General features: G+C 38.8%; 4 protein-coding genes and 1 non-coding gene across 5 annotated transcripts; all 5 read left to right on the top strand.

The window, feature by feature from the left end:
* The first annotated feature begins 25,978 nt into the window (after positions 1 to 25,978).
* On the top strand, positions 25,979 to 28,541 carry LOC140184150 (uncharacterized). Its single transcript, XM_072234445.1, has 9 exons — positions 25,979 to 26,098; positions 26,213 to 26,427; positions 26,761 to 26,882; positions 26,972 to 27,056; positions 27,149 to 27,281; positions 27,420 to 27,571; positions 27,688 to 27,817; positions 27,914 to 28,114; positions 28,242 to 28,541. Exons 1-9 carry the CDS (start codon positions 25,979 to 25,981, stop codon positions 28,539 to 28,541), a joined length of 1,458 nt encoding a protein of 485 aa, XP_072090546.1.
* A 4,466-nt stretch (positions 28,542 to 33,007) lies between these two features.
* On the top strand, positions 33,008 to 33,595 carry LOC140184149 (uncharacterized). The gene has a single exon (XM_072234444.1). It carries the CDS (start codon positions 33,008 to 33,010, stop codon positions 33,593 to 33,595), a length of 588 nt encoding a protein of 195 aa, XP_072090545.1.
* Positions 33,596 to 33,691: 96 nt separating this feature from the next.
* LOC140184148 (uncharacterized) lies at positions 33,692 to 34,356 on the top strand. The gene is made up of 2 exons (XM_072234443.1): positions 33,692 to 34,178; positions 34,292 to 34,356. Exons 1-2 carry the CDS (start codon positions 33,692 to 33,694, stop codon positions 34,354 to 34,356), a joined length of 552 nt encoding a protein of 183 aa, XP_072090544.1.
* Positions 34,357 to 34,389: 33 nt separating this feature from the next.
* LOC140184147 (uncharacterized) lies at positions 34,390 to 34,902 on the top strand. Its single transcript, XM_072234442.1, has one exon. It carries the CDS (start codon positions 34,390 to 34,392, stop codon positions 34,900 to 34,902), a length of 513 nt encoding a protein of 170 aa, XP_072090543.1.
* A 33,769-nt stretch (positions 34,903 to 68,671) lies between these two features.
* Positions 68,672 to 68,775, top strand: LOC112798663 (small nucleolar RNA R71). The gene has a single exon (XR_003200265.1). It is a non-coding gene; the product is annotated as a small nucleolar RNA R71 (small nucleolar RNA).
* Positions 68,776 to 71,896: the final 3,121 nt, after the last annotated feature.

The raw sequence follows: 71,896 nt of genomic DNA, 5'->3' as shown, positions 1-71,896 counted from the left end.
AAGGTGGTTGAATAACCAACCTACAGCAAGCATAAAGACATGGAGACAGTTGTCAGACAAATTCCTGAATCATTTTTACCCTCCAAAGAGGATGACACAGCTAAGGCTGGACATCCAAGGCTTTAAACAAGAGGATAATGAATCCCTTTATAATGCTTGGGAGAGGTATAGAGGTATGCTAACGAAATGTCCCTCTGAAATGTTTTCAGAGTGGGTACAGTTAGACATTTTCTACTATGGGCTTACAGAAAAAGCTCAGATGTCTTTAGACCACTCAGCTGGTGGATCTATACACATGAGGAAGACAATTGAAGAAGCTCAAGAGCTTATAGACACTGTTGCTAGAAACCAATATTTGTACTCTAGCAATGAGTTCTCTTCAAAAGAGGAAGTCATGGAAGTAGTCACTGACCCTAGTCCTCAAGAACAGATAATTGAACTTAATCAACAATTGCTCCTGATGACAGAACAGTTAGCAGACTTTAAAGAGATGCTCCATGAAACTAAAGTTGCTAACAAGAGCATAGAACTGCAGTTGAAGCAAGCAAAACAGCAAATATCCAAACAGATAACAGAGGAATGTCAAGCAGTTCAACTGAGGAGTGGGAAGACACTGAATAACACTGCTCAGAAGAGCAAAAAGCCAAACAAGGAACAATTGACAGAGGACAACCAAACCACTGTGCAAAATCCCTCTGAGGACAGTAAGAGCCCAGAGAGGAATGTTATTGGCATTCAAACGCCAGAAAGGGAAGGAAAGCTGGCGTTAAACGCCCATTCCTTGCCCAGTTCTGGCGTTCAAACGCCAGAAAAGGGGGAAAAGTTGGCGTTAAACGCCCATTATCCACCCAATCCTGGCGTTCATACGCCCAGGGATGATCAGACACCTGAAAGTGCTGACAGTAATCCCTCTAACAAGACTTCTTCAACCACTTCTGTAAGGAATAAACCTGCAGCATCTAAGGTTGAAGAATATAAAGCCAAGATGCCTTATCCTCAAAAACTCCGCCAAGCGGAACAGGATAAGCAATTTGCCCACTTTGCAAATTATCTAAGGACTCTTGAAATAAAGATTCCGTTTGCAGAGGCACTTGAGCAAATACCCTCTTATGCTAAGTTCATGAAAGAAATCTTAAGTCATAAGAAGGATTGGAGAGAAACTGAAAAAGTGTTTCTCACTGAAGAATGCAGTGCAGTCATATTAAAGAGCTTACCAGAAAAGCTTCAAGATCCAGGAAGCTTTATGATACCATGCACATTAGAAGGTTCTTGCACCAAGACAGCCTTATGTGATCTTGGAGCAAGCATCAATCTAATACCTGCATCCACTATCAGAAGGCTTGGGTTGACTGGAGAAGTCAAACCAACCCGGATATGCCTCCAACTTGCTGATGGCTCCATTAAATATCCATCATGCATAATAGAGGACACGATTGTCAAGGTTGGGCCATTTGCCTTTCCAACTGACTTTGTGGTACTGGAGATGGAGGAGCACAAGAGTGCAACTCTCATTCTAGGAAGACCTTTCCTAGCAACTGGACGAACTCTCATTGATGTACAAAAAGGGGAAGTAACCTTGAGAGTCAATGAGGATGAGTTCAAGTTGAATGCTGTAAAAGCTATGCAGCATCCAGACACACCAAATGACTGCATGGGCGCTGACATTATTGACTCTCTGGTAGAAGAGATCAATATGGCTGAAAGCCTAGAATCAGAGCTTGAGGACATCTTCAAGGATGCTCAACCTGATCAAGAAGAACCAGAGGAAGCAAAGGAATTTTCGAAAATTCCTCAGGAGGAGGATAAGCCTCCCAAGCCTGAACTCAAACCACTACCACCATCCCTGAAATATGCATTTCTGGGAGGGGGTGAAACTTTTCCAGTGATTATAAGCTCTGCTTTAAATCCACAGGAAGAGGAAGCACTGATTCAAGTGCTAAGGACACACAAGACAGCTCTTGGGTGGTCCATAAGTGATCTTAAGGGCATTAGCCCAGCTAGATGCATGCACAAGATCCTGTTGGAGGATAATGCCAAACCAGTGGTCCAACCACAAAGGAGGCTAAATCCAGCCATGAAGGAGGTGGTGCAGAAAGAGGTCACTAAATTACTAGAGGCTGGGATTATTTATCCTATTTCTGATAGCCCCTGGGTGAACCCTGTCCAAGTTGTTCCCAAAAAGGGAGGCATGATAGTGGTTCATAATGAAAAAAATGAACTGGTTCCTACAAGGACAGTCACAGGGTGGCGCATGTGTATTGACTACAGAAGACTCAATACAGCCACCAGAAAGGATCATTTTCCTTTACCATTCATAGACCAAATGCTAGAAAGACTAGCTGGTCATGATTATTACTGCTTTTTGGATGGCTATTCAGGTTACAACCAAATTGCAGTAGATCCTCAGGACCAAGAGAAAACAGCATTTACTTGCCCTTCTGGCGTGTTTGCCTACAGAAGGATGCCCTTTGGTCTGTGTAATGCACCTGCAACCTTTCAAAGGTGCATGCTCTCTATCTTCTCAGATATGGTAGAGAAATTTCTGGAAGTCTTCATGGATGACTTCTCAGTATATGGAGACTCATTCAGCTCCTGTCTTAATCACCTAGCACTTGTCCTGAAAAGGTGCCAAGAGACTAACCTGGTTTTAAACTGGGAGAAATGTCACTTTATGGTGACTGAAGGGATTGTCCTTGGGCACAAAATTTCAAGCAGGGGAATAGAGGTGGATAAGGCAAAGGTAGAGGTAATTGAAAAATTACCACCACCTGCCAATGTTAAGGCAATCAGAAGCTTTCTGGGGCATGCAGGATTCTACAGATGGTTTATAAAAGATTTTTCGAAAATTGCAAAACCTCTGAGTAACCTGCTAGCTGATGACACACCATTTGTGTTTGACACACAGTGTCTGCAGGCATTTGAGACCCTGAAAGCTAAGCTGGTCACAGCACCAGTCATCTCTGCACCAGATTGGACATTGCCATTTGAACTAATGTGTGATGCCAGTGACCATGCCATTGGTGCAGTGTTGGGACAGAGGCATAACAAGCTTCTGCACGTCATTTACTATGCCAGCCGTGTTCTAAATGACGCACAGAAGAACTACACAACCACAGAAAAAGAGTTACTTGCAGTGGTCTATGCCATTGACAAGTTTAGATCCTATCTAGTGGGATCCAAAGTAGTTGTGTACACTGACCATGCTGCTCTTAAATACTTACTCACAAAGCAGGATTCAAAACCCAGGCTTATAAGATGGGTGTTGCTTCTGCAAGAGTTTGATATAGAAATAAGAGACAGAAAAGGGACAGAGAACCAAGTAGCTGATCATCTGTCCCGAATAGAACCAGTAGCTGGGGCGTCCCTCCCTTCTACTGAGATTTCTGAGACTTTCCCAGATGAGCAACTCTTTGCCATTCAGGAAGCCCCATGGTTTGCAGATATTGCAAATTATAAAGCTGTGAGGTTCATACCCAAGGAGTACAGCTACGTGCAGAGAAAGAAATTAATTTCAGATGCCAAGTACTACCTCTGGGATGAACCATATCTCTTTAAGAGATGTGCTGACGGAGTGATCCGCAGATGTGTGCCCAGAGAAGAAGCACAAAGGATCCTATGGCACTGCCATGGATCACAGTATGGAGGACATTTTGGAAGTGAGCGAACAGCCACTAAAGTCCTCCAATGTGGCTTCTACTGGCCTACTCTCTATAAAGATTCCCGAGAGTTTGTGCGTAACTGTGACAGTTGCCAAAGAGCTGGTAACTTGCCTCATGGATATGCCATGCCTCAACAAGGGATATTAGAGATAGAATTGTTTGATGTATGGGGAATTGACTTCATGGGGCCATTCCCACCATCATACTCAAACACGTACATTCTGGTGGCAGTGGACTATGTATCTAAGTGGGTAGAAGCAATTGCTACACCCACTAATGATACCAAGACCGTGCTAAAATTCCTCCAAAAACACATCTTCAGCAGATTTGGTGTTCCCAGAGTACTAATCAGTGACGGGGGCACTCATTTCTACAACAGACAGCTATACTCTGCTATGGTTAGATATGGAATTAGCCACAAAGTGGCAACTCCGTATCATCCACAGACAAATGGGCAAGCTGAAGTCTTTAACAGAGAGCTAAAAAGAATCCTGGAACGGACTGTGATGGCCCGAAGAAAGGATTGGGCAAAGAGCTTGGATGATGCTATGTGGGCATACAGAACAGCATTCAAGACTCCTATAGGAACCTCTCCATACCAACTGGTGTATGGGAAGGCCTGTCATCTGCCCGTGGAACTGGAACATAAAGCCTACTGGGCAACCAGATTCTTAAACATGGATGCTCAGTTAGCTGGTGAAAAAAGATTACTCCAGCTAAATGAGCTAGAGGAGTTCAGACTCAATGCCTTTGAAAATGCAAAAATTTATAAGGAAAAGGCAAAGAAATGGCATGACAAGAAGTTGTCAACCAGAGTCTTTGAGCCAGGACAAAAAGTTCTGCTCTTCAACTCTAGGCTCAGACTGTTCCCAGGAAAACTCAAATCCCGGTGGAGGGGTCCGTATGTGATTACAGGAGTATCACCATATGGATATGTTGAGCTTCAGGATACTGATTCTGACAAGAAGTTCATTGTTAATGGACAGAGAATCAAGCATTATCTTGAAGGCAATTTTGAGCAGGAATGCTCAAAACTGAGACTTGAGTGATTCTCAGTAAAGGTCCAGCTAAAGACAGTAAAGAAGTGCTTGCTGGGAGGCAACCCAGTCATTAGGAAGTTGTATGAATTGTTCTTACAGAGGCAAGTAACAAAAATGAAGGAATTCACAGAGTTACAGAAGGATTCAGCTCAAAAAGCAGAGAAAAAGAGCTTACTGGCGAAAAAACGCCAGTAAGGGGCATTTTGGGCGTTAAACGCCAGAATGGGTGCCATTCTGGGCGTTTAACGCCAGGAATGGTGCCATTTTGGGCGTTAAACGCCAGAATGGGCACCATTCTGGGCGTTTAACGCCAGGTGTGCAGCATCCTGGGCGTTCAGAAAAACGCCTAGTGATAAAGGATTTCTGGCATTTAACGCCAGCCAGGGCACCTGGCTGGGCGTTAAACGCCCAAAAGGGGCACCAAATGGGCGTTAAACGCCAGAATGAGTGCCATTCTGGGCGTTTAACGCCAGAAAGGTGGGGGGACCACAATTTTGTTTTCAAATCAAATTTTTTCAAACTTTCCTTTTCTCACCCATATTTTTCTACAAAAATACATTTCAATCTCTCATCATTCACTTTCAAATTTTCAAAATCATTCTTCAAATCATTCAAATCATTCAAATCATTCCCAAATTTTGTTCAAAAAACTCACCTTTCTCTCAATTTCTTTCCATATCTTCTCAAATCTCTTTTCAAATTCCCTTTTTTCGAAAACTCCTCTCCCCATCTTATAAATACACGTTTGGCTCCCTCTTCTCACCACACCATTCGAATTTCCTCTTCCTCTCTCTCTCTTCTTTCCTTTCTTTTGCTTGAGGACAAGCAAACCTCTAAGTTTGGTGTGCTTTTCCGTGATCACTAAGCCAAGATTCATCAAGATCATGGCTCCTAAGGGAAAACAAACCAATTTAAGAGGAAAGAAAGAGAATAATCCAAAGAATCTTTGGAATCAAGAGAAGTTCTTAACCAAAGAACATGAAGACCATTATCACAAAATAATGGGTCTGAGGTCAGTGATCCCGGAAGTTAAATTTGATCTGAAAGAAGATGAATATTCGGGGATCCAAGAGCAAATTCGAAACAGAGGATGGGAAGTTCTAACCAATCCTGAAATAAAGGTTGGAAGGAACATGGTACAGGAATTCTACTCAAATCTGTGTCTAACAGATAAGCAGAGAATGACTGGAACTGCTTACCATACCTACAGGAATTCTACTCAAATAAAGTTATGTACTTCCATCTGGACAAAATAAGAGAAATCTTCAAACTACCTCAACTGCAAGATGATCCTGAATCCTTTAATAGGAGGATGGTGAGAGCAGATAAAGGGTTGGATCAAATTCTAGAGGACATATGCCTCCCTGGAACTAAGTGGATAACCAATTCAAAGGGTGTCCCAAACCAACTCAAGAGGGGAGACCTCAAACCAATTGCAAGAGGTTAGCTAGACTTTATTGGGCATTCCATATTGCCCACTAGCAACCGTTCTGAGGTCACCATCAAGAGAGCAGTGATGATTCATTGCATTATGCTTGGAAAAGAAGTGGAGGTTCATCATGTGATTGCTTGTGAGATCTACACAATTGCAAATAAGAATTCCACTGAAGCCAAATTGGCTTACCCAAGCTTGATTTCCTTGCTCTGTAAAGAGGCTGGGGTGAAGATGGGAGTAGATGAGTTCATACCCATTGAACACCCAATCACCAAGAAGTCAATGGAAGGACAAATGCAAGACAACTCTATCAAGAGGAGGGCGCAGGAATTCCTTCCTAAATTCCCAAGAATTGACTACTGGACCAGCCTAGAAGCATCTATCACCAAGTTGCAAGAGACTATGGAGCAACTGAAGGAAGAACAGCAGAATCAGAACTGCATGCTCTGCAAATTGCTGAAGGAACAAGAGAAGCAGGGGCGTGAACTCCAAGAGTTGAAACGCCAAAAGCTCTCCTCTCAAGTTGAGGGAGCATCCACTTCTCAAAATCAAGGTTGTTGAGTCCTAACTCTGTGAAAACCTCTATCATTAGGAGCCTATTTTTTGCGTTTTTTTTCTTTTGTTTTGTTTTCTATTTTTATTTTTTAATCTCATCTTATATCTATCTTTGAGTCTTGTTCTTAATTCATAATTAATAAAATTGAAATTTTATGCCTTAAAGCTATGAATGTCCTATGAATCCATCACCTCTCTTAAATGAAAAATGCTTTAATCACAAAAGAACAAGAAGTACAAGATTTCGAAATTTATCCTTGAAACTAGTTGAATTAGTTTGATGTGGTGACAATACTTTTTGTTTTCTGAATGAATGCTTGAACAGTGCATATGTCTTTTGAATTTGTTGTTTTGAGAATGTTAAAATTGTTGGCTCTTGAAAGAATGAGGAAAAAGAGAACTGTTATTGAGGATCTAAAAATCATTAGATTGATTCTTGAAGCAAGAAAAAGTAGTGGATAAAAAAAAAGAAAAAAAATTCGAAAAAAAAAGAGAGAGAGAGAAAGGAAAAGAAAAAGAAGGAAATAAAGTTGTGATCCAAGGCAAAAAGAGTGTGCTTAAGAACCCTGGACACTTCTAATTGGGGACTCTAGCAAAGCTGGGTCACAATCTGAAAAGGTTCACCCAATTATGTGTCTGTGGCATGTATGTATCCGGTGGTAATACTGGAAAACAGAGTGCTTTGGGCCACAGCCAAGACTCATACACTAGCTATGTTCAAGAATCAGTGTACTTAACTAGGAGAATCAATAACACTATCTGAGTTCTATGTTCTTATAGATGCCAATCATTCTGAACTTCAAAGGATAGAGTGAGATGCCAAAACTGTTTGGAGGCAAAAAGCTACTAGTCCCGCTCATCTAATTGGAGCTATGTTTCCTTGATATTTTGGAGTCTATAGTATATTCTCTTCTTTTTATCCTATTTTGATTTTCAGTTGCTTGGGGACAAGTAACAATTTAAGTTTGGTGTTGTGATGAGCGGATAATTTATACGCTTTTTGGCATTATTTTTAGTGTGTTTTTAGTATAATCTAGTTAGTTTTTAGTATATTTTTAGTAGTTTTTAGTTAAAATTCACTTTTCTGGACTTTACTATGAGTTTGTGTGTTTTTTTGTGATTTCAGGTATTTTCTGGCTAAAATTGAGGGTCCTGAGCAAAAATCTGATTCAGAGACTGGAAAGGACTGCAGATGCTGTTGGATTCTGACCTCCCTGCACTCGAAATGGATTTTCCGGAGCTACAGAAGCCCAATTGGCGCGCTCTCAACGTAGTTGGAAAGTAGACATCCTGGGCTTTCCAGCAATATATGATAGTCCATACTTTGCCCAAGATTTGATGGCCCAAACTGGCGTGGCAAATCAGCCTCAGAAATTCCAGCGTTTAACGCTGGAACTGGCATAAAACTTGGAGTTAAACGCCCAAACTGGCATGAAAGCTGGCGTTTAACTCCAGAAAAGGTCTCTACACGAAAATGCTTCATTTCTCAACCCAAGCACACACCAAGTGGGCCCGGAAGTGGATTTTTAAGTCATTTACTCATCTCTGTATACCCTAGGCTACTAGTTTACTATTAATAGGATCATTTGACATTGTATCTGTACCTCATGACACTTTACACGTTTTCTTTGTGTACTTTCCACGGCATGAGTCTCTAAACCCCATGGTTGGGGGTGAGGAGCTCTGCTGTGTCTTGATGGATTAATGCAATTACTACTGTTTCTTATTCAATCATGCTTGCTTCCATTCTAAGATAATACTTGTTCTTAACCCGGATGAATGTGATGATCCGTGACAATTATCATCATTCTCAACTATGAACGTGTGCCTGACAACCACCTCCGTTCTACCTTAGATTAAGTAGTTATCTCTTGGATTCTTTAACCGGAATCTTCGTGGTATAAGCTAGAATTGATGGCGGCATTCAAGAGAATCCGGAAGGTCTAAACCTTGTCTGTGGTATTCTGAGTAGGATTCAATGATTGAATGACTGTGACGTGCTTCAAACTCCTAGCAGGCGGGGCGTTAGTGACAGACGCAAAAGAATCGCTGGATTCTATTCCGGCCTGACCGAGAACCGACAGATGATTAGCCATGCTGTGACAGAGCATAGGAACATTTTCACTGAGAGGATGGGAGGTAGCCATTGACAACGGTGAAACCCTACATACAGCTTGCCATGGAAGGAACCTTGCGTGTTTGATGAAGAAGACAGTAGGAAAGCAGAGATTCAGAGGACAGAGCATCTCCAAAACCTCAACCTATTCTCCATTACTGCAAAACAAGTAACCAATTCATGTTCCTTTGCTTTTCACAATCAATCCTGATAATTTCTGATATCCTGACTAAGATTTACAAGATAACCATAGCTTGCTTCAAGCCGACAATCTCCGTGGGATCGACCCTTGCTCACGCAAGGTATTACTTGGACGACCCAGTGCACTTGCTGGTTAGTTGTGCGGAGTTGCAAAAGTGTGATTGCAATTTCGTGCACCAGAGACTCCGGCGGCTGACTAGATCTGAAACTAAGGCGGGAAAAGGTAGGTTGCTCGCAATCTGTACGTGTCCCATGGCTTGCCGGATGTATCTTGGTAAGTTGAGAGACTAGTCCGTAAGGATACACCAGATGAGAACAGCCATGTCTGCAGTGAAGAAGGACTCGTGAGTGCTCGGAAAGACGTAGTGGGAGATAATCTGTGCCCACACGCGAGCTTCTAAGGTAAGTGCGGAAGCCAATATGCCCTTAGGTCGGGATCGATGGTAACCATAGATCCATCTGCTACCAGGTTGTGCTATAATTCTGAGAACATCGTCCCAGTCAATCTTCTCAATATCCAGATCAAAAGTATAGAGCTAAGAACTATGAATGTGAAGAACACTAGAGGAGGAAGTGATTTCTCTCTCCAAGATTCAAAAGTAAAACTAAAACTATGCAGAATGAGAATGTGTTGAGTCTCTACTGTTCTCTCACTCTAGTCTGTATTTCTGGGCCAAAATCTGGGTCTAAAACTGGCCCGAAATCACCCCCAGTGATTTTCTGCAACTGTTGTATGCCGCGCAGTCACGCGTGCGCGTCATTTGTGAAAACTCCTTGTCATGCATACGCGTCAGTCATGCGTACACGTCGCTCGTCCTGTGCGCTAATCACGCGCGTGCATCAAGTGTGTGTGCGCGTCGCTATGAAATGCTCCAAATCACGCGCACGCGTCGGCCATGCGTGCGCGTCATGTCTCACTGGTCAGCATCATTGTTTCTTTGTGTTCCTTCCATTTTTGCAAGCTTCCTTTCCGTTCTCTAAGTCATTCTTGCCCTATAAGGACTGAAATACTAAACACATAGATCACGGCATCGAATGGTATAGAAAGGGATTATAATCTAATAATTTAAAGGCTTAGGAATCAGGTTTTCAATCATAATATTAGATCAGGAAGGTAAATGTATAACATGCTAATTACATGGATAAATGTGGGAAGAATCTAATAAATACCACTCAATTGAGCATAAGATAAACTGTAAAATAGCGGTTTATCAGGATCCCTTGTAATAAGCTTTTGATATCCATTCAGAATTTCCATCAAAGTACTACAACTTTGAATCTACGATAAATGCTTAAAAGCAATCACAACTTCACAAGTTGAATAACAAAAGACCAATACACAAATTTAAAAAATAAAAAATAAAAAGCTGATTGAAACAAGGGAAAAAGAAATCCAAGGGTCACTTTCGCTCTCATCCAAGGCTGTGCTGGATTAGAAACAACCAAAAAACCTCAAGCAGCTTAGGGGTTTTTTGGGTTTGATAGCTCAAAATCAAAAACAAATCCACTAACCTTCCACTGACAGCAGGACAACGACGGCGCAGCAGTTGGAAGCCTTGAACAGCAAAGTCACCGACGAAGACAGGACAACATGCTGAGATAGAAAGCCTAGAAGAGAAGGTTTGGCCGTATGGATTTGGGATATGGGAAGGTGGAGGCTGCGGAGACGCTGACAACCACGGACGGCGACGGCAGTTCCATTGACGAAGTTGGATTTTAGGTTTGGCCGTTTGGGGAACCTTAGGGCTTGAGTGTGTGGGTGTTTGGTGTGTGTGGGGGTGGGGGGTACGCAGATGAGGGACTCGCGTGGGGGGTGGGGGTTTTTTAATTTAAAAAAAAATGAAACTGACGTCGTTTCTTAAGAACCGGTCGATTCACGGTCCGATCCAACCGACCAGTTACTGGCCGGTTCAACAGTTTTTTAGCGATTTTAAGAATGACGGTATTAGGAGGAGGACCGAATCGTTTTTCACGCCGGTTCTCGGTTAAACTAGTCTGACCAGCCGATCCGGTCCGGTTTTCAAAACATTGGTAATTACCGACAAGTGCACCGGGTCACATCAAGTAGTAAAACTCACAAGAGTGAGGTCGATCCCACGAGGATTAAAGGATTAAGCAATCAATAGTTAATTGATTATTCTAGTTAGACAAGCACAATTAGGTGATAATCAAGCAAGAAATGTAAACAACATGAAATTAAATAAAAGCAATAAAGTGCAAGGAAAGTAAATGACAAGAAATCAAAGTGCAGGAAAGTAAAGGGCTGGAAAATTAAAGAGCAAGAAAGTAAAGTACGGGAAAGTAAGGTGCAAGAAATAGAAGTACGGGAAAGTAAACAATTAGAAGTAAAAATAAAAGAAGGCATTGGAATAAAGAGATATTTCACTCTCATGTTCAACCATTCTCATCTCCTCTTCAATCATACAATTATTGATCTCTTGGCAAATCATAAGTAACCAAACCCCAATCTCTTGGTGGTTTGATTTCTCTCAACATAAATAATTGCCAATCTCTTAATCTAATTGGTCATAAGAAGAGATGAAGTTCAATTTCTGATTCAAAGGCCACACAACCCTCAAAACCTTAATTTAAAGTGGTTACATCTCACATACCAACTAAGAATGTATTGATCAAGAGGATTATGAGAGAAGAGCCTCAAACTGAATTCTATAATCCCTTTCTCAAGGCTCACATGTAATTCAAGTAAATCCAATCCCCCTCTCGGTAGTAATTGGATCTATGAAGTACAAAGACCCTCTCTAAAGCAACAATAAAAGAAGAATTGAAGATGAAGAATGAAATTAAATCAACCCATTGAATTACAATAGAGCTCTCTTTCCCAATGGAAAGATTTAGTAATTCATAACTAAAATATTTTCAAAGTAAGAAAGAAATGAAAGAGAAGAAGAGTATGTCAAGGGAGAGTCCGAGGACCCCTCCCCGTATGGTGTGTGAAGTGTGAAACTAAGGCCTATTTATAAGCTAACCTAAATTACAAATTCAAATGAAACAAATTACAATCAAATGAAAATTAACTATTCTAGATGATTCTTGTGGCATTGATTTTTTGAGATTTATGGGCTTTGCTTGCTTGCAGTTGGATGGCCCTTGAAGTAATTTAATTGAACCAAAACCAAGCTCCAGGGGGTCACATGGGCGTTATTGGCACCAACGCCTTCACAAGCCCAAGTTGGCAATGTGTGTGTTATCTTCCCTGGGCTGAGACTTGGTGAGGGCGTCGCTAACTTGGTTTTCAAGTTGGCAACGTGCTCTTATGCTCCTTGGAAGTCAAAATCTTTGCATAGGCATTGCTAACTTGCATTCTAAGTTAGCAAAGTGTTCTTGCTCTTTGGGCTTAAAGATGGCTATTGTTTGAGCTTCAATTTCATGCCCACTATGGACTATTATACATCATTAGAAAGCTTTGAATGTCAGCTTTCCAACATAATTAGAAGCAGCTCAATTGGATCTCTATAGCACAAGTTATGCTCCATTGAAGAGGGTAAGGTCAGCCTGCCAGGGTCGCAGGCATTATTGGTGAACACGCCTTTGTATTTTGGCGTTGCCAACGCCTTCAGTTTCTGAAGCTCCAAATGAAGCTAGCTTTTGAAGCTTCAAAAGAACGTCAAACCCATACTATGATATATCGTTGGAAAGATCTGGATGTCTACTTTCCAATGCTGTTGGGAGGGAATCATTTGAAGCTCTAAAACTTAAGATATACTCCATAGAAGATGAAGAGGTCAGCTGGCCTTACTACAGGCCTAGGTTGATACCATGTTCATCTATGCACTTTCGAAGTAAGTTTTCTCCCTCAAATTTAGTGTCCACCATGTAGTGCCATATATGCTTGAAAAGTTCTTGATTCCTATTTTCCAATGCCACTAGAATCACCTCATTTGAAGCTTTGTAGCTCAAGTTATTCTTGTTTGATGAAGACAAGGTCAGGTTACCAAGAAATCCAAAAAGTGGTGTTGCTAACTTGAGTTGCCAATGCCTTCATACTTGTTTACCATTCTTCATGCTAAAAGATAGAGGGCGTTCATGGTTAACTTGGTGAAGGAATGGTAATGCAAAAGGGGAAGGACGTTGGCAACTTGAGTTAGCAACTTGCTCAATGCTGGGATGGAGAGGACGTTGGCAACTTGAGTTAGCAACTTGCTCAATGCTTGGGATGGAGAGGGCATTGGCAACGCCCTGTTGGAGTTAGCAACGCATTCACTTCCTTCCTCTTAGCTCCAGGGCTTCCTTGCTTCATGAGTTGCACACATTGGCGTTGGCAATGCCGTTCTGAAGTTGGCAACGCACTCAGTGGTCTTCTTCCTTGCTCGAGGGCTTTCATGTTTCATCACCTATCATTAACCAAACAAAATGCATCAAAGTATTGCCATAATCACAAGATAATGCATCATTCATAGCATTAAACAATTCTTTGCATAAATCTCATGAAAATGCACAAAATTAACAATGTTTGATTGAATCAAGACAAGCATGAATTTCTCATCCAAGAACTTACTTATTGGCTAAGAAAATGCATGAAACCAACCTAAAGCATACAAAAAATGGCAAGTAAAACTAGCCAAGATACCCTGGTATCACTTACCAAACTTCTGACGCACATAATTTTTTCGTTAAAAATTATTTTAGTTTGTTCTTTGAACGGCACAAACTTCACGGACCCAATTTTCATTTGAAATAAGTTTGACAAAATTTGAGGGTTCGGAAACCAAATTATGGCCCGCCGATGTTGGTTAAAAATAAAGTTTTACATAGAAATGTCAAACCTTTATTTTTACTAAACTTCCATTTCAAAACCAATGTATTACACCTCAGAACAACAGTAAATATGTTCAACAACAACCCCATATCCATTCCATATCTTTCACAACATGCCAAATCTCAATTTTAGAAATTTTATTCCAAACAATCCTCAATCAAAATAAACACAACTCATCAATCATCATCAAAAGCTCATAACAACTCAACATTTTTACTAAATATCACTAAACCTTATCAAGTTCTCATAGTTCAACCTATCCTACGGTCAACTAGCCTAAATTTTCATGTTACATTACACATTATCTACGAGAGACCAAAACCATACCTTGGTCGATTCCTCCCTCATGCTCGAACAACTCGAAATTCCTCCGTTCGACAAGCTTCAAAGCTCCAATTTTTCACCAGTCACCAACTCAGCTCCCAAGGTTCAATCTCAAGCCTCCAATACCATCAATTTAATTCTAACACATACAATTTAATCTAATACCAAATAATATCACTCAAAATCAATATAGGATTCATAATTATCAATGACTTACAAGAGTTAATGATTCCTCACCTTACCCACAGTCGTTTGGGACAAGACCCAGCAAGTTTTCAAAGCTAATTCAATCCTAAAACACCAAAATCACATAATCTCCCAAAATCAAAATCCAAATTTTTGAAATTACAAGGAGGAAGACTGAGTAAGAAATAACAAGGTACTTACCATTTTGATTGGCGGGTTTTATAGAGCTCAATGCAGTGGTCGCGTGGTCACAAATGGTGCAACGATTAGAGTTCCAGATTGAAAGTTATAAAGAATTAAAGTTGATGAAGGTTTGGGACTCGGGTTCCAGCTGAATCTCTTCTTCCTTAGCGTGTTTCACTTAATTTTGGGGAAGAGATGCAAGTCTTGGCTTTTATATGATGGGCTTTGGATCCGGTCCAACCGGTTTGACCTGTTGGCCCAGTTTTGGGCTAAAATCTTTAAAATTAGTATCGAAATTAGTATTTTTAATATTTTTACCTCTTTAAGTTAATAAAATTTAGTTTTCTAATTTTTTTGATTAATAATTAATTTATTGACGAATTATTTATTAATTACACGGAGTTTACATAAAACTTAATCAAACTCAAAGCCTTTTTGTTGATGAAAGCCTTGTGAACTAGCCTAGCTTTTTTACTTCTGTATAGAGCCATCATGGGTCATTTTATAGTATACACTCATTTGCATCCTATAACTTTGGCCCCTTCTGGTTTTTATACTGAATTTTAGGTTTTAATCAAAGCATCGAAATTCATCCTACGTAGAATATTTTTGATAGGGGATTTGTAATGAAATAGTAGCTGTCTTAGGAGGTTGTTCTTGTTGGTTTTGAGCAGCAATGAACAATTTTGGCTTTAATGAGCCAGTTTTGGACCTGATCTGCATAACATGTTTATTATTGGTAGGAATGGATATTTGTGATCTAGTCTGAGTTTGTTGTGAAGTGTCAAAGGAAGGTATGCAATCTCTATCCCTAAAATTGGATGAACAATATCATGAGAAGGTAAATTATGAAAGCTAGTATTGTTATCTGGTATAGTTTTATTATTGGATTCTAAAGAAAGGTCAGATATAGACTGAATATTGTTGTTTCTTGTATTAGAAGTAACAATGTCAATAGAAGTGTTAGGCATAGATACAATAAAATTAGAGAGAATAGAAGGTATCTCATTTATAATAGTATTATTCATATAATTAGTGGATATTTCAGTATGTTTTGTATTAAAAAGAGAATTATAAGGAAAAACATTTTCTTCAAAAAGAACATTTCGAGTAACATAAACCGTACCATTTGGTGACAAGCATTTATATCCTTTATAATTAGGAGCATAGCCAATAAAAACACACTTATGCGACCTATAATCAAGTTTAGTTGGATTATATAGTCTTAAATAAAAAAATAAGCACTACCAAAGACTCGAAGAGAAAGATAATCTGGTTGTTGTTTTATTAGCAATTCAAATGGTGTTTTATTAGCAAGAACTTGTGTAGGGAGTCCATTAATCAAATATGTAGACGCGATCACAGCCTCATCTTAAAAAGTGATGGGCATGGATGTCGTGGACAACATAGACAAGCTCATTTTAATGAGTTGTCTATGCTTCTTTTCTACACGACCATTTTGCTGTGGTACATAAAGATATGAATACTTTTGTTGTATACCATGATCTAGCAAGAAAGAATTAAAAGAGTGTGAGGTGTATTCACCTCCATTATCAAATTGGAGCTCTTTAATTTTACAGCCAGTTAAGTTTTTTATATAATTCTTATATTGAATAAAAGTAGTGAAAACTTGTGACTTGTTTACTAAAAGCATGTACATGTATAACTTGAAAAGACATCTAAAAAAGTAACATAATATCTAAAATCCATATGAGATATCACTAGAGGTGGTCCCCATACATCAGTGTAAACTAAATGTGATGGAAAATTATAAACAAAAGTAGAGTGAAGAAAATCTATGTAATTTAACTTGGGCTCAATTTTCACAAGCTCTCAAAGTTTGATCAGACATTTTATTATTCATTGAAATGTTGTATTTATTTATTATGAACTTTATAATCTTGAAGGCAGAATTTCTAAGACACTTATTCCATAGATCAAGAGAAGAACAAGTAGTAACATATAGAGCAAAAACTGAAGAAGTATTTTCTGACACTTCAATATTAGAAAATGGGTATACACCACTTTGTCTAATATAAACCCGGTTAAACAGTAATTAACTAAGTAATTAATTAAATATAGGTAAAAAAAATTGGAAAAATTAGGTTTCATAATTTGAAAATAATTAATGGTGATTTTTTTACTCGAAGGATTTTTCCGAGCGAAGGAATGTAATTTATTTTGGAAAATGCGCAAAGACGCATGCCAGTAAATTAATAAATAATTAAGTAATAAATAAATGAGCTCAAGAAAATAAAAATTAAATTTTATAATTTGAAGAAATGATATTAATTAAAATATAAATTAAAACACTACTTTTAAAGGTTTTGACCCGAAATTAGACCAACGGGCTAAATTTAATAGACCAGATCGGGCCCATCTTAGGCCAAAGGCCCAACATATATAAGTCCAATTATGAGGTTTCAGCCTCACTTTCACACTCCAAAGAGTGAAACACACTGAGTTTGGGAAGGGGGGAGCCAAGCCCTTAGTCAACTATTCACTCCAACGTTCAATCACCCATAACTTTCAATCTGGGGTTTTGATCCCCGCATTGTTTGTGGCCACGCGTTCGTCTTGTCGAGATCTTCAATTCTAACCCAACAAATTGATGAGGATATTTAATTTTCATGTCCAGTTCTCTGTTTCTCTCTTTTCACATTTTTTGTTTGGATATTGAGAGTTTTGATAATTTTGGTGGTTTATGTGCAATCTAACATTAGATAATTATTGGGTTTTACCCCAATCATCAATGAGTGAGGTAAGAAACCATTAATCCCTTTGAATATTCCAATTTGATGAGGTTAGGGATTCAAAATTGTGTATGTACATAAAAATAGGTTGAATATATGTGAAATTGAAGTAAAATTGATGAAGCGGCTTGGATGTAGCTTTGGTGGCTAGACTAACTGAATTGGTGATATTCGAACTTGGAGGCTTGTGTGACAAAAGGTCTTGAGGTGTTTTATAGCTAGGGAGGAATCGGTCAAGGTATAGTTTTGGTTTCTTGTAGTTAATATATAATGTTGCGTGAAAACTTAGGTTACTGTCCCTAAGATAGGTTAAAATTGTATGTGTTTATTGATTGAAAGTGTGTGTGTAATATGTGTAGTGGATTTAATTTGAAGGTTGAATTGGAGTATGTGTAAGAAGATAATAATGATGATGTGATACAAGTCTTGATGATGGCTAGTGATGTTGTGATGCATGAGGAGTATGATGATGAGTATGAGAAATTTTGGGCTGGATACCGAAACCGGTAAGTTCGGGTAAGTATGATAAATTGAGATTTGTGTGGTTGCGTTTGAATTGGTGATTATTGAGTTGTGATGAACGATTGATGAAAATTGTTGACTGTTAATATTGAATGATGCATGAAATGTAGTGGTTGTTGAGAATTGAGAATTTTTGGAATGCGTTGGTAAATTTGAGGTCTAATGGTTTGAGTATTGGAATAACTGAGAAGTAAATGAGGAATGATGGACAATGTGTAGGAGTGTACAAATATTGAAATTTGGTATGATTGATTTGGTTTAGTTTGAGTGTTTTGAAGTTGGGGGCTTTCTAGCAACTTTTGGTGAAAACTTGTTTTTTACAAACTTCGACGAGGCATAGCCTGACTTCTGGACTCCTAAATTTTGCGAATCTTATTTTGAATAAAAAATGGGTCCGAGAAGCTTATAACCTTTAAAAATTGGGCTAAAAATGATTTTTAACGAAAAAGTTAAGCGCATATGAAGTTTGGGTATAAAAAAAAAAGAATTTTGTAAAAAACCAGGAATTCTAGTATGTGTGTGTACACACACTATCGTACGCACACACAGACCAGGACGTTTGGGGAAAACCATGCATACGCACGAGGGGTGTGTGCACACACACCTTGGGAATTTTACAAGGTGTGCGTACGCACACCATAATGCGTACGCACACGAATAGAAGCTCGTCTGGTACGTGTGTACACATAGCAATAATGCGTACACGATGCCCTGTTTTGTACTAAAACTCTATTTTTAACTATTTGACCTTTCTAGCAAACTTGTAAACTTTTGTAAACCTTGTTTAAGGTCCGACAACTTGTTTTTAGGCTTCCAAATGAGTGACAACTTATGGATCAGATTAGATTGACAATTTGGGTGAGATTGTGGACTTGAGCTAATGAATATTGATGAAAACCTGTGAGTAATGAGTCTATGGAATACTAAATTGAGATAGGACTTAAATGTTGAGATTAGCGATGATTGAGTATGGTCGAATTGCCTGAGATGTGAATGTTGTGATTGGTGATGACTGAGTATGGCTGGATTGGCTGAGATAGTGAGGTCTGGGTGTGATCCCACTTGCGTGTTACCTCAAAAATTGTGTTGGCACCTGCACCAAGCAAGGACGGTGGTTCTATCCCTCTTGCTCGTGGTTGCTATGTCATTGTGGGGATAGAGGTTTTATCCCGCCCGCGGTGAAAACGATGGTTTCGTCCTGCTCACGAGTTGGCAAGTTGAAGATCAAGGATTCCCTATCTTGTCGTGTTATGGATGCGGGGAAGGTGGAAATGCACTCTCTTTTGTATTATTTTTTCTATATTTTTCTCTGGTTGTAAGGTGGAAAGGCACACTCTATCGTGGTACCTCTAGGAGAAGGTGGAAAGGCACTTTTCTTCGTTTATGATTCTCCTGGGGATGCACAAACTAGAGACCATATCCCGGTTAGCTACCAGATGTATCGGATTCTGGCAGTTCAACCGACATGTGAGCTCACGGCCAGTAGGATTAGGCATTCTTCATATGCATTTGTATGTTTTGTATGAGTTTGCCTTTTTTTTGCTTGCATAATTTCTTATCTGTGGTTAATTCCTATTTGATCTGTTTGCTATAACTGCTATCTATACCTATACTTTCTTTGTCTATTTTGTATGTGTCTTTTTTTCTGGAAACCCCTCATGTGGTGGAGGTGTGATGAGGGTTGTTCTATACATAGTGGTTGGGATATTTGAATTAGATAGAAAGTGAATAGTTAGCTTAGAACTAGAATCCCTTATATAGATTACCGAAAATTTCTTATTTAGTATATATGTATATGTATCCTTTGGCCGGCCTTTGCTTTGTAGGTCGAGTCTAGAACTTCATTATACTTATCCATTGAAACTCTATATATTTGTCTTTTAGTTTTCTATATAAGCTTTTAGGCTTATTGTTTTTTGTGAGCGATGCATCTTTGGTTTTGTTTTGATCATATCCTTTTCTTTCAAGGCTCCTAGCTATATTATCCTTGTTATATATGTATGTATTTTAATTTTAGAGGTCATAGCATCTCGCTACCTTTGATTTACGTCTTAGGCGTAAAGCTCTGTGTGATAGGATGTTATATCTAAAACCTACAAAAGAACTTCTTTAGTGAATTGACATTTAACAACACATTAATGAGCATGAAATTCGATGAAAACATAGTTATCTTAAGCAAATTTATAAACACTTATCAAATTTTTAGTGATGTGTGGAGTATGAACAAGCTTTTTTAATGAAAACCACCGTTTAGATTTTAAAGCATAAAGAAAAGAATGACCAATGTGTTTAATAGGAATACCTGTACCATTGCCAATTTTAACCTGGTCCAAGACCTGAATATTCAGAAGATGGAATTATATTTGGCTGATAATAGTGTCTGGAAACTAATATGGATAAGAGATCATAGAAGGAACAATAATGTAGGCAGTAGGATTATGAAAAATGGATGTTGGTAGAGGAGGAGTGGAACCAGATGCTGTAAAAGAGGTATGAGTCTTGCAAGTATCTCGATTCTGTATAGATGAGGGATTTCTTAGTCGAATCTATGGAAGCAATGCCAAGCTATATGGCCAATGCGAATACAAACTTGACATTGTGGCTTTGGAGACTGATAAAAAGATCTCCCTCCTCTGGCAAATCAACCTCCAGACCTGCCTTTTCCTCGAGAATTAGTGCCTCACATTGAATTTGGATAGAGGGAAAAGAAGTGAGTATAATTGGCCTGAACGAAAATTCTCTCAGGCTTTCAAAAATTTTGAACCATATCATCATGAGTAAGTACCATGGTTTCAACCTCAGATAGACTATACAGCTCAGGTTTTGAAGTGACAGTGGTTAGCATCACTTGATAGTCCTCACGAAGACCTTTTAAAATTGCATCAATGTGTTTATCATGAGTAAGAGGATTACCTAATGCAGCCAAAAAGTCTGCTATGGCTTTCATCTTGAAAATATAATCCGTAGTTGTATGACCATTCTTTTTTATGATTTTTAATTGTACTTTCAATTGTTTGATTTTGCACTTTATTGATTTTGAGATCCTTCCCCAAATTTTGTAGTTGTAATTGCATCACACCATCTTGTATTTGAAGACTGGATCCATTAAAGCAAAAAGCCAAAAAACCAGATTGTAATCATTCTGTCCCAATTCTTGTACTGCTGAGTCTCCATCCTAGCTGCTTGATTTTCAGGAGTGTCAAATTGAGGTGGAACACGATCAAAATACAAGTAGTCTTCAAATTTCTGGCCTTTTATGGAAAAAATTGCTTATTATTGTCATGTCTTCTGATTGTTTTCTTCAATTTTATCACCAATTGGATTGAAAGGTCTTTGTTTAAAAGAAATTTGCAGAAATTGAGCAACAATGGTTGGTTGAATATTTGTAAAGAGATTATTATTGACAACTGAATTGTTAGAATCTTCATTAGAAGAAGCCATGAATCTTTTGCCTTAAGCTCTTGATATCATGAAAACTTTCTAATAGAATTGAATAAAGGAATAAATAGAAAAGAAAATAAAACATAAAAGGAAAGAAAAGCAGAGTTTAAAAACTGAGAAAAATAGAATTGCTTGCAGTGCAAAGTAACTCATCAAAATATGAAAACTGAACTCTTAACCTCTATGCACAGCACATATATATACATAGCAAGTCTCGGACTCAGTTAATCCTTGACAGAAAATTAACCACCAAAAGTAACTAACTGGCCTAGCAAATAGCTAACTAGTCTTGCTTAATTAAGTTTGAAGTTCTCGAAATATCCTCACTAATCACACTATCCTTTTCATGGAAGGAATACATCCATGGTAATCAAGCATGAAAAAAAAAATCATTTCTTTGAATTATCAAATTAAAGAATGACTCCGTATTTTTCAAATGAGTAAAACTTCTAATCATAAAGTTATTCAATCTTAAAAAGTCAGGAATATGCGATTATTTAATTTCATGATTATTTACAAAAAAATAAATATTAAGAGATGGTCCAACAATCAACATTAAAATATTTCCTTTGTTTCTAGTGTTTGTTGTATACAGATGGTGTTTCATATTTGAGTTTACATTTTACAATCTAATTATCTATCAAACAATAGATAGCCGTGGGTTCATCTTCGAGCTGGCCACCTCTCCGCGTTTCACGCCGGTTCCAGACCCAGGTGGAGCCTCTCCTCCACGGTGGCATCTCCTCCAGCGTGGCTTCTCATCTTCAGGTGTCCATGTGCTCCTCTGCCATTCTGCCGTCAGCAATCCCTTTCATCTCCTCGCTCACGCAGCCTACCTTTCCTTTCATTGAATCGCACACGCAACCTGCCTTCTTCATGGATTTGTTTGAACAGGTAATGATTAGTTGGAACCCTAGGAGCTTTGCTTTCTTCTCCTTACTTTCTCATCCTCTGCCCTACCAATCTCTGTGTACGAGTCCTGTTTTCTTGGGAGTTTGCTTTGTCGCCGTTCATCCAGGTTAGCAATTTTCCAGTGGAGGCTCAAATCCAAGATCTCTTATCAATCAATCAAGTGCATTGAAACCTATTTTCCTCTTCATCCTTTTTATTTTCCTTCCTTGAATACATCCTTCTAATCAATCTTGGTTACTGTTTCAGGGTTAACCCAAATTTAATTGTCTAGGGTTTGTGAATTTTCTAATTGTTTTTTAATTCTGTTCCATGGTTAAGCGAGATTCTATTGTCTAGAGTTTGTGAAATTCCTAATTGTGTAAATTGTGATCATGTTTGGTATCTAATCGATGGTTAGGCAAGATTTTATTGTCTAGGGTTTGTGAAATTCCTAATTTTGGAAATTCGGATCGTTTTTGGTATCATTTCCACAGTTATCCCAGATCTTATTGTGTAGAGTTTGTGAAATTTGTAATTTGCAAATTGTCTATGTGACTTGGTTTGTTTGTGGGTTCATGTTCTTGGTTACATTCGTTCTCAGTTGCTGTTAATTTTCAGTATGGTCTATGAATCTGTTTCATCTTCTTGATTTCGTTATTTAGAATTTGATGTGATTATCATTTCTCCTTTTGCTATCTCTTGAATTGTTTATTGCATGTGGTTTGTCTATTTCAGCAATTTTTGGGATTTTATAATCATTATAAAGATTATCTTCTTACTTACCTTTTCTTATATTTATGGATGATGGGTTTGGTTTTGTGAATGATTGTCTAGGTATGGACTTTCTACCTAATCTACTTTCTCCTTGATGATGTAATTGACAGAGTTTTTTCAGAAAAGTCAGTTTATAGACCCAGCTTCTCCTATTCAAGTTTTGCATTCCCAATTTCATTCTCTCCTATTCAACTTTTGCATTCCAATTTCCATTCTGATTCAGTAATCTCTTTGAACTGTTTGTGCTGAATCTAGCAATTTCTAATTTTATTTTTTATTCAAAATCAAAATTCATAGACACAGCATTTCTCCTTTTGCTATCTCTTGAATTGTTTGTTGCATGTGGTTTGTCTATTTCAGCAATTTTTGGGATTTATAATAATTATAAAGATTATCTTCTTACTTACCTTTTCTTATATTTATGGATGATGGGTTTGGTTTTGTGAATGATTGTCTAGGTATGGGCTTTCTGCCTAATCTACTTTCTCCTTGATGATGTGATTGACATAGTTTTTTTAGGAAAGTCAGTTTATAGACCCAGCTTCTCCTATTCAGATTTTGTATTCCCAATTTCATTCTCTCCTATTCAACTTTTGCATTCCAATTTCCATTCTGATTCAGTAATCTCTTTGAACTGTTTGTGCTGAATCTAGCAATTTCTAATTTTATTCTTTATTCAAAATCAAAATTTATAGACACAGCTTCTCCTACCCAAGTTTTACATTTCCAATTTTATTGTCTCCTATTCAACTTTTGCATTCGAATTTCCATTCCCATTCACTAATCCCTTTGAATTGTTTGGACTGAATGTAGCAATTTATAAGTTTTTCTGCATTCAGAATCAAAATTCTCTTATTTATGTTTAATGTCAAATTTTATGAAGCACTTAAATAATTATATTGATGAAATGTTTTGTTAGTCAACTCAATTGCATTACAGTTCTTTATTGGTTATGCAAAAAAGTGTTGTATATTTCACCTCTTTCATAGAAGTAGAGCTAATTGTCATGCATTTGTGTGCTTCATTTAATTATATCCAAAGTAGACCTATTAAATCCTATATTAAAAACTGATGAATCTATTTTTAATTTTTTACTTTGCATATATTCAACAAATCCATTGAGTTTTTATACTGTTTTCTGTATACAGAATCATGTTCTGTTGTTTATGTTTGATTTCAAATTTTATGAAGCACTCTCATAATTATATTGAGAGTAGACCCATTGAATGCAATATTAAAATTTCATGAATCACTTTTTATTTTTTTATTTTGTGTATATTCAACAAATCCATTAAATTTAGATCAAGTGAATTAGTGGTTGGATGTGGGCTGTGTGAATCATGATTAGGGACTGGGTTTTGTCCCTAATTTGTTCTATTGGTAGTGATGTGATTGACAGAAATTTTGATGTATAGCTTGCTGGTTGTTTATTTATATGTTTTGATTTTAGGTTAATTTCATTCTATTTTTTTTATTGCTTATATAAAAGAACTTTTTATCTAACTAGGAATTTTCTCCTCTAAAAACATATACCTTGAGTAGGTTATCTTCCCTTGAAGATATCTTCTGCACGGATAATGATGTTTTGCCATACATTCTTCGCCAAAAATGTGGGTATCGCTATCAAGGTATGGGGTTTCTATCTGTTTAGTCAGTGGTGATGTGATTGATAGGAAGGAAGTGGTTTTCTCACAATCAGATGGCATCACTCTACTGTTTATGTTACTAGGAAATTTTCTTCTAGGTAGTCTATTTGATGAGTGGTGATGTGATTGATAGGAATTGATTCATAGCTTCTTGGTGATTTATTTACATTTTGATGAAACCTTTTGTTGGTCAACTCACTTCTATTTGAATTCTTTATTGGTTATGCAAATAGTGCTGTATATTTCGCCTGTTGCATAGAAGTAGAGCTGATTGTCATGAATTTTTGTGCTTCTTTGATAAAGGAATATGCTTTTGCCACTCCCATTAAAGTTTTGCTCTGCCAATTCCATTCTCTCCTGTTCAAGTCTTGCATTCCCATTTCAATTCTAATTCAATAATCCTATTGATGAACCTTTTTTTAAGCTATGTTCATCAAATCCATTAAGTTTACCTAAAGTGAATTGGTGGTTGCATGTGGGTTGTGAGAATCATTATCAAGGAATTGGTTTTATAGCTAATATATTCTATCCGTGGTTATGTGATTGACAGAAATTGATGTATAGCATTCTGGTCATTTATTTATTTTTTAAGTTCAACTGAATTGCATTACATTTTTTGGTTGTTTGTGTAAAAATTATTTTATATATCAGCTGTTGGATGGACATACAGCTCTTTGCCCTGAACTTAAGAGGTTCATTTTGTGCGAGTAAAATGGCTTCATGGTATTGTTTATTTAACTAGCACATATTTTTATCCAAAGAAAAATCTATCCAGCAGCTGGTGTTCTGATGAAAATGTCTTATCCACACATAATAAGGTTGTGCTATATATTCTTCATTGGAAATTTAGCAATCATTATCAAGGTATGAGGTTTCAATCTCACTCATTTCCTGAATGTTGATGTGATTGACAGATTTTTATTGATGTTTGTCTATACTTTTTTTCCCATTCATTTGTTATTTCCAATATATCCCTATCTAAGACATTTACCAACTCTCATTGCCATGAGTACAATCATTGTTTGCGGTAGTTGATGACTGCCTTCCCTATGGTGTAATGACATGTAGGTGCACTGTAGCAGGTATGGTGTGATTTCTCATTTTTTGGTCCCTATTTCTTCATTTCTTGAAAGTTTCACTTGTTTTTTCTTTTATTGTGTTGGTTCAGGTTTTGCCCCTCTGATTAGTTGTCTCTATATCATTGAATGGAGATGCATATAGACTCATATTTAGTTTTCCCTCCATTTCCATCTTCAATTTGAATTCAAAAAGGTGAGCCTAAAGCCCTGGATTTTTTCTATAAAAGGATGGTTGGTGATCCACATTCAATGCACAAACATTCCCCTGTGTTCTATTTCCTCCTAAGCTCTATCTACATCAGAATTTTTTTATTTACATTTGATATATTTCATCAATTCTGTTTACCTCCTCTATTTTTTTCTGCAATGCCTCCTTCATTTGATATGATTTATAAGATGTATCCTCCTAGAGAGGCTTGGAGGCTAAAAGTTAAGGTTCTAAGGCTTTGGGTTGTACCATCTTTTGGGAATCATGAGGTTTCTAACTCAATGAAGATGATTCTTCTTGATGAGCATGTTAGCTCCTATTAGCTTCTCTTTTAAATATGGTGTTACTTGTTGTTTTTTAAGTTTTCAAATTTAAATGACGTGTTTCACTAATTTGATTTTTTTCTTCTGTTGCATTTTCAGTGTGAAAAAATTCAAGCTACAGTTAAGAAACCACTCCTTAATAGGTTTAGGGATCATATAGTTGAAGGTCAAGTTTATAGAATGGCATACTTTACTGTTGTGTCAAATCATGGTAGTTATAGAGCAACTTCTCATGAATTCAAACTGGTTTTCCTTCACCAAACCACTGTTGTAGCTGTTGATGAAGATGTTATCCCTAAGACTTGTTTAAACATGTTTCCTTTTTCTGAGCTACTGAACATGATCCAAGATTATGATTTTTTAGTTGGTGTGTCTATATTCTTGGTCAACTATTATTCAAGTTTTTTTAACAAATGCTTTGAATATTTAATAGGTTGTATTTATTTGGAATAGATGTCATTGGCCTTTTAACTTCAGTGGAAGAAGAGAAAGAATATACAAAAGAGGGAAAATTGTGAAAATAATTGTGCTGGAATTAACTTCAAAAGAGTATGTTGATTGAGTCATCTTTCCTGGTTTCTCTTTATGTTTTAATCATATTTTTCCCTTATTTTCTGTTTCATTCTTTGTCATGTTTTGAGTTTTAGTCTTACAGCGAGATGTGCATTGTTTGGGGACTATGTTAATCAAGTAAATCATTTTCTTGCCTCTGGCTATGTGGAGCAGCCTGTTGTAGTCATTCAACTTGCAAAAGTCAAGTTCTTTTGGGGTACATTGTTTGTTTTCTGTACATCTCATTGTTATTCTTAGTGTTGTCTCCAATAAACTTTGCTAGACTCTTTCTGTCTTGCTGTGTAGGTCAAGTAGGCCTTCAAAATGTGATGTATGCCACTCAAATGTTATTTAATCATGATCTTCCTAAAGTTGTTGAATTCAGGAAGAGGTTAGCATTGTTTGTTTTGTTGATTTTTATTGTATTCTTTATTTACAACCAATCTGGATTAACAAGTACAAGTGTTTGCATAATTTTTTTAGTATGGTTGAGCAAGGTGTCAATGGTACCCAGCCACTGTTTATTGCAAATGAGGGTAAAGTTGTCTCCTTGGAAGATGATTTCATGCGTTTTACTAAAAAATGCACTATTGAAGAGCTTCAAGATAACAATCAGGTTGTCTTCTTTTTAGTTAGTTGTGTTTATGTTTATTTTATACACAAATAAATTGAAAAAGAAAATCAAAGAACAACTTACAGATCTGTTTTTTCGTTCATGTTGTTAACAAATTTTGAAATGTCGATTGCATAGCAGGGTTCTTTTATCATTTTTGGTACAATCCGAGGTATTGTTGAGGATGGAGGTTGGTGGGATTCTGCTTGTGTGTATGGAAAGGGTATCTATCCTCAAAATGGTGCATATTACTGTGATTTTTGTTTGAAGCACATAACTAATGTGACTCCAAGGTCAGAAATTTTATTCAAAATGTCTTTTCATTTTGTGTTGTGGGTTGTTTATAAAAATCATGTTTCTTGGTATTATTTATTCCGAATGATTGTGTTCCTTTTTTTTCTTTCTGCAGATTTAAAATTAAAATAACAGTTGAAGATCATAGTGGGGAGGATATTTTCCTTCTCTTTGATCGTGAGGCATCTTATTTGCTTAAGAAATCATGTGTTGACTTATTTACTGAGGTTCAAAGAGATGCAAGTGTATGTTCTTAGTTTTCTTTTGTGTGTTATTCACTTTATGGGATGTGATATGTGTTATTTAAAGTCTGTATTGCTTATGTATTACTTTCAAAATAGCTTGTATGTGGGGATACTTATCCTCCCATATTCCAAGGGCTCATTGGAAAGAAGTTACTGCTGAAGGTTGATACCAAAGGTGTCCCACATGATACATTTTATAGCACTTTTCGAGTTAAGAGAATATGTGATGATCCCACCATTATTGCCATGTTTGAACTTCTTGATTATGATGCTGATGACGAGTCTACTCCAAAAATGGTTACATATACATATAATCACTTTTAGATTGTGTAAATTCAAGTTTTGTTGCTCTTTTTTTTATTGTGCTGCGCTGAATTTCTCTTATGGTCTTATGTATTTTTAAACTCTTATGGAAAATGAATAGGAGCTTGATTTACACAATTCTGTTCCCTGTGGAAAAAGAAATATTGGTATTAAGAAGGAGTCATCAAAGACTTTTATCAAGAGTGAGAAAGTTGCTGGTGAGTCTTCTAGGATTTTATCTAAATCCCTAGTTCTTATAGATTTTCTGGCTGTTGCTGTTTTTGGAGGGACTGAGTTTGTTGCGTTAATTAATGGTGAAGATGAAAAAGATGAGATAACACCCAGCAATGATACTATTAGTGATGATCTTTCTGCTGAAATAGATATATTGCTTAGCTCACCAGAAAAAAAACTCAAGTGATGTTATATAATATTTATTTTCTCCTTCCTATGTTGTTGTTTCTAAATGGTTTTTGTATTCTTGAGTGAGTTTGATAGCTTTTGTTAATTTCGTTGTCATAGGATATGTTGTCCCACGTTCTCGATGCACCTTCCCAATTTGGGGAGAAGCTTATTCATGAAAATAATGTTGTGAACTCGAAGGGCAAAAGGAATTTGAATCCTCAATTTGAAGAGGTGGCTGCTGATGCTGATGTGCTTGGGTTCAAGATTGCCAAGGTTAATGGAGTTTGATTTATGGTGTGGAATTGACCTACTGTGTCTAGGTGTAGGTGTTTTATATAGTATATCTATAAGTATTTAGGAAGTCTTGTGATTCCAAATACATGGAAATGTAATCATGCTGGCTGGATGCTATTTTGATTTGACTTTTTTGGATTGTGTCCAACAAAATAGGATTATCAGATGTAGGAATTTTCCTTTTGTGTTGTCTCAGGTCATGTGCCAACTAGGTCTATTCTCAACTCTTTCTTTTGTAATAGTGACTTTGCTAGGGATTGGACACATTTTCAATGTTGTAGCCTGTTTAGGTTACATACTAGGATATGTAGTTAGTTATTGGAATCCTCCTTATCATAGGAGAGATAGTCATATGTAATTGTGTATATCACTATGAATATTTTAATGAAATGCAGCAGTTCTTATTTGTATTTGTTTATTGTTGTACAACTTTATCTTTTCATGTCAATTAGTTATTGGTGTTGATTATAATACTTCATTTTTTTCATTTTCTGCGTTATCAAAGGTGTACATGGTTATATAGGTTCTTTGTTGGTGTGTTTACCTTTGATAAACTTAACCTCAACAGTTAATCCCCCCAAAAATGAAATAAAATCTGTTAGGGAATAGATTCAAAATTTCTGTTCCCAGCCACCCCCTTTTTTTAATACATGTTGCATATAGGTACTTAACAATGTAGATGTCTTTTTGGCAATGAATTAGGGGTAGTTCTTGTGGTTTATGTTTCAAACTCTTATTTTGTTTAGTACGCGTAACAAAGATATCTCAGAATTTTATTCGTGCTAGAGAATATAGGAGAAATTCTTTGAAAAGAAAGCAAACACAAAGTCACCATCCAAACGCAACAGGTCAGTATTGAATTGACTTTCATGATATTTTTAGTGTTTTTTGCTCTAATTTTCAATAATTTTATACCTATGGGAGTCTTAGAAAATTTTTTTTCCTTTTCTAATCTTTTAGAGGTCCTCCCTTCCTCGACGCCTGTTGTTTCTTTGAATGATTATTTGGGTAATTTTTATTGCTCTACCTATATTTTTATGGTTAATCTTTATGTCTTTAATAATTTATCTGTTTATTTTATATGTTTCCAATGTTTTTGTTCATTTTTAACTTTTAGAAAATTTAGTTGAAGTGTCCCAGAATGTTTATCAGAGTTCGGATTTTATTTTGTCCGGTACAATAATATCTTTAAGTATTCTATTCCTGTCCAATTTTGTTTTTGTTAAATTATATTTTAAGTTCTTTTGATTTATATCTAATAACACATTCATTTTTTGATTTATTATTGTTTTTTTACACTTATACCTAAAAGGTTTACTTTAACTATTAGTAACTCATAGAATTCCTAATTAAACATATCAGGAGACTTCTGTACTTGGTCTCTTTTTAATTTGACATCTCAATTAATATTTGTAAAATAAAAATGATATAATTATTCTAAATATCATTTAAAATAATTTTAATCATTCTAAATTGTCATAATTTGTATAATTTGTTGAAACTTTTTTAACTTGGTGTCATAATCAATAATTTCATATTAAGAAAAAAATTTAATTACTTTGTCGGTCTTCTAATTTTTTGAAATTTTCTACTAGGTGCATATAATATATTTTTTTCAATTCTGTCCCTCAGAAAAAATTTCTTTTTTTCTTTTTTAATTAGGTCACTCTTGATATTGATTCGCTCAATTGTATAAGGAGGTATTTACAACAAAAAATATGGTGCATGGATTTAATTAAAAGAAAAACAAAGCCTTGGCAGCCAATTAAGAAAAAAATGGTGCAAGGACTCAATTAAAATAAAAAAAGGGACTTTGTTAAAAATTTTGGAAAATGCTATGGAACAATAGAGTCATTAAAGTCTAAAAGAATACAAAATGACTCTAATTGTGATTTAGATTATTTAATTTGTACCTACACAATTAGTATGAGTAATTAAAATAATGAAACAAAGTCTATTCTAAAGTTTAAAAAAATCAAACTGTTCTTGAATGTTCATTAAGCTTTATTTATATTTAGTTTTTAATAAATCAATGTTAATTAAGATTGGTTTTCGTAGTTTATTACATTTTTAATGTTCAATTTGCACGCCGATTGTTAAATAATTAATTGATTTGTTATTTCATCATTAATTTTTTTATATTTGGTTGTCAAATATATGTTTACATAAATTTGTGTTGTTTCAAATTAAAATGGATGATATAGACCAATCAGAAATATATGATCCTTCGATAAATTCATTCAGTCAAGTTGGTTCTGTTATTGATCATCCTCTATTCTTGCAAAGTGAGATACAAGGTATGCTCTCTTTCTTAAATCATCTATTATTCAAGAATAGTAAAATAGAGTTCTTATTTAGTTAGTTCTAAAAGATTCCATTGTGCTTCTGTGATGAGATATTATTTAGGCACTGTAAAATAGAAGTAGTGTTCTGTGATATATTTTTTTGAAAACATTTAATGGAGTCAAGTATTTATTATATATTATATTTGTAAGTTAATGATTTATTCATTTTATGTTGAATCTATTTCATGTTATCTAATTGAGATGAAATTTTTTTATTGTTATGCATGTTTTTTTGGCCTTTATCTTTACCAGGTTGTCTTGATGTTGGTGATCCTAACTACGAATGTTCAATCTGTGGGGCGTATTTCTGGTTATCAGAACGTGTTGAAAGAGACTCCACAGTTAATCATCCTGTTTTTACTGTTTGTTGCTCAAAAGGGAAAATTTAGTTATCTTATCTCCGAAAGCCCCCAGATTTGTTATATAATTTGATTAACAGACATGATAGCAAGAGTTTGCATTTCCAAAAAAATATTCGATCTTATAATAGTATGTCTGCCTTCACGTCTCTTGGTGGTAAGGTACTGGATTCAGTGAATGATGGGAGTGGTCCACCGCAATTTATAATAACTGGTCAAAATTATCATTGGATTGGAAGTTTGCTCCCAGATCCTGGTTAGAAGCCTAAATTTGCACAATTATATATATACGACACTCAGCATGAGATAATGCACAGGCAAGGAATCTTTCGGTATATGTGTTTGAAAATTTGTTGTTTAGTTTTTTTATTTTATTTCCCTGATGTTTTAATGGTATCTACATTGAAAAACAGGTTAATATCTGTCATTTCATAGTTATATTGTGTTTTATTCCCGTTATAATGCATTATTAACCATTTTTTGACTAATAATGATGTATCAAAATATATGATAATTGTATTCTGTGTGGTTTTTAAATATATTTTTGTGGTTAATGTATATTTGTTTTAGGCAAACATCTGAGATAGATAGAGAATTGATAACTGAGTTGTTGGAAATGATCGATACTCATAATGTGATAGCACAGTCATTTCGAAGAGTCAGAGAATTCTTTCAGTGTCATTCATCCGAGATCTTCTCTTTGAAGTTGTATATCTATGAAGTTGTATTGGCCCTTACAGTATCCGTTGTTGTTTTCATATGGCGAGGATGGTTACCAGTTGAATATTCCTTATCGGGGTCGAATTGATGGATTTGTCCCTGGAAGGAGAACAAGGGTTTCTCTCAGGGAATTCATACGTTTTCAACTGCAGATTAAGGAGCAAGAAGATGGAATTATTCACAAATGTAGGCGATTATTTCAGCAATTTGTTGTTGATTGTTTCACCATGATTGAGTCCCAAAGATTGTATGAGATTAGAATGAAGCAAAGTATAATTAGAGGAGAAGTGCTTCAAGGAATAGAGGAGGCTATGCGTCGTGGTGATGACGAAGCTTCTTCAATTAGGACACGAGTCATCTTGCTTTCTTCATTCACTGGTGGTAGATGCTATATGTTTAACCGTTATCAAGATGCGATGGCAATCTGTAAACATTTTGGCTATCCAGATTTATTCCTCACTATTACGTGTAATCCAAATTGGCCTGAATTTCAACGATTCACAAAGCGAGAGCGAATTTCCATCGCTTATCATCCTGATATCTCTTGCCGTGTCTTTCATGCTAAGTTGGAATGCCTCCTAAGCGATCTCAAGGAAGGTGTGTTTTTTGGTCCACTTAGTGCAGGTATGTTACTTCTTGCTTGGCATTTCAATTTCTATTTGTTGTCCTCGAACATGTAGTTGTCTGGCTTCTTACTGATGTTTTTGTATTTTTTAGGTATGTAAACTATTGAGTTCCAAAAAAGAGGTCTACCACATGCACACATGTTACTATGGCTTAACAAGGAAAGCAACTTACAAAGTGTTGAAATTGTTGATGAATTCATCTGTGTCGAGCTACCTAATCCCCTCAAATTTCCAGCTCTTTATAATGTCGTCACCAAGTACATGATCCATGGTCCCTGCGGTCAACTTAGACCGAGTTCTCCTTACATGAAAGATGGTAAGTGCTCAAAATTTTATCCAAAAAGATTCGTTGATCAAACGAGGTTTGATGAGGATGGCTATCCGATATATAGACGTCGTAATATGGGTGTGACAGTGAAGATCAACGATGTTGATATTGACAACAGATTTGTTGTGCCCTATAATCGATTGTTGTTAATGAAATATCAAGCTCACATAAATCTTGAGTTCTGTAACAAGTCAAATGTCATTAAGTATCTTTTCAAGTATATCAATAAGGGTCCGGATCGGGTGACTGCAACTGTTGGAGAAACATATCATGTTGGTGAATCTTCTCAGGTGGTTGATGAGATCAAACAGTATTACGATTGTCGTTATTTATCACCGTCTGAATCCATGTGGAGAATTTTTGCTTATGATATTCACCATAGATGGCCATCAGTATAGAGGTTGACTTTTCACTTGCCTAACCAGTAACATGTTGTATTCGATGATGCTGACATCACTACTCATGTTTATTTGCGCAACAAAGATTTGCTGACAATGTTTACGAGTTGGATGATGGCCAACAGGCAGTTCCCGGATGGGCGGTCTTTAACATATGTTGAATATCCAGGCAAATTTGTGTATTGTTTGAACAGTAGGGAGTGGAAGCCGAGGCAGAGGGGATTCTCAATTGGAAGATTGAGTTTTGCTCATCCCTCATCTGGTGAACTTTTCTATATGTGGATGCTTTTGAATGTGCAGAGAGGTTGTACCAGTTTTCAAAGTATAAGAATCGTGAATGGTGTTACTTATGATACATTTCAAGATGCATGTTCCACAATGGGATTCTTGATAGATGATAAGGAGTATGTTTCTGCTATTAAGGAAGTTGCTGAGGTACCATCCGTTGCACAGCTAAGGAGGCTTTTTGTGATGTTGTTGCTGTCTGGTTCTATGGGAAGACCTCTATTAATTTGGAAACAAACTTGGGCTTATCTGTCTGATGATATTCTTTATCACAGAAGACATGGGCTGCAATATCCCGGTAAGAATTTTGTTCATGATGAATTTATTAGATGACAAATAGGCACACGCGCACACAAACAGTGCAAAAATGATATTATGGTGCTAATATTTATTAATTATCGTTAAACGTAGATCTAATGATGAGTCAGGACGAGTTGCAATCATTTTGTTTGTTGGAGATTGAGAAACTATTGTAGAGTAATGGAAAATCATTGAGAAATTATGTTGGCATGCCGGTTTCTAATGACTCTTTAGTTTCTCAATTTAGCAATTTGATGTTGTTGCGTGGGTTGCAGTATGATACTATTTCTTTGACTCGTGAGCACGATGCAAATATCTTAAAGTTAAATGAAGAACGGAGGGTGGTCTATGATAGAATTATTGATTGCATTTCGAATAAGAGGCACGGATTCTTTTTTGTGTACGGGTTTGGTGGGACTGAAAAAATATTTTTGTACAGCGTTTTGTCGGCTAGATTGCGATCTGAGAAAAAGATTGTTATAAACATTACTTCTAGTGGTATTGCTTCTCTGTTGTTACCTGGTGGTAAGACGATGCATTCTATGTTCAATATTCCTGTTGAGCTGATTGAAGACACTGTTTGTCGGATTCAGAAAGATAGTGCAAAAGCTGAGGTAGTCCGATTGTCCAATTTAATTATTTGGGATGAGGCACCCATGACTAACAAATTAGAATTTGAAGCGCTCGATAGGATGTTATGTGATTGGTGCACAAAATTATAAATCACATTTTTCACAACTCGTACAACTAACCAGCAAGTGCACTGGATCGTCCAAGTAATACCTTACGTGAGTAAGGGTCGATCCCATGGAGATTGTCGGCTTGAAGCAATCTATGGTTATCTTGTAAACCTTGGTCAGGAGATTAATAATGAAAAGAGTTTTGTTTGTAAAAAGTAAAAGAACATGAAATGAATAATACTTGTTATGCAGTAATGGAGAACAGGTTGAGGTTTTGGAGATGCTCTGTCTTCTGAATCTCTGCTTTCCTACTGTTGTCTTCTTCACGCACGTAAGGCTCCTTCCATGGCAAGCTGTATGTTGGTGGATCACTATTGTCAATGGCTACCATTCGTCCTCTCAGTGAAAATGGTCCAACTACGGGTTCCGTAGGGCTAATCATCTGTCGGTTCTCATTCGTGCTGGAATAAGATCCATTGATCTATTTACACACTGTCACTGCGCCCAGCATTTGTGAGTTTGAAGCTCGTCACAGTCACCCCTTCCCAGATCCTACTCGAAATACCACAGACAAGGTTTAGACTTTTCAGATCTCAAGAGTGCTGCCAATTGATTCTAGCTTATACCATGAAGACTCTGGTTCCATGGATTTGAACATTCTATTGTCAGGAGAGGCAATCAAACTCGTGAACCAAGAACCCAAGAGATACACACTCAATCTAAGGTAAAACGAAAGTGGTTGTCAGGCACGCATTCATAAGTTGAGAATGGTGATGAGTGTCACAGATCATCACATTCATCATGTTGAACTGCGAATGAATATCTTAGAATAGAAACAAGCGTGATTGAATAGAAAACAGAAATAATTGCATTAATCCATCGAGACACAGTAGAGCTCCTCACCCCCAACCATGGGGTTTAGAGACTCATGCCGTAGAAGATACAAATTCAGATGTAAAATGTCATGAGGTACAAGATTAATCTCTAAGAGTAGTTTTTAGATTGAACTAGTAACCTAGGTTTATAGAAAATGAGAAAAATAAGATAGATAGTTCAGAAATCCAATTCTGGGGCCCACTTGGTGTGTCTTTGGGCTGAGCATTGAAGCTTTCACGTGCATAGGCTATTCCTGGCATTAAACGCCAGCTTTGGTGCCAGTTTGGGCGTTTAACGCCAACTTTTGTGCCAGTTCTGGTGTTTAACACCAGAAAAGGGTAAGAAGCTGGCGTTTAAACACCAATTTGCGCTATCAACTCTCGGACAAAGTATGGACTATTATACATTGCTGAATAAGATTTTTGCTCAGGTCCCTCAATTTCAGTCAGAAAATACCTGAAATCATAGAAAAACACACAAACTCATAGTAAAGCCCAAAAGTGTGATTTTTTCATAAAAACTAATAAAAATATACTAAAAAGTAACTAAAGCATACTAAAAACTATATGAAAATACCACCAAAAAGCGTATAAAATATCTACTTACCACAATACCAAACTTAAACTATTTCTTGTCCCCAAGCAACTAGATAAATAAAATAGGATAGAAAGAAAATCAAGAGGTAATACATTTCAAAGTTTTAAGTGAAGCTCAGATTCTAATTAGATGAGTGATGAGCGGATAATTTATACGCTTTTTGGCATTGTTTTTGGTATGTTTTTAGTATGATTTAGTTAGTTTTTAATATATTTTTATTAGTTTTTAGCTAAAATTCACTTTTCTGGACTTTACTATGAGTTTGTGTGTTTTTCTGTGATTTCAGGTATTTTCTGGCTGAAATTGAGGGTCCTGAGCAAAAATCTGATTCAGAGACTGAAAAGGACTGCAGATGCTGTTGGATTCTGACCTCCCTGCACTCAAAGTGGGTTTTCTGGAGCTACAAAAGCCCAATTGGCGCGCTCTCAACGGCGTTGGAAAGTAGACATCCTGGGCTTTCCAGCAATATATGATAGTCTATACTTTGCCCAAGATTTGATGGCCCAAACCGGCGTGGCAAATCAGCCTCAGAATTTCCAGCGTTTAACGCTGGAACTGGCATAAAACTTGGAGTTAAACGCCCAAACTGGCATAAAAGCTGGCGTTTAACTCCAGAAAAGGTCTCTACACGAAAATGCTTCATTGCTCAGCCCAAGCACACACTAAGTGGACCCAGAAGTGGATTTTTACGTCATTTACTCATTTCTGTATACCCTAGGTTACTAGCTTACTATTAATAGGATCTTTTGACATTGTATCGGTACCTCATAACACTTTACACGTTTCTTTGTGTACTTTCCATGGCATGAGTCTCTAAACCCCATGGTTGGGGGTGAGGAGCTCTGCTGTGTCTTGATGGATTAATGCAATTACTACTGTTTTTCATTCAATCATGCTTGCTTCCATTCTAAGATATTACTTGTTCTTAAACTGGATGAATGTGATGATCCGTGACACTCATCATCATTTTCAACTATGAACATGTGCCTGACAACCACCTCTGTTCTACCTTAGATTAAGTAGATATCTCTTGGATTCTTTAATTAGAATCTTCGTGGTATAAGCTAGAACTGATGGCGGCATTCAAGAGAATCCGGAAGGTCTAAGTGGATAACCAATTCTAAGGGTGTCCCAAACCAACTCAAGAGGGGAGACCTCAAACCAATTGCAAGAGGTTGGCTAGACTTTATTGGGCGTTCCATATTGCCCACTAGCAACCGTTCTGAGGTCACTATCAAGAGAGCAGTGATGATTCATTGCATTATGCTTGGAAAAGAAGTGGAGGTTCATCATGTGATTGCTTGTGAGATCTACACAATTGCAAATAAAAATTCCACTGAAGCCAAATTAGCTTACCCAAGCTTGATTTCCTTGCTCTGTAAAGAGGCTGGGGTAAAGATGGGAGTAGATGAATTCATACCCATTGAACATCCAATCACCAAGAAGTCAATGGAAGGACAAATGCAAGACAACTCTATCAAAAGGAGGGCGCAGGAGTTCCTCCCTGAATTTTCTAAAATTGACTACTGGACCAGCCTAGAAGCATCTATCATCAAGTTACAAGAAACCATGGAGCAACTGAAAGAAGAACAGCAGAATCAGAACTGCATGCTCTACAAATTGCTGAAGGAACAAGAGAAGCAGGGGCGTGAACTCCAAGAGTTGAAACGCCAAAAGCTCTCATCTCAAGCTGAGGGAGCATCCACTTCTCAAAATCAAGGTTGTTGAGTCCTAACTCTGTGAAAACATCTATCATTAGGAGCCTATTTAAATTTTTGTTTTCTATTTTTATTTTCTAGTCTAATCTTATATCTATTTTTGAGTCTTGTTTTTAATTCATAATTAATAAAATTTAAAATTCATGTCTTAAAGCTATGAATGTCCTATGAATCCATCACCTCTCTTAAATGAAAAATGCTTTAATCACAAAAGAACAAGAAGTACAGGATTTCGAAATTTATCCTTGAAACTAGTTGAATTAGTTTGATGTGGCGACAATAATTTTTGTTTTCCGAATGAATGCTTGAACAGTGCATATGTCTCTTGAATTTGTTGTTCTGAGAATGTTAAAAATTGTTGGCTCTTGAAAGAATGAGGAAAAAGAGATCTGTTATTGAGGATCTAAAAAAATCATCTAATTGATTCTTGAAGCAAGAAAAAGTAGTGGATACAAAAAAAATTTCGAAAAAGAAAGAAAGAGAAAGAAAAAGAAAGAAATAAAGTTGTGATCCAAGGCAAAAAGAGTGTGCTTAAGAACCCTAGACACCTCTAATTGGGGACTCTAGCAAAGCTGGGTCACAATCTGAAAAGGTTCTCCCAATTATGTGTCTGTGGCATGTATGTATCCGGTGGTAATACTGGAAAACAGAGTGCTTTGGGCCACAGCCAAGACTCATACACTAGCTATGTTCAAGAATCATTATACTTAACTAGGAGAATCAATAACACTATCTGAGTTCTGAGTTCCTATAGCTGCCAATCATTCTGAACTTCAAAGGATAGAGTGAGATGCCAAAACTGTTCGGAGGCAAAAAGCTACTAGTCCCGCTCATCTAATTGGAGCTAAGTTTCCTTGATATTTTGGAGTCTATAGTATATTCTCTTCTTTTTATCCTATTCTGATTTTCAGTTGCTTGGGGACAAGCAACAATTTAAGTTTGGTGTTGTGATGAGCGGATAATTTATACGCTTTTTGGCATTGTTTTTGGTATGTTTTTAGTATGATTTAGTTAGTTTTTAGTATATTTTTATTAGTTTTTAGCTAAAATTCACTTTTCTGGACTTTACTATGAGTTTGTGTGTTTTTCTGTGATTTCAGGTATTTTCTGGCTGAAATTGAGGGTCCTGAGCAAAAATCTGATTCAGAGACTGAAAAGGACTGCAGATGCTGTTGGATTCTGACCTCCCTGCACTCGAAGTGGGTTTTCTGGAGCTAAAAAAGCCCAATTGGCGCGCTCTCAATGGCGTTGGAAAGTAGACATCCTGGGCTTTCCAGCAATATATGATAGTCCATACTTTGCCCAAGATTTGATGGCCCAAACCGGCGTGGCAAATCAGCCTCAGAATTTCCAGCGTTTAACGCTGGAACTGGCACAAAACTTGGAGTTAAACGCCCAAACTGGCATAAAAGCTGGCGTTTAACTCCAGAAAAGGTCTCTACACGAAAATGCTTCATTGCTCAGCCCAAGCACACACTAAGTGGACCCAGAAGTGGATTTTTACGTCATTTACTCATTTCTGTATACCCTAGGTTACTAGCTTACTATTAATAGGATCTTTTGACATTGTATCGGTACCTCATAACACTTTACACGTTTCTTTGTGTACTTTCCACGGCATGAGTCTCTAAACCCCATGGTTGGGGGTGAGGAGCTCTGCTGTGTCTTGATGGATTAATGCAATTACTACTTTTTTCATTCAATCATGCTTGCTTCCATTCTAAGATATTACTTGTTCTTAAACTGGATGAATGTGATGATCCGTGACACTCATCATCATTCTCAACTATGAACATGTGCCTGACAACCACCTCTGTTCTACCTTAGATTAAGTAGATATCTCTTGGATTCTTTAATTAGAATCTTCGTGGTATATGCTAGAACTGATGGCGGCATTCAAGAGAATCCCGAAGGTCTAAACCTTGTCTGTGGTATTCTGAGTAGGATTCAATGATTGAATGACTGTGACGAGCTTCAAACTCCTGAGGGCGGGGCGTTAGTGACAGACGCAAAAGAATCACTGGATTCTATTTCGGCCTGATTGAGAACCGACAGATGGATAGCCGTTCCGTGACAGGGTGTGTTGAACATTTCCACTGAGAGGATGGGAGGTAGCCACTGACAACGGTGAAACCTTTGCATACAGCTTGCCATGGAAGGAGCCTTGCGTGCTTGAAGAAGAAGACAGTAGGAAAGCAGAGATTCAGAAGATGGAGCATCTCCAAAACCTCAACCTATTCTCCATTACTGCAAAACAAGTACTTATTTCATGTTCTTTTGCTTTTCACAATCAATCCTGATAATTTCTGATATCCTGACTAAGATTTACAAGATAACCATAGCTTGCTTCAAGCCGACAATCTCCGTGGGATTGACCCTTACTCACGTAAGGTATTACTTGGACGACCCAGTGCACTTGCTGGTTAGTTGTGCGGGGTTGCAAAAGTGTGATTGCAATTTCGTGCACCAATGAGCGAGGCTAGTAGCTTTTTGCTCCTGAACAGTTTTGGCATCTCAATTTATCCTATGAAGCTCAGAATGATTGGCATCTATAGGGACTCAGTATTCAGATAGTGTTATTGGTTCTCCTAGTTTAATATGTTGATTCTTGAACACAGCTACTTTATGAGTCTTGGCTATGACCCCAAGCATTTTGTTTTCCAGTAATACTATAGGATACATAAATGCCACACACACATAACTTGGTGAACCTTTCAGATTGTGACTCAGCTTTGCTAGAGTCCCCAGTTAGAGGTGCCCTGAGTTCTTAGGCACACTCTTTTACGTTGGATCATGACTTTAACTACTCAGTCTCAAGCGTTTCACTTGGACCTTCATGACACAAGCACATGGTTAGGGACAGCTTGATTTAGCCGCTTAGGCCAGGATTTTATTCCTTTGGGCCCTCCTATTTATTAATGCTCAAAACCTTTGATCCTTTTTACCCTTGCCTTTTGGTTTAAAGGGCTATTGGGTTTTTCTGCTTGCTTTTTCTTTATTTTTGGTTTTTTTTTTTGCAAGCTTTGTATTTTTCACTACTTTTTCTTGATTCAAGAATCAATTTTATGATATTTCAGATTATCAATAACATTTCTCTTTCTTTTTATTATTATTTCACGGGCCAACAATTTTAACATTCATAAACTTCACTATAAAAAATATGCACTGTTCAAGTATTCATTCAGAAGACAAAAAGTTTTGCCACCACATAAAAATAATTAGAATTTTTCTTATTGAAAACTTGAAATAATTGCCTTCTTATTCTAAAGAAAATCTACTATTTTATTTATGTTTAGTGATGATGAGAGGAATAAATTATAGCTTTTTGGAGATAATAAAAATAAAAATAAATAAAAATAAAGACCCTAATTACTAATACTTATGTAATTCTTAAGATAGGGTTCTAATAATAAAAGTCATCACAGGTTTAAGATTAGGACTCAACAACCTTTATTTTGGGAGATGGATGCTCCTTCAATCTATGGGATGTCTGGTCCCTCAAGGGAGAGCTTCTGGCGCTTCAGCTCCTGTAGCTCATGCCCTTGCTTTTCTTATTCCTTAAGCAGTTTGCATAGCATGCTATTTTGATTTTGCTGTTCTTCTTTAAGTTGATCCATAGCTTCTTGTAACTTGGTGAAAGATGGTTCTAAGCGGGTCCAGTAGTCAATTTGAGTGATTTCTGGGAGGAATTCCTGTGCTCTCCTCTTGATGGAGTTGTCATGCACTTGTTGTCCATCCATTGACTTTTTAGTGATTGGATGCTCGACTGAGATAAACTCAGCCACTCCCGTCTTTACCCCAGCATCTTTATATAGCAGAGAGATTAAGCTTGGGTAAGCCAATTTGGCTTCAGTGGAGTTCTTGTTTGTAATTGTGTAAATCTCACAAGAAATCAAATGATGAATCTCCACTTCATTTCCCAGCATAATGCAATGAATCATCACTGCTCTTTTGACAGTGACCTCAGAATGGTTGCTAGTGGGCAGTATAGAATGCCCAATGAAGTCCAACTAGCCCCTAGGGACTGGTTTAAGATCTCCTCTCTTAAGTTGGTTTGGGACACCTTTTGAATTGGTTATCCACTTAGTTTCAGGGAGGCATATGTTCTCTAGAACTTGGTCCAAACACTTATCTACTCTCACCATTCTTCTATTAAAGGATCTGGATCATCTTGTAGTTGAGGCAGTTTAAAGACCTCTCTTATTTTGTTAAGGTGGAAGTAAATAGTCTTCCCTCTGACCATAGTTTGAAAGGTATGGAAGGCGGTTTCTGTCATTCTCTGTTTATCTGTTAGCCACAGATTTAAGTAGAATTCCTGGACCATGTTTCTTCCAACCTTTGTTTCAGGATTAGCTAGGATTTTCCAACCACTGCTTCGAATCTGTTCTTGGATCTCTGGATATTTGTCTTCTTTCATATCGAACTTAACTTCCGAGATCACTGACCTCAAACCCATTATTTTGTGGTAATGGTTTGCATGTTCTTTGGTTAAGAACCTCTCTTGATTCCAAAGTGGTTTTGGATTATTCTCTTTCTTGCCTCTTATAGTGGTTTGTTTTCCTTTAGGGGCCATGATCTTGGTGAGGTTTTACTCAGTGATCATGGAAAAACACACCAAACTTAGAGGTTTGCTTGTCCTCAAGCAAAAGAAAGGAAAGGAGAGGAAAAGAAGGGGAGACGGATTCGAATGGTGGAGGTTTGGGGATGGCCAAACTTGTATTTAAAAAGGAGGGGGTGGGTTTCGAAAATTTTAAAAAAGATATGATAGAAAGATATGATTTGGAAAAGATGAATCATGATATGAAAAAGATGAGATTGTAAAATTTAGAAGATATGAAAAAGATATAAAGAAGTTAAAAAGATTTTAATTGCTATTTTTAAAATCTTTTTAATTGACTAATTGATTCAGTTCTCAATTTGCTTTGATCTTATTTTCTTTTTAATTTTCGAATTTTTTATTTTATCTTTTTTATTATATTTTATTTTTTTTCGTTTAATTCAAAAAAAAATAAAAAAATAAAAAAATAAAAAGATATTTTTATCTATTTGCAATCCATATCATTTCCCTTTATCCATTATGGACCTAAGTGGGATTGATCAGTCCAGAAGGGCTCTGGGGTCATATGCTAACCCCATTACAGCTGCATATGGGAGTAGCATTTGTACACCTCCCATCAAAGCAAGCAGCTTTGAGCTAAATCCTCAACTCATTATCATAGTGCAGCAAAATTGCCAGTATTCCGGTCTTCCACAAGAAGAGCCTACTGAGTTTCTGGCACAGTTCTTACAAATTGCTGACACAGTACATGATAAAGAGGTGGATCAGGATGTCTACAGACTATTACTGTTTCCATTTGCTGTAAAAGATCAAGCTAAAAGGTGGTTGAATAACCAACCTACAGCAAGCATAAAAACATGGAAACAGTTATCAGACAAATTCCTGAATCACTTTTACCCTCCAAAGAGGATAACACAGTTAAGGCTGGACATCCAAGGCTTTAAACAAGAGGATAATGAATCCCTTTATAATGCCTGGGAGAGGTATAGAGGTATGCTAAGAAAATGCCCCTCTGAAATGTTTTCAGAGTGGGTACAGTTAGACATCTTCTACTATGGGCTCACAGAAAAAGCTCAGATGTCTTTAGACCACTCAGCTGGTGGATCTATCCACATGAGGAAGACAATTGAAGAGGCTCAAGAGCTTATAGACACTGTTGCTAGAAATTAATTTTTGTACTCTAGCAATGAGCTCTCTCCAAAAGAGGAAGTCATGACAGTAGTCACTGATCCTAATCCTCAAGAACAGATGATTGAGCTTAATCAACAATTGCTCCAGATGACAGAACAGTTAGCAGAATTTAAAGAGATGCTCCATGAGACTAAAGTTGCTAACAAGAACATAGAACTGCAGTTGAATCAAGCAAAACAGCAAATATCTAAACAGATAACAGAGGAATGTCAAGCAGTTCAACTGAGGAGTGGGAAGACACTGAATAACACTGCTCAAAGTAGCAAAAAGCCAAACAATGAACAATTGACAGGGGATAACCAAACCACTGTTCAAAATCCCTCTGAGGACAGTAAGAGCCCAGAGAGGAATGTTATTGGCGTTCAAACGCCAGAGAGGGAAGGAAAGCTGGCGTTAAACGCCCATTCCTTGCCCAGTTCTGGCATTCAAACGCCAGAAAAGGGGGAAAAGTTGGCGTTAAACGCCCATTTTTCACCCAATCCTGGCGTTCAGACGCCAAGGGAGGATCAGACACCTGAGAGTGCTGACAGTAATCCCTCTAAAAAGGCTTCTTCAACCACTTCTGTAAGGAATAAACTTGCAGCATCTAAGGTTGAAGAATATAAAGCCAAGATGCCTTATCCTCAAAAACTCCGCCAAGCAGAACAGGATAAGCAATTTGCCCGCTTTGCAGACTATCTAAGGACTCTTGAAATAAAGATTCCGTTTGCAGAGGCACTTGAGCAAATACCTTCTTATGCTAAGTTCATGAAAGAAATCTTAAGTCATAAGAAGGATTGGAGAGAAACTAAAAAAGTGTTTCTCACTGAAGAATGCAGTGCAGTCATTCTAAAAAGCTTACCAGAAAAGCTTCAAGATCCAGGAAGCTTTATGATACCATGCACATTAGAAGGTGCTTGCACCAAGACAGCCCTATGTGATCTTGGAGCAAGCATCAATCTAATACCTGCATCCACTATCAGAAAGCTTGGGTTGACTGGAGAAGTCAAACCAACCCGGATATGCCTCCAACTTGCTGATGGCTCCATTAAATATCCATCAGGCATAATAGAGGATATGATTGTCAAAGTTGGACCATTCGCTTTTCCAACTGACTTTGTGGTACTGGAAATGGAGGAGCACAAGAGTGCAACTCTCATTCTAGGAAGACCTTTCCTAGCAACTGGACGAACTCTCATTGATGTACAAAAAGGGGAAGTAACCCTGAGAGTCAATGAGGACGAGTTCAAGTTGAATGCTGTAAAAGCTATGCAGCATCCAGACACACCAAATGACTGCATAGGCGCTGACATTATTGACTTTCTGGTAGAAGAGGTCAATATGACTGAAGGCCTAGAATCAGAGCTTGAGGACATCTTCAAGGATGCTCAACCTGATCAGGAAGAATCAGTGGAGACAAAGGAATTTTCGAAAATTCCTCAGGAGGAGGATAAGCCCCCCAAACCTGAACTTAAACCACTACCACCATCCCTGAAGTATGCATTTCTGGGAGAAAGGGACACTTTTCCAGTGATTATAAGCTCTGCTTTAAATCCACAGGAAGAGGAAGCACTGATTCAAGTGCTAAGGATACACAAGACAGCTCTTGGGTGGTCCATAAGTGATCTTAAGGGCATTAGCCCAGCCAGATGCATGCACAAAATCCTGTTGGAGGATAATGCCAAACCAGTGGTCCAACCACAGAGGAGGCTAAATCCTGCCATGAAGGAGGTGGTGCAGAAAGGGGTCACTAAATTACTAGAGGCTGGGATTATTTATCCTATTTCTGATAGCCCTTGGGTGAGCCCTGTCCAAGTTGTCCCCAAAAAGGGAGGCATGACAGTGGTTTATAATGAAAAAAATGAACTGGTTCCTACAAGAACAGTCACAGGGTGGCGTATGTGTATTGACTACAGAAGGCTCAATACAGCCACCAGAAAGGATCATTTTCCTTTACCATTCATAGACCAAATGCTAGAAAGACTAGCTGGTCATGATTATTACTGCTTTTTGGATGGCTATTCAGGTTACAACCAAATTGCAGTAGATCCTCAGGACCAAGAGAAAACAGCATTTACTTGCCCTTCTGGCGTGTTTGCCTACAGAAGGATGCCTTTTGGTCTGTGTAATGCTCCTGCAACCTTTCAGAGATGCATGTTATCCATCTTCTCCGATATGGTGGAGAAATTCCTGGAAGTCTTCATGGATGACTTCTCAGTATATGGAGACTCATTCAGCTCCTGTCTTAATCACTTAGCACTTGTCCTGAAAAGGTGCCAAGAGACTAACCTGGTTTTAAACTGGGAAAAATATCACTTTATGGTGACTGAAGGAATTGTCCTTGGGCACAAAATTTCAAGCAGGGGAATAGAGGTGGATAAGGCAAAGGTAGAGGTAATTGAAAAATTACCACCACCTGCCAATGTTAAGGCAATCAGAAGCTTTCTGGGGCATGCAGGATTCTACAGAAGGTTTATAAAGGATTTTTCAAAAATTGCAAAACCTTTGAGTAACCTGCTAGCTGCTTACACACCATTTGTGTTTGACACACAGTGTCTGCAGGCATTTGAGACCTTGAAAGCTAAGCTGGTCACATCACCAGTCATCTCTGCACCAGATTGGACATTGCCATTTGAACTAATGTGTGATGCCAGTGACCATGCCATTGGTGCAGTGTTGGGACAGAGGCATAACAAGCTTCTGCACGTCATTTATTATGCCAGTCGTGTTCTAAATGACGCACAGAAGAATTACACAACCACAGAAAAAGAGTTACTTGCAGTGGTCTATGCAATTGACAAGTTTAGATCCTATCTAGTGGGATCCAAAGTGGTTGTGTACACTGACCATGCTGCTCTTAAATACTTACTCACAAAGCAGGATTCAAAACCCAGACTTATAAGATGGGTGTTGCTTCTGCAAGAGTTTGATATAGAAATAAGAGACAGAAAAGGGACAGAGAACCAAGTAGCTGATCATCTGTCCCGAATAGAACCAGTAGCTGGGGCGTCCCTCTCTTCTACTGAGATCTCAGAGACTTTCCCAGATGAGCAACTCTTTGCCATTCAGGAAACTCCATGGTTTGCAGATATTGCAAATTATAAAGCTGTGAGGTTCATACCCAAGGAGTACAGCAGAGTGCAAAGAAAGAAATTAATTTCAGATGCCAAGTACTACCTCTGGGATGAACCATATCTCTTTAAGAGATGTGCAGACGGAATGATCCGTAGATGTGTACCCAGAGAAGAAGCACAAAGGAGCCTATGGCATTGCCATGGATCACAGTATGGAGGACATTTTGGAAGTGAGCGAACAGCCACTAAAGTCCTCCAATGTGGCTTCTACTGGCCTACTCTCTATAAAGATTCCTGAGAGTTTGTGCGTAACTGTGACAGTTGCCAAAGAGCTGGTAACTTGCCTCACGGATATGCCATGCCTCAATAAGGGATATTGGAGATAGAATTGTTTGATGTATGGGGAATTGACTTCATGGGTCCATTCCCACCATCATACTCAAACACTTACATTCTGGTGGCAGTGGACTATGTATCTAAGTGGGTAGAAGCAATTGCTACACCCACTAATGATACCAAGACCGTGCTGAAATTCCTCCAGAAACACATCTTCAGCAGGTTTGGTGTTCCCAGAGTACTAATCAGTGACGGGGGCACTCATTTCTGCAATAGACAGCTATACTCTGCTATGGTTAGATATGGAATTAGCCACAAAGTGGCAACTCCATATCATCCACAGACAAATGGGCAAGCTGAAGTCTCTAACAGAGAGCTAAAAAGAATCCTGGAACGGACTGTGATAGCCCGGAGAAAGGATTGGGCAAAGAGCTTGGATGATGCTCTGTGTGCATACAGAACAGCATTCAAGACTCCTATAGGAACCTCTCCATACCAACTGGTGTATGGGAAGGCCTGTCATCTGCCCGTGGAACTGGAACATAAAGCCTACTAGGCAACCAGATTCCTAAACATGGATGCTCAGTTAGCTGGTGAAAAAAGATTGCTCCAGCTAAATGAGCTAGAAGAGTTCAGACTCAATGCCTTTGAAAATACAAAAATTTATAAGGAAAAGGCAAAGAAGTGGCATGACAAGAAGTTGTCAACCAGAGTCTTTGAGCCAGGACAAAAAGTTCTGCTCTTCAACTCTAGGCTCAAATTGTTTCCAGGAAAACTCAAATCCCGGTGGAGGGGTCCGTATGTGATTACAGGAGTATCACCATATGGATATGTTGAGCTTCAGGATACTAATTCTGACAAAAGGTTCATTGTTAATGGACAGAGAATCAACCATTATCTTGAAGACAATTTTGAGCAGGAATGCTCAAAACTGAGACTTGAGTGATTCTCAGTAAAAGTCCAGCTAAAGACAGTAAAGAAGCGCTTGCTGGGAGGCAACCCAGTCATTAGCAGGTTATATGTTTTGTTTTTGCAAAGGCAAGTATCAAAAATGAAGGAATTCACAGAGTTACAGAAGGATTCAGCTCAAAAAGCAGAGAAAAAGAGCTTACTGGCGAAAAAATGCCAGTAAGGGGCATTTTGGGCGTTAAACGCCAGAATGGGCACCATTCTGGGCGTTTAACGCCAGTAAAGGTGCCATTTTGGGCGTTTAACGCCAGAATGGGCACCATTCTGGGCGTTTAACGCCAGGTGTGCAGCATCCTGGGCGTTTTGGAAAAACGCCCAGTGATAAAGGAATTCTGGCGTTTAACGCCAGCCAGGGTACCTGGCTGGGCGTTAAACGCCCAAAATGGGCAACAAATGGGCGTTAAACGCCAGAATGGGTGCCATTCTGGGCGTTTAATGCCAGAAAGGTGGGGGGACCTCGATTTTGATTTTCAATCAAATTTTTTTTTAATTTTCCTTTTCTTGCCCATACTTTTCTACATAAATACATCTTAACCTTTCATCATTCACCTTCAAATCTTCAAAAATCAAAATCATTCTTCAAATCCCTCTCAAATCAATCCCATATCTTACTCAAAAACTCACTCTTCTCTCAAATTCTCTCCATATCTTCTCAAATCTCCCTTCAATTTTTTTCGAAATCTCCTTCCCCCCTTATAAATACACGTTTGGCCCCCTAATTCCACCACACCATTCGAATTTGCTCTTCTCTTCTCTCTCTTCTTTCCTTTCTTTTGCTTGAGGACAAGCAAACCTCTAAGTTTGGTGTGCTTTTCCGTGATCACTAAAGCCAAGATTCATCAAGATCATGGCTCCTAAGGGAAAACAAACCAATTTAAGAGGAAAGAAAGAGAATAATCCAAAGAATCTTTGGAATCAAGAGAAGTTCTTAACCAAAGAACATGAAGACCATTATCACAAAATAATGGGTCTGAGGTCAGTGATCCCGGAAGTTAAATTTGATCTGAAAGAAGATGAATATCCGGGGATCCAAGAGCAAATTCGAAACAGAGGATGGGAAGTTCTAACCAATCCTGAGATAAAGGTTGGAAGGAATATGGTTCAGGAATTCTACTCAAATCTGTCGCTAACAGATAAGCAGAGAATGACTGGAACTGCTTACCATACCTACAGAACCATGGTCAGAGGGAAAGTTATGTACTTCCATCTGGACAAAATAAGAGAAATCTTCAAATTGCCTCAACTGCAAGATGATCTTGAATCCTTTAATAGGAGAATGGTGAGAGTAGATAAAGGGTTGGATCAAGTTCTAGAGGACATATGCCTCCCTGGAACTAAGTGGATAACCAATTCTAAGGGTGTCCCAAACCAACTCAAGAGGGGAGACCTCAAACCAATTGCAAGAGGTTGGCTAGACTTTATTGGGCGTTCCATATTGCCCACTAGCAACCGTTTTGATGTCACTATCAAGAGAGCAGTGATGATTCATTGCATTATGCTTGGAAAAGAAGTGGAGGTTCATCATGTGATTGCTTGTGAGATCTACACAATTGCAAATAAAAATTCCACTGAAGCCAAATTAGCTTACCCAAGCTTGATTTCCTTGCTCTGTAAAGAGGCTGGGGTAAAGATGGGAGTAGATGAATTCATACCCATTGAACATCCAATCACCAAGAAGTCAATGGAAGGACAAATGCAAGACAACTCTATCAAAAGGAGGGCGCAGGAGTTCCTCCCTGAATTTCCTAAAATTGACTACTGGACCAGCCTAGAAGCATCTATCATCAAGTTACAAGAAACCATGGAGCAACTGAAAGAAGAACAGCAGAATCAGAACTGCATGCTCTGCAAATTGCTGAAGGAACAAGAGAAGCAGGGGCGTGAACTCCAAGAGTTGAAACGCCAAAAGCTCTCATCTCAAGCTGAGGGAGCATCCACTTCTCAAAATCAAGGTTGTTGAGTCTTAACTCTGTGAAAACATCTATCATTAGGAGCCTATTTAAATTTTTGTTTTCTATTTTTATTTTCTAGTCTAATCTTATATCTATTTTTGAGTCTTGTTTTTAATTCATAATTAATAAAATTTAAAATTCATGTCTTAAAGCTATGAATGTCCTATGAATCCATCACCTCTCTTAAATGAAAAATGCTTTAATCACAAAAGAACAAGAAGTACAGGATTTCGAAATTTATCCTTGAAACTAGTTGAATTAGTTTGATGTGGCGACAATAATTTTTGTTTTCTGAATGAATGCTTGAACAGTGCATATGTCTCTTGAATTTGTTGTTCTGAGAATGTTAAAAATTGTTGGCTCTTGAAAGAATGAGGAAAAAGAGAACTGTTATTGAGGATCTAAAAAAATCATCTAATTGATTCTTGAAGCAAGAAAAAGTAGTGGATACAAAAAAAAATTTCGAAAAAGAAAGAAAGAGAAAGAAAAAGAAAGAAATAAAGTTGTGATCCAAGGCAAAAAGAGTGTGCTTAAGAACCCTAGACACCTCTAATTGGGGACTCTAGCAAAGCTGGGTCACAATCTGAAAAGGTTCACCTAATTATGTGTCTGTGGCATGTATGTATCCGGTGGTAATACTGGAAAACAGAGTGCTTTGGGCCACAGCCAAGACTCATACACTAGCTATGTTCAAGAATCATTATACTTAACTAGGAGAATCAATAACACTATCTGAGTTCTGAGTTCCTATAGCTGCCAATCATTCTGAACTTCAAAGGATAGAGTGAGATGCCAAAACTGTTCGGAGGCAAAAAGCTACTAGTCCCGCTCATCTAATTGGAGCTAAGTTTCCTTGATATTTTGGAGTCTATAGTATATTCTCTTCTTTTTATCCTATTCTGATTTTCAGTTGCTTGGGGACAAGCAACAATTTAAGTTTGGTGTTGTGATGAGCGGATAATTTATACGCTTTTTGGCATTGTTTTTGGTATGTTTTTAGTATGATTTAGTTAGTTTTTAGTATATTTTTATTAGTTTTTAGCTAAAATTCACTTTTCTGGACTTTACTATGAGTTTGTGTGTTTTTCTGTGATTTCAGGTATTTTCTGGCTGAAATTGAGGGTCCTGAGCAAAAATCTGATTCAGAGACTGAAAAGGACTGCAGATGCTGTTGGATTCTGACCTCCCTGCACTCAAAGTGGGTTTTCTGGAGCTACAAAAGCCCAATTGGCGCGCTCTCAACGGCGTTGGAAAGTAGACATCCTGGGCTTTCCAGCAATATATGATAGTCTATACTTTGCCCAAGATTTGATGGCCCAAACCGGCGTGGCAAATCAGCCTCAGAATTTCCAGCGTTTAACGCTGGAACTGGCATAAAACTTGGAGTTAAACGCCCAAACTGGCATAAAAGCTGGCGTTTAACTCCAGAAAAGGTCTCTACACGAAAATGCTTCATTGCTCAGCCCAAGCACACACTAAGTGGACCCAGAAGTGGATTTTTACGTCATTTACTCATTTCTGTATACCCTAGGTTACTAGCTTACTATTAATAGGATCTTTTGACATTGTATCGGTACCTCATAACACTTTACACGTTTCTTTGTGTACTTTCCACGGCATGAGTCTCTAAACCCCATGGTTGGGGGTGAGGAGCTCTGCTGTGTCTTGATGGATTAATGCAATTACTACTTTTTTCATTCAATCATGCTTGCTTCCATTCTAAGATATTACTTGTTCTTAAACTGGATGAATGTGATGATCCGTGACACTCATCATCATTCTCAACTATGAACATGTGCCTGACAACCACCTCTGTTCTACCTTAGATTAAGTAGATATCTCTTGGATTCTTTAATTAGAATCTTCGTGGTATAAGCTAGAACTGATGGCGGCATTCAAGAGAATCCGGAAGGTCTAAACCTTGTCTGTGGTATTCTGAGTAGGATTCAATGATTGAATGACTGTGACGAGCTTCAAACTCCTGAGGGCGGGGCGTTAGTGACAGACGCAAAAGAATCACTGGATTCTATTTCGGCCTGATTGAGAACCGACAGATGGATAGCCGTGCCGTGACAGGGTGCGTTGAACATTTCCACTGAGAGGATGGGAGGTAGCCACTGACAACGGTGAAACCTTTGCATACAGCTTGCCATGGAAGGAGCCTTGCGTGCTTGAAGAAGAAGACAGTAGGAAAGCAGAGATTCAGAAGATGGAGCATCTCCAAAACCTCAACCTATTCTCCATTACTGCAAAACAAGTACTTATTTCATGTTCTTTTGCTTTTCACAATCAATCCTGATAATTTCTGATATCCTGACTAAGATTTACAAGATAACCATAGCTTGCTTCAAGCCGACAATCTCCGTGGGATCGACCCTTACTAACGTAAGGTATTACTTGGACGACCCAGTGCACTTGCTGGTTAGTTGTGCGGGGTTGCAAAAGTGTGATTGCAATTTCGTGCACCAATGAGCGAGGCTAGTAGCTTTTTGCTCCTGAACAGTTTTGGCATCTCAATTTATCCTATGAAGCTCAGAATGATTGGCATCTATAGGGACTCAGTATTCAGATAGTGTTATTGGTTCTCCTAGTTTAATATGTTGATTCTTGAACACAGCTACTTTATGAGTCTTGGCTATGACCCCAAGCATTTTGTTTTCCAGTAATACTATAGGATACATAAATGCCACACACACATAACTTGGTGAACCTTTCAGATTGTGACTCAGCTTTGCTAGAGTCCCCAGTTAGAGGTGCCCCGAGTTCTTAGGCACACTCTTTTACGTTGGATCATGACTTTAACTACTCAGTCTCAAGCGTTTCACTTGGACCTTCATGACACAAGCACATGGTTAGGGACAGCTTGATTTAGCCGCTTAGGCCAGGATTTTATTCCTTTGGGCCCTCCTATTTATTAATGCTCAAAACCTTTGATCCTTTTTACCCTTGCCTTTTGGTTTAAAGGGTTATTGGGTTTTTCTGCTTGCTTTTTCTTTATTTTTGGTTTTTTTTTTGCAAGCTTTGTATTTTTCACTGCTTTTTCTTGATTCAAGAATCAATTTTATGATATTTCAGATTATCAATAACATTTCTCTTTCTTTTTATTATTATTTCAAGAGCCAACAATTTTAACATTCATAAACTTCACTATAAAAAATATGCACTGTTCAAGTATTCATTCAGAAGACAAAAAGTTTTGCCACCACATAAAAATAATTAGAATTTTTCTTATTGAAAACTTGAAATAATTGCCTTCTTATTCTAAAGAAAATCTACTATTTTATTTATGTTTAGTGATGATGAGAGGAATAAATTATAGCTTTTTGGAGATAATAAAAATAAAAATAAATAAAAATAAAGACCCTAATTACTAATACTTATGTAATTCTTAAGATAAGGTTCTAATAATAAAAGTCATCACAGGTTTAAGATTAGGACTCAACAACCTTTATTTTGGGAGATGGATGCTCCTTCAATCTATGGGATGTCTGGTCCCTCAAGGGAGAGCTTCTGGCGCTTCAGCTCCTGTAGCTCATGCCCTTGCTTTTCTTATTCCTTAAGCAGTTTGCATAGCATGCTATTTTGATTTTGCTGTTCTTCTTTAAGTTGATCCATAGCTTCTTGTAACTTGGTGAAAGATGGTTCTAAGCGGGCCCAGTAGTCAATTTGAGTGATTTCTGGGAGGAATTCCTGTGCTCTCCTCTTGATGGAGTTGTCATGCACTTGTTGTCCCTCCATTGACTTTTTAGTGATTGGATGCTCGACTGAGATAAACTCAGCCACTCCCGTCTTTACCCCAGCATCTTTATATAGTAGAGAGATTAAGCTTGGATAAGCCAATTTGGCTTCAGTGGAGTTCTTGTTTGTAATTGTGTAAATCTCACAAGAAATCAAATGATGAATCTCCACTTCATTTCCCAGCATAATGCAATGAATCATCACTGCTCTTTTGACAGTGACCTCAGAACGGTTGCTAGTGGGCAGTATAGAATGCCCAATGAAGTCCAACTAGCCCCTAGGGACTGGTTTAAGATCTCCTCTCTTGAGTTGGTTTGGGACACCTTTTGAATTGGTTATCCACTTAGTTTCAGGGAGGCATATGTTCTCTAGAACTTGGTCCAAACGCTTATCTACTCTCACCATTCTTCTATTAAAGGATCTGGATCATCTTGTAGCTGAGGCAGTTTAAAGACCTCTCTTATTTTGTTAAGGTGGAAGTAAATAGTCTTCCCTCTGACCATAGTTTGAAAGGTTTGGAAGGCGGTTTCTGTCATTCTCTGTTTATCTGTTAGCCACAGATTTAAGTAGAATTCCTGGACCATGTTTCTTCCAACCTTTGTTTCAGGATTAGCTAGGATTTTCCAACCACTGCTTCGAATCTGTTCTTGGATCTCTAGATATTTGTCTTCTTTCATATCGAACTTAACTTCCGAGATCACTGACCTCAAACCCATTATTTTGTGGTAATGGTTTGCATGTTCTTTGGTTAAGAACCTCTCTTGATTCCAAAGTGGTTTTGGATTATTCTCTTTCTTGCCTCTTATAGTGGTTTGTTTTCCTTTAGGGGCCATGATCTTGGTGAGGTTTTACTCAGTGATCATGGAAAAACACACCAAACTTAGAGGTTTGCTTGTCCTCAAGCAAAAGAAAGGAAAGGAGAGGAAAAGAAGGGGAGACAGATTCGAATGGTGGAGGTATGGGGATGGCCAAAATTGTATTTAAAAAGGAGGGGGTGGCCCAAACTGGCATAAAAGCTGGCCTTTAACTCCAGAAAAGGTCTCTACACGAAAATGCTTCATTGCTCAGCCCAAGCACACACCAAGTGGACCCAGAAGTGGTTTTTTACGTCATTTACTCATCTCTGTATACCCTAGGTTACGAGTTTACTATTAATAGGATCTTTTGACATTGTATCTGTACCTCATGACACTCTACACGTTTCTTTGTGTATCTTCCACGGCATGAGTCTCTAAACCCCATGGTTGTGGGTGAGGAGCTCTGCTGTGTCTTGATGGATTAATGCAATTACTACTGTTTCTCATTCAATCATGCTTGCTTCAAGCCGACAATCTCCGTGGGATCGACCCTTGCTCACGCAAGGTATTACTTGGACGACCCAGTGCACTTGCTGGTTAGTTGTGCGGAGTTGCAAAAGTGTGATTGCAATTTCGTGCACCAAGTTTTTGGCGCCGTTGCCGGGGATTGTTCGAGTTTGGACAACTGACGGCTTATCTTGTTGCTTAGATTAGGACTGTTTTATTTTTGTTGGTTTAGAGTCTTTTAGTTGAGTCTAGTTTCACATTTTAAGTTTGGTGTCAATTGCATGCTTTTGCTTTTCTTTTAATTTTCGAATTTGCATGTCCTTAGTCTCTTTTTGATCTTTAAAAATTCTAAGTTTGGTATCCTCTTTGTGTTTTTCCCTTAAAATTTTCGAAAATTTGTGTTTGATTTTCTAAAAATTTTAAGTTTGGTGTCTGTTCCGGGGGTTACCTGAAACGTGTAGCTCGGTCGTCTTGAAAGGCCCGAGGTGGGGGGTTCAGGGACCCGAGCTTGATATGTGGAGTGGTTGGGGGTTGTACCTGCAATGACACTCCGATGCTTAAGTTAGCATGGGTCCAAGCAGATATGTGTAGAATGTGGAATGAATGCCATACCTGGGTGCTCCAGTGTATTTATAGTAGTTGGCCGTGATCTTCCCTGGATAAGATATTCTTATCTTATCTTATCTTTGGGAGTTTTTATCTCTATCTTTGTGGAACCGCCTCTTCTAGGCCTTTTCGGCCTTTAGGTTTTGGGCTGCGTTCCTTTTGATGGGCCTTCCTTGCTTTATTGACCCGAGGTCCGACCTTTAGGCGTGAGCCTTAGGACGAGGTCGGACCTTTTATGAATTTGCCGAGTTGGAGGAGCCCGGTCAGGGTATGAACAGTGCCCCTGCCCGAGTTCGTCCTTTTTGGGAGGTCGAGCTCGGGCATAGTAGTTTTTCAAAATTCAAAAAATGGCCGTTCCTGCATTTATTGCATTTTACCGTTTCTCCTCGATTTCCGTTCGGGCTCTGTGAAGGCATTATTTATTTGCTCCCTTCCTTTTTCTTCATTTATTCTGTTCCCTTCCTGTTTTTCTAAGTTTCGCCATCTCCTTTTTCGAGCACCGTTTCTTCTTTCTTTTTGTTCTTCTTCCCCGAATCTTTCCGTGTGTCTTTCCGGGGTTTCCTCTGCGCCGCCGTTCCGTTCTCCTTGCTTCGGAGCTCGTCGTCTTCGTTTCTTTCTTCCAGGTTTGTTCCCATCTCTTTTCTTGTGCACATATGCTTCTGTTCTTTTGTGTGGCTCTTTGTTTGTTTCTTTTTCTTTTATGCCTGGGTTGCCCCGAAAGAGGCGCCGCCATTGCTTGTTTGTTTGTATATGGGGGGGCTCTTTTTGTTCTCTGGTGTTTTGTTCCGGGCTGCCGCATTTTCTTCGTTCGGGTTTTTGTTTCTTGCTTTGCTGAATGGGTTTTCGCTGTCTACTTTATGTGATTTTTTGCTTGCTGTTTTATTCTTCTTTGTAGGTAAGAATTTTATGTCTCGAAAGGTTCTTCAAGCGATGTCGACCAAGATTCCATGTGGTCTTGGTTGGGTAGACCCTCTTCCTCTAAGAGTCCCTTCTGTGGTAGATTCTGAGTATTTAGCTAGGTTCCGTAGGCACTGTAGCATATGTGAAAATAGAGAGTCTGAGAGGGATTATGAACTAGTAGCCCCGGATTCCGAGGAGAGAGTGTGCTTCCCGCCCTTAGATAGTTCCGAGAAGCTCTTCTTTTATGCTTATGATTGTTTTTTCTCTAAGCTGAGTGTCCGACTTCCCTTTACCGACCTGGAGTCCGAGGTGTTATGGTCTTGTAACCTTGCCCCTACGCAGCTCCATCCAAATTCTTGGGCGTTTTTAAAGCTGTTTCAACTTTTGTGTCAGTTTTTGGGCGTCGCTCCCTCTATTTCTCTTTTTTCCTACTTGTTTGTGTTGACGAAGCCAGGGTCGGGTGGTGGGAAGGTATCTTGGGTCTCTTTTAGGGCTAACCAGGGAAGGAAGTTTTGTACCCTTTATGATGAGTCCTTTCATGATTTTAAGAACTTTTATTTCAAGGTCCGGGCTACTGGAGACGTCCGACCTTTCTTTCTAGATGAGAGTGGGGAGCCTTCCTTTCCTCTTTGTTGGCAGGAGAATGTAGTGTCTGCTAAGTATACCTTTGAGAGTCTAGATGAGGTGGAGCAGGCCTTTGTGGGTGTGGTGAGCAGTTTATGGGGTCGGGCACCTCACTTGGACACGAAGAAAATGTTGGGAGATCCAAGCCTTCTCCGTTCCGAGTTAGGTAGTTCCCGACCTCTCCGAGATTCATCTTTTTTTAGTATTTTGGTTTTGCTTGTTTTGGTGGAGTTTCTGATGTGGTAATCCTTTTTCTTTTATTTCTGCAGAGATGTCTTCTCAGGCGGATTCCATGAAGTTCCTTCGTCGGACAAAGAAGTCTGTGGCTGCTCGAAATATCGAGGCTGGGGAGGCTTCTGCCCGATCTTATCCGCAGAAGACTACTGTGGGTGTTACTACTCGGTCGAAGACTATTCCGACTCCCCAGTTCTGAGCTATAAATCAAGATCCTCCGACTTCTGGGCCTGCTACTTCTTCTCCTCCTCCGTCCTCGGGTCCTCCTCCCAAGAAGCAGAAGACCTCTCAAGAGCTTGCGGGTTTTAACGATAAGGATTTCGATGCTCTTGGTTGGATTGAACAGCATATTCTCCCTCAGACTTTTATTTCTACTGATGATGTGTCTATGGAGCACCATTTTCAGTATATGGCGCGGAGCTGCGTCCGGATGGCTAGTCTTCATGCTGCTATTGCCCGGGAGTTCAAGAAATCCCCCATTGGTGCGACCAGCTCCCGACTTGAGAAGGCTCAGTCTGAGTTCGAGAGGATTAGTGAGCTGAAGGCTGCTAGGATTACTGAGCTGGAGGCCTCTTTGGAGAAAGAGAAAGCTAAAGCTACCGCGGCTGTGGCGGCAGCGAAAGCATCTGAGGAGATGGCGAAGGCGGCGACGGAGAATTATACTCGGATATATGCCGAGCTTGTGGAGACGAAGGAGAGGTTGCAATCCGCTCAGGATGAGTTTTACGAGCTAGAAGGTCATGTGGCTAAGGGTATGGATGCTATGTTTGAAAATTTGAAGGCTCAGGTCCGGGTTCTTGCTCCTGACCTGGATCTGAGCTTATTCAGTACGGATAACGTTGTTGTGGAGGGAAAGATTGTTCCTGCTCCCAACAAGGATGAGGTTCCGGTGTCCGACCCCAAAGTTCCGGTTGCGAACCCGACTTCATCTTTGGCCGGGAATGGATCTGGTGTGGAGGTTTTAAACCGGGATGACGGTGCCGTTGATGCAGTCCCGATTTCTATGTTTCCTCCGCAGCCTTCTGTTGATGTGGAGTCCGGAAAGGACCTTGATCCTCTGTAATCTTTTATTTTTGGTTTTTTGCCCGGCCTGTGGGCTTCTTTGTTTTTGGATGGTTTCTGTGAACGCTTTGGACGCCTTTTTGCTATTAGCTACTTGCAGTAACTTTTTAGCTTATTATGCGGTGTTTTGTTCGCGTTTTGACTTTTTGTTCCACTTTTATGCTTTTTAGTTGTTTTTGGATAACAACCTTTTAGCTAGCGCTTGAAACTTTTGTTTTACCTCTTCCTTTGATTTCGTTTTTTCGCTTGTACTTTTTAGTTGTTTTTGTATAGCAACTTTTTAGTAAGCGTTTTCGAAATCTTTAGCTTTCGCCGCTTTAAGGCGTCTTTCTTGGATCCGGGCTTTTTCTCGGACCTCGGGCGTTCGAGTACCTCCCTTTGTTGGGTCCGACCTTGTCGTTGGTCGGCCTTTTAAGTTATTTTTGTAATCTCTTTTTATTTGGCTTTTTGAGCCTTTTCAGAGTTGCTTTATAACTTCTCACATTAATTTGAACCTCGTCGCTTTATCTTTGCCGACCTTGTGTGGTCTCTTGGCAAATGATTTTTTGCGTTTTGCCGAGCATAAATTAATGCGCCTTGGCGGGGTACTTTTCAAGATTTGTTTCATCATGAGGCAGAAGAAAAGAAAATAGAAAAATTTGATTAGTATTAAAAAAGAAAGAATATTTATAGAGTGTTTACCCTTGACTAGGTCGGGTGCCTTACTTGACCGGGTGTCTCATTAAAAAACCCTTGTAGGGAAAAAGAGTACACCTCGGGTTAAATTTTTCTAGCTGTAGTACCGTCTTAGATTGCAGGCGTGCCAGGCCCTGGGCAGCTCATTGCCTTCTAGGTCGGATACTTTGTAATAGCCTGTTCCTAAGACTTCCGTTACCTTGTAGGGTCCTTTCCAATTTGCAGCTAGCTTTCCTTCTCCCGACTTTTGTGTTCCGATGTCATTTCGGATTAGAATCAGGTCGTGAATGGGGAAGCTTCGCTTTATTACTTTCTGATTGTATCTGAGGGCCGTTCGCCATTTTAAGGCCTCTTCTCGGACCCGGGCTCTTTCTCGGACCTCGGGGAGGAGGTCGAGTTCTTCCTTTTGTGCTTGCGGGTTACCTTCTTCGCTGTAGAAGATGACTCTGGGTGACCCTTCATCTATTTCAATAGGAATCATTGCCTCCATCCCGTAAGCTAGTCGGAATGGCGATTCTCCCGTTGTAGAGTGTGGGGTGGTCCGATATGCCCATAGTACCTGGGGGAGCTCCTCGGCCCATGCCCCTTTGGCCTATTGGAGTCTTCGTTTTAACCCGGCCAAGATGACTTTATTTGCGGCCTCTGCTTGTCCATTGGCTTGTGGGTGCTCGACTGAGGTGAATTGCTGTTTGATTTTTAGTTCGGCCACCAAGTTCTGAAAACTTGTGTCCGTGAACTGTGTTCCATTGTCTGTTGTGATGGAGTAGGGGACTCCGAACCTTGTGACAATGTTTTTGTATAGGAATTTGCGGCTTTTCTGAGCCGTAATGGTGGCTAGGGGTTCAGCTTCGATCCACTTTGTGAAGTAGTCGACCCCTACTATGAGGTATTTGACTTGCCCCGGTCCTTGGGGGAACGGGCCGAGTAGGTCAAGTCCCCATTTTGCGAAGGGCCATGGTGCGGTGATGCTGATAAGGTCTTCGGGCGGTGCCTTGTGGAAATTGGCGTGTTTTTGGCAGGGGGGCATATTTTCACAAATTCCGTTGCGTCTTTCTGTAAGGTCGGCCAGTAGAACCCGGCTCGGACTACTTTTTTGGATAATGCCCGAGCTCCGAGATGGTTCCCACACATGCCTCCGTGGACTTCTTCGAGGACGTTCTTTGTTTCTGAGGTCGGGACGCACCTAAGGAGGGGATTTGAGAATCCTCTTCTGTATAATACGTCGTGAATTAGTGTATAATTCTGGGCGTCTTTCGTGAGTCTTTTAGCTTCCTTTCTTTCGGCGGGAAGAGTTCCCGACTTCAGGTAGTTGAGTATGGGGGTCATCCATCCTTGCTGTTGGTTGGATATATTTAGCGTTTCTTCCTCTCTTAGCACTGAGGGGGATTGTAAGGTTTCCTGGAGGAGACTTCTGTTGTTGCCTCCGGGCTTGGTGCTGGCGAGCTTTGAGAGGGCGTCTGCCCGGGCGTTTTGTTCCCGAGGTATATGCTGAATCTGTATCTCTGAAAAGTGGCGTAGTTGTGCCTGTGTTTGATCCAGGTATTTTTTCATGGTGGGGTCTTTGGCCTGGTAGCTTCCATTTACTTGTGATGTGACGACCTGGGAGTCGCTGAAGATCGTGATTTTCTGGGCTCCGACCTCTTCGGCTAGCTTTAGGCCTGCTAGTAGGGCCTCGTATTCGGCTTGGTTGTTCGAAGCCTGGAGCTCGAATTTTAGGGATAGTTCTATCCGCGTTCCTTGGTCGCTTTCGAGTATAACCCCGGCTCCGCTTCCAGTTTTGTTTGAGGACCCGTCAACATACAGGTTCCATGAGAGTGGGGTTCCAGGAGTCTCAGTGTATTCTGCGATGAATTCAGCTAGATACTGAGATTTTATGGCAGTCCGGGTTTCATAGTGGAGGTCGAACTCGGACAGCTCCACCGCCCATTGCAGTATTCGTCCTGCCAGGTCTGTTTTTTGGAGGATGTGTCTCATGGGTTGGTTTGTCCGGACTTTGATGGTGTGGGCCTGAAAGTAGGGACGGAGCCTCCGGGCTATGAACACTAGGGCGTAGGCGAATTTTTCTATCTTCTGATAGTTTAATTCGGCCCCTTGTAGTGCCTTGCTTACAAAGTATATGGGGTGTTGTCCTTGGTCATTTTCTCGTATTAATGCTGAAGCGACTGCTCGATGTCCAACCGAGAGGTATAGTACGAGCTCTTCTCCTTTTAAAGGTCGGGTTAGGATTGGTGGCTGCCCGAGGAATTCCTTGAATTCTTGAAAGGCTTTTTCGCACTCCGGGGTCCATGAGAAGGGTTTCCCTTTCTTTAGGAGTGAGTAGAGAGGTAGTGACTTTATTGCTGATCCTACTAAGAATCTTGATAGGGCGGCTAGCCTTCCATTCAGTTGTTGTACTTCTTTGACACACGTCGGGCTCTTCATATTGAGTATCGCTTGGCATTTGTCCGGGTTTGCTTCGATGCCCCTTTGAGTCAGCATGAAGCCCAAGAACTTTCCGGCCTCTGCGGCGAAGGTGCACTTTGTCGGGTTAAGTCTCATGTTGTGTTTTCTGAGGGTACCGAAGATACTGGTGAGGTTGGTCAGCAAGTTTTTGTCTTCTTGTGTCTTTACCAGCATGTCGTCGACGTACACCTCCAGCTGTAATCCGATGTGCTCTGAGAACACTTTGTTCATTAGCCTCTGGTAGGTTGTGGTGGACGAAATTGTGATTCCCTTTTTTCTTGTAATTGGATTTATAAAAGATGTATACTCTGAGGGCATTGTTTATTTTCTTCACAATCTCGTTCAACTAACCAGCAAGTGTATTGGGTCGTCCAAGTAATAACCTTACGTGAGTAAGGGTCGAATCCACAGAGATTGTTGGTATGAAGCAAGCTATGGTCACCTTGTAAATCTCAGTCAGGCAAATTAAACATTATTTATGGGTTTGAGGATAGGAATAATAAAAAGAAATAAATAATAAAAGGGATAGAACACTTATGCAGATTCAAAGGTGGGAATTTCAGATAAGCGGATGGAGATGCTGTAGAGCTCTTGGACGCCTGCTCTCCTACTCCTTCTACTCAATCCTTCTTACTCCTTTCCATGGCAAGCTTTGTATAGGGGTTCACCATCAACTGTGGCTACTTTCATTCCTCACGGGGAAATAACCTGTGCGGCTGTCACTCGCACAGCTAACCAGTCTGGAGGCATCACCCATGGCTGATAGCTACATCCCATCCTCGCAGTGAAAACTATGCTAACGCACTCTGTCACAGTACGGCTAATCACCGGTTGGTTCCCGCTCCTACTGGAATAGAATCCCTCTTTTGCGTCTGTCACCAACGCCCAGCAGGTTAAAGTTTGAAGCACGTCACGGTCATTCATAATCGGAATCCTACTCGGAACACCACAGACAAGGTTGGACTTTCCGGACTCCCAGGATCCTACTCGGAACACCACAGACAAGGTTGGACTTTCCGGATCCAGATGAATGCCGCCAACTATCTAACTTATACCACGAAGATTCTGTTGGGGAATCTAAGAGATACGCATTCAAGCTCTGTTGCATGTAGAACGGACATGGTTGTCAATCACGCGCATTCATAAGTGAGAATGATAATGAGGGTAATCTGACTCATAACATTCATCATGTTCTTGGGTACGAATGAATATCTTGGAATAAGAATAAGAGAGATTTGAATAAAAGAAGATAGAATTGTATTAATACTTGAGGTACAGCAGAGCTCCACACCCTTAATCTATGGTGTGCAGAAACTCCACCGTTGAAAATACATAAGCAAAGAGTTCAGGCATGGCCGAATGGCCAGCCTCTCTAACGTGATCAATGATCCCCTAAGATGAAGAATAAAACAAAACTGAGACCAAAGATGAGATCAAAGATGTCTAATACAATAGATAAATGTCCTATATATACTAGACTAGCTACTAGGGTTTACATGAGTAAGTAATTGATGCATAAATCCACTTCCGGGGCCCACTTGGTGTGTGCTTGGGCTGAGCTTGATGAATTCACGTGCTAAGGCATATCTTGGCGTCAAACTCCAGGTTATGACGTGTTTTGGGCGTTCAACTCCGGATCATGACGTTTTTCTGGCGTTTTACTCCAGACAGCAGCGTGTACTTGGCGTTTAACGCCAAGTTACGTCGTCATTCTTCGAATAAAGTATGAACTATTATATATTGCTGGAAAGCCCTGGATGTCTACTTTCCAACGCCGTTGAGAGCGCGCCAATTGGAGTTCTGTAGCTCCAGAAAATCCATTTCGAGTGCAGGGAGGTCAGATTCCATCAGCATCAGCAGTCCTTTTGTCAGCCTTCTTCAGAGTTTTGCTCATATCCCTCAATTTCAGTCAGAATTTACCTGAAATCACAGAAAAACACACAAACTCATAGTAAAGTCCAGAAATGTGAATTTAACATAAAAACTAATGAAAACATCCCTAAAAGTAGCTTAAACTTACTAAAAACTATATAAAAACAATGCCAAAAAGCGTATAAATTATCCGCTCATCACAACACCAAACTTAAATTGTTGCTTGTCCCCAAGCAACTGAAAATCAAATAGGATAAAAGAAGAGAATATACTATAAAGTCCAAAATATCAATGAATATTAATTTAATTAGATGAGCGGGACTTGTAGCTTTTTGCTTCTGAACAGTTTTGGCATCTCACTTTTTCCTTTGAAGTTTAGAGTGATTGGCTTCTCTAGGAACTTAGAATTTCAGATAGTGTTATTGACTTTCTTAGTTAAGCATGTTGATTCTTGAACACAGCTACTTATGAGTCTTGGCTGTGGCCCTAAGCACTTTGTCTTCCAGTATTACCACCGGATACATAAATGCCACAGACACATAACTGGGTGAACCTTTTCAGATTGTGACTCAGCTTTGCTAAAGTCCCCAGTTAGTGGTGTCCAGAGCTCTTAAGCACACTCTTTAGCTTTGGATCACGACTTTAACCATTCAGTCTCAAGCTTTTCACTTGGACCTTCATGACACAAGCACATGAATAGGGACAGCTTGATTTAGCCGCTTAGGCCTGGATTTAATTTCCTTGGGCCCTCCTATCCATTGATGCTCAAAGCCTTGGATCCTTGCTACCCTTGCCTTTTGGTTTTAAGGGCTATTAGCTTTTTCTGCTTGCTTTTTCTTTCTATTTTTTTTTCACTGCTTTTTCTTGCTTCAAGAATCAATTTCATGATGTTTTTCAGATCATCAATAACATTTCTCTTTGTTCATCATTCTTTCAAGAGCCAACAATTTTAACACTCATAGACAACAAGATCAAAAATATGCACTGTTCATTCATTCATTCAGAAAACAAAAATTATTGCCACCACATCAATATAATTAAATCAAATTCACTAATAATTTCGAAAATTATGTACTTCTTGTTCTTTTGAATTAAAACATTTTTCTTTTAAGAGAGGTGAAAGACTAATGGATTTTATTCATAGCTTTAAGGCATGGTTTACACACTAATGATCATGAAGTAGAGACACAAAAACATAGATAAACATAATACTTAAAAACAGAAAACAGAAAGAAAATAAAGAACAAGGAATGAATCCACCTCTAGTGGCGTCTTCTTCTTGAAGGACCAATGATGTTCTTCAACTCTTCTATGTCCCTTCCTTGCCTTTGTTGCTCCTCTCTCATAGCTCTTTGATCTTCTCTTATTTCTTGGAGAGTGAGGGCGTGTTCATGGTGTTCCACCCTTAGTTGTTCCACGTTTTGGCTCAAGTCTTCTAAGGAGGTACTGAGTTGCTCCCAATAGTTGTTAGGAGGAAAGTGCATTCCATGAGGTATTTGTTGATGAACTTCCTCATGTTCTCCTTGGGGGCCGTGAGGGACTTCCCTTGTTTGCTCCATCCTTTTCTTGGTGATGGGCTTGTCTTCTTCAATGGAGACATCTCCATCTATGATAACTCCAGCTGAATAACATAGATGGCATATGAGGTGGGGGAAGGCTAGCCGTGCCATGTATGAAGGCTTGTCAGCTATTTTGTAGAGTTCATTGGCTATGACTTCATGAACCTCTACTTCCTCTCCAATCATGATGCTATGAATCATGATTGCCCGATCCACAGTAACTTCAGATCGGTTGCTTGTAGGGATGATGGATCTTTGGATGAACTCCAGCCATCCTCTAGCTACAGGCTTGAGGTCCAGTCTTCTTAGTTGGACTGGTTTGCCTTTGGAGTCTACTCTCCATTGGGCGCCTTCCACACAAATGTCCATTAGGACTTGGTCCAACCTTTGATTGAAGTTGACCTTCCTTGTGTAGGGGCGTTCATCACCTTGCATCATGGGTAGATGAAACGCCAATCTCACATTTTCCGGACTGAAATCTAAGTATTTCCCCCGAACCATTGTGAGATAGTTCTTTGGATTCGGGTTCATACTTTGATCATGGTTCCTTGTGATCCATGCATTAGCATAGAACTCTTGAACCATCAGTAATCCGACTTGTTGCATGGGGTTGGTTATGACTTCCCACCCTCTTCTTTGGATCTCATGTCGGATTTCCGGATACTCATTCTTTTTGAGCTTGAAGGGGACCTCAGGGATCACCTTCTTCTTTGCCACAACATCATAGACGTGGTCTTGGTGGCTCTTGGAGATGAATCTCTCCTTTTCCCATGATTCGGAAGTGGAAGCTTTTGCCTTCCCTTTTCCTTTTCTTGAGGAAACTCCGGTCTTGGGTGCCATTGATGGTGAATGAAAAATAAAAAGCTTAGGCTTTTTACCACACCAAACTTAAAATTTGCTCGTCCTCGAGCAAAAAAAAAAAGAAGAGTAGAAGAAGAAGAAGAAGAGAATTTGGAAGAGAGGGAGAGAAGTGGGTTCGGCTATATGAGAGAAGAATGGGTAGTGTTGTGTGAAAATGAAGAAGAAAAGAGAGGTATTTATAGGGAGAGGGGGGAGGGTTAGGTTTCGGCCATTTGGGTGGGAATGGGTGGGAAATTGAATTTGAATGTAATGGGGGTAGGTGGGGTTTATGGGGAAGAGGAGGTTGATGTGAATGGTGCATGGGGTAATTGGGAAGAGAAATTGATGTGATTGGTGAAGGTTTTTGGGAAGGGTGACATTGAGAATGAGATTTGGATTAGGAGAGTGTGAATAGGATTAAAAGAAAAGGTAGGTGGGGATCCTGTGGGGTCCACAGGTCCTGAGGTGGGGATCCTGTGGGGTCCACAGGTCCTGAGGTGAAAAGAAATACCATTCCTTTACCCTATAGGCGTGTAAATTGCCTTCATGCACCATTCTGGCGTTCAAACGCCCATTGGTGCATGTTCTGGGCGTTAAACGCCCATGTGATGCTTGATTCTGGCGTTGAACGCCAGTTTCAAGCTTGTTTCTGGCGTTCAGCGCCAGATTGTCCTCTGCGTGCGCATCCTGGCGTTAAACGCCAGGATGTTGCTTGTTTTGGGCGTTCAGCGCCAGGAAGATGCTCTGTTCTGGCGCTGAACGCTGGCCAGATGCATCTTCTGGGCGCTGAACGCCGGCCCGTGCGTCCTCCAGGGTGAAAAATTTTTTTCCTCTGTTTTTGACTCTGTTTTTAATTTTTTTGATTTTTTCGTGACTCCTCATGATCATGTACCTAATTAAACACAAAAATAACAAAGAAACAAAATAAAATAAAATTAGATAAATAAAATTGGGTTGCCTCCCAACAAGCGCTTCTTTAATGCCAATAGCTTGACAGTGGCTCTCATGGAGCCACAGAGTAATCAAGTCAATGTTGTCTAGTCCCAACACCAAACTTAGAGTTTGGATATGGGGTTTGAACACCAAACTTAGAGTTTGGTTGTGGCCTCACAACACCAAACTTAGAGTCTGACTGTGTGGGCTCTTCTTGACCTTGAACTGAGAGAAGCTCTTCATGCTTATTCTCCTTTGTCACAGAGGGATTGCCATGTGCTTGAAACACAAGGTATTCTCCATTCAATTGAAGGACTAACTCTCCTCTGTTGACATCTATCACAGCTTCTGCTGTGGCTAGGAAAGGTCTTCCTAGGATGATGCATTCGTCATCTTCCTTCCTAGTATCTAGGATTAGGAAATCAGCAGGGATGTAAAAGTCTTCAACTTTTATAAGCACGTCCTCTACTATCCCATGAGCTTGTCTCACTGACTTGTCTGCCAATTGTAATGAGAACAAGGCAGGTTGTACCTCAATGATCCCTAGCTTCTCCATTACAGAGAGGGGCATAAGGTTTATTCCTGACCCAAGATCACATAGAGCTTTTTCAAAGCTCATGGTGCCAATGGTGCAAGGCATTAAGAACTTGCCAGGATCTTGTCTCTTTTGAGGTAGAGTTTCTTGAATCCAAGTATCCAAATCACTAATGAGCAAGGGAGGTTCACTTTCCCAAGTCTCATTACCAAATAGCTTGGCATTCAGTTTCATGATAGCTCCTAGATATTGAGCAACTTGCTCACCAGTCACATCTTCATCCTCTTCAGAGGATGAATAATAGTCAGAGCTCATGAATGGCAGAAGGAGATTTAATGGAATCTCTATGGTCTCTGTATGAGCCTCAGATTCCTCAGGATCCTTAATGGGAAACTCCTTCTTGCTTGAGGGACGTCCCAGGAGGTCTTCCTCACTGGGATTTTCGTCCTCCTCCTCCCTAGTGCATTCGGCCACTTTGATTAAATCAATGGCCTTGCACTCTCCTTTTGGATTCTCTTCTGTATTGCTTGGGAGAGTACTGGGAGGAGTTTCAATGACTTTCTTACTCAGCTGGCCCACTTGTGCCTCCAAATTTCTAATGGAGGATCTTGTTTCATTCATGAAACTGAAAGTGGCCTTTGACAGATCAGAGACTATATTGGCTAAATTGGAATTATTTTGTTCAGGATTCTCTGTCTGTTGCTGAGAAGATGATGGATATGGCTTACTATTATTCAGCCTATTGCGTCCACCATTGTTAAAACCTTGTTGAGGTTTTTGTTGATCCTTCCAGGAGAAATTTGGATGATTTCTCCATGATGGGTTATAGGTGTTACCATAAGGTTCACCCATGTAATTAACTTCTGCCATGGCAGGGTTCTCAGGATCATATGCTTCTTCAGAAGCTACCTCTCTAGTACTGTTGGATGCATGTTGCAATCCATTCAGATTTTGAGAGATCATGTTGACCTGTTGAGTCAACACTTTGTTCTGAGCCAGTATGGCATTCAGAGCATCAATTTCAAGAACTCCTTTCTTCTGAGGGACCCCATTATTCACTGAATTCCTCTCAGAGGTATACATGAACTGGTTGTTTGCAACCATGTCAATGAGTTCTTGAGCCTCTTCAGGCGTTTTCTTCAGGTGAATAGATCCACCTGCAAAATGGTCCAGTGACATTTTCGAAAATTCAGAGAGTCCATAATAGAATATATCTAATAGGGTCCATTCTGAAAACATGTCAGATGGACATCTTTTGGTCAGCTGCTTGTATCTTTCCCAAGCTTCATAGAGGGATTCACCATCTTTTTGTTTGAAAGTTTGAACATCCACTCTCAGCTTGCTCAGCTTTTGAGGAGGAAAGAATTTATCTAAGAAGGCAGTGACCAGCTTATCCCAGGAGTCCAGGCTATCCTTAGGTTGTGAATCCAACCATATTCTAGCTCTGTCTCTTACAGCAAAAGGGAAAAGCATGAGTCTGTAGACTTCAGGATCAACTCCATTCGTCTTTACAGTATCACAGACTTGCAAGAATTCAGTTAAGAACTGATAAGGATCTTCAGATGGAAGTCCATAAAACTTGCAGTTTTGTTGCATCAAAGCAACTAGTTGAGGCTTAAGCTCAAAGTTATTGGCTCCAATGGCAGGAATGGAGATGCTTCTTCCATCAAATTTGGATGTTGGCTTTGTGAAGTCACCAAGCATTCTCCTTGCATTATTATTATTATTATTTTCGGCCATCTCCTTCTCTTGTTCGAAATTTTCTGAAAGGTTGCTTCTGGATTGTTGTAATTTAGCTTCTCTTAATTTTCTCTTCAGAGTCCTTTCAGGTTCTGGATCAACTTCAACAAGAGTGCCCTTTTCCTTGTTCCTGCTCATAAGAAAGAGAAGAAAACAAGAAAAGAAAAAGGAATCCTCTATGTCACAGTATAGAGATTCCCTCAGGTTAGTAGAAGAAGAAAGAGGTAGAAGAATGAAGAAGGATGAAGAAGAATTCGGATGAAGAGAGGTGAAGAGAAGTGTTAGTAGTTAAATAATTAAATAGAATAAGAGAAGAGAAAGAAATTTTCGAAAATAATTTTGAAAAAATGGTTAGTGATTTTCGAAAATTAAAGATGAGATGAGATTAAAATTAGAATTTAAAACAATTAAAAAGAATTTTGAAAAAGAGGGGGAGAATTTTCGAAAATTTAGAGAGGGAAAAGTAGTTAGGTGGTTTTGAAAAAGATAAGAAACAAACAAGGAGTTAGTTAGTTGATTGAAAAGATTTGAAATCAAATTTTGAAAAAGATAAGAAGATAGGGGGTTAGATAAGATATTTTGAAATCAAATTTTGAAAAAGATAAAATTTTTGAAAAAGATAAGATAAAAGATAAAAAGATATATTTGAAAAAGATATTTGAAAAAAAAGATTTAATTTTAAAAATTACTTAACTAACAAGAAACTACAAGATAAGATTCTAGAATTTAAAGATTGAACCTTTCTTAACAAGAAAGTAACAAACTTCAAATTTTTGAACCAATCACATTAATTGTTAGCTAATTTTCGAAAATTTGATAAAAAGATAAGAAAAAGATTTTGAAAATATTTTGAAAAATATTTTTGAAATTTTCGAAAATGCTAAAAAAAAAATGAAAAAGATATGATTTTTTGAAAAAGATTTTGAAAAGATAAGATTTTTAAAATTAAAAATTTGACTTAACTCATAAGAAACAACTAATTTTAAAAATTTTTGACTTGGTCAACTCAAATTTTCGAAAAATTGGAGAAAAATAAGGAAAATATATTTTTTTTTATTTTTGAATTTTAATGATGAGAGAGAAAAACACAAAAATGACCCAAAACATGAAAATTTTGGATCAAAATACAAGATGCATGCAAGAACACTATGAATGTCAAGATGAACACCAAGAACACTTTGAAGATCATGATGAACATCAAGAACACAATTTTGAAAAAATTTTTGATGCAAAGAAAACATGCAAGACACCAAACTTAGAAATCTTTAATGCATGGACTCTAACAAACGAAAAATGCATATGAAAAACAACAAACAAAACAAAACAAGAAAACCTCAAGATCAAACAAGAAGACTTGTGAAGAACAACTTGATGATCATGAAGAACACCATGAATGCATGAATTTTCAAAAAAATGCAAGAAAAAATTTTTAAAGCATGCAATTGACACCAAACATAAAAATTGACTCAAGACTCAAACAAGAAACACAAAATATTTTTGGTTTTTATGATTTTATGATTTTTTTTTTGTATTTTTATTATTTTTTTTCGAAAATATTTTTGGAAAAACGAAAAATAAAAGAAAAATTTTTGAAAAAGATTTTTGAAAAGAAAATTACCTAATCTGAGCAACAAGTTGAACCGTCAGTTGTCCATACTCGAACAATCCCCGGCAACGGCGCCAAAAACTTGGTGGACGAAATTGTGATTCCCTTTTTTCTTGTAATTGGATTTATAAAAGATGTATACTCTGAGGGCATTGTTTATTTTCTTCACAATCTCGTTCAACTAACCAGCAAGTGTACTGGGTCGTCCAAGTAATAACCTTACGTGAGTAAGGGTCGAATCCACAGAGATTGTTGGTATGAAGCAAGCTATGGTCACCTTGTAAATCTCAGTCAGGCAAATTAAACATTATTTATGGGTTTGAGGATAGGAATAATAAAAAGAAATAAATAATAAAAGGGATAGAACACTTATGCAGATTCAAAGGTGGGAATTTCAGATAAGCGGATGGAGATGCTGTAGAGCTCTTGGACGCCTGCTCTCCTACTCCTTCTACTCAATCCTTCTTACTCCTTTCCATGGCAAGCTTTGTATAGGGGTTCACCATCAACTGTGGCTACTTTCATTCCTCACGGGGAAATAACCTGTGCGGCTGTCACTCGCACAGCTAACCAGTCTGGAGGTATCACCCATGGCTGATAGCTACATCCCATCCTCGCAGTGAAAACTATGCTAACGCACTCTGTCACAGTACGGCTAATCACCGGTTGGTTCCCGCTCCTACTGGAATAGAATCCCTCTTTTGCGTCTGTCACCAACGCCCAGCAGGTTAAAGTTTGAAGCACGTCACGGTCATTCATGATCGGAATCCTACTCGGAACACCACAGACAAGGTTGGACTTTCCGGACTCCCAGGATCCTACTCGGAACACCACAGACAAGGTTGGACTTTCCGGATCCAGATGAATGCCGCCAACTATCTAACTTATACCACGAAGATTCTGTTGGGGAATCTAAGAGATACGCATTCAAGCTCTGTTGCATGTAGAACGGACATGGTTGTCAATCACGCGCATTCATAAGTGAGAATGATAATGAGGGTAATCTGACTCATAACATTCATCATGTTCTTGGGTACGAATGAATATCTTGGAATAAGAATAAGAGAGATTTGAATAAAAGAAGATAGAATTGTATTAATACTTGAGGTACAGCAG

This window comes from Arachis hypogaea, chromosome 4 (assembly GCF_003086295.3).
Source record: "Arachis hypogaea cultivar Tifrunner chromosome 4, arahy.Tifrunner.gnm2.J5K5, whole genome shotgun sequence".
Taxonomy (NCBI): Eukaryota; Viridiplantae; Streptophyta; class Magnoliopsida; order Fabales; family Fabaceae; genus Arachis; species Arachis hypogaea.
Note: the sequence above shows the minus strand (reverse complement) of the source record. Positions and strands in the feature narration are given on the sequence as shown.

Excerpts from the sequence above, each read along its gene's own strand:
- LOC140184150 (XM_072234445.1), top strand. The coding sequence starts at position 25,979 with ATGTATCCTCCTAGAGAGGCTTGGAGGCTAAAAGTTAAGGTTCTAAGG. Across the intron at positions 26,883-26,971 it reads AAAAGTCAAGTTCTTTTGGG|GTCAAGTAGGCCTTCAAAAT; the intron begins GTACATTGTTTG and ends CTTGCTGTGTAG. Across the intron at positions 27,057-27,148 it reads GTTGTTGAATTCAGGAAGAG|TATGGTTGAGCAAGGTGTCA; the intron begins GTTAGCATTGTT and ends TAATTTTTTTAG.
- LOC140184148 (XM_072234443.1), top strand. The coding sequence starts at position 33,692 with ATGTTTACGAGTTGGATGATGGCCAACAGGCAGTTCCCGGATGGGCGG. Across the intron at positions 34,179-34,291 it reads ACATGGGCTGCAATATCCCG|ATCTAATGATGAGTCAGGAC; the intron begins GTAAGAATTTTG and ends CGTTAAACGTAG.
- LOC140184149 (XM_072234444.1), top strand. The coding sequence starts at position 33,008 with ATGTTACTATGGCTTAACAAGGAAAGCAACTTACAAAGTGTTGAAATT.
- LOC140184147 (XM_072234442.1), top strand. The coding sequence starts at position 34,390 with ATGCCGGTTTCTAATGACTCTTTAGTTTCTCAATTTAGCAATTTGATG.